The 71,998-nt window shown below is 40.5% G+C and overlaps 2 protein-coding genes and 1 pseudogene across 2 annotated transcripts; all 3 read left to right on the top strand.

Annotated features, from left to right (window-relative positions):
• LOC108955591 overlaps nt 1-585 on the top strand; it is a 1,209-nt pseudogene extending 624 nt beyond the window's left edge.
• Nucleotides 586-21,086: 20,501 nt separating this feature from the next.
• Nucleotides 21,087-21,881, top strand: LOC120290816 (wall-associated receptor kinase 4-like). The gene has a single exon (XM_039307249.1). The coding sequence runs from the start codon at nt 21,087-21,089 to the stop codon at nt 21,879-21,881; it is 795 nt and encodes a 264-aa protein (XP_039163183.1).
• A 2,242-nt stretch (nt 21,882-24,123) lies between these two features.
• On the top strand, nt 24,124-46,197 carry LOC120290814 (wall-associated receptor kinase-like 10). Its single transcript, XM_039307248.1, has 2 exons — nt 24,124-24,188; nt 45,120-46,197. Exons 1-2 carry the CDS (start codon nt 24,124-24,126, stop codon nt 46,195-46,197), a joined length of 1,143 nt encoding a protein of 380 aa, XP_039163182.1.
• Nucleotides 46,198-71,998: the final 25,801 nt, after the last annotated feature.

Here is a 71,998-nt window from a genome sequence, read left to right as displayed (position 1 = left end):
ACAAGAAGGTGTATAGATATGGAGGGAAGATTGATCACTTTCAGAAAAAGTCTTACTTATCTCCTTATGCTGATGCATGTGGCCTCCAAGCTGGATCAAAAGAATTCAATAAGAGGGCCATTGTGGTGATGCATGAGTTATTGAGCTTCACAATGGAAAATAGGTTGGTAACCGACCACATCACCCACTTCTAATGAAAATTCGTGATGCCTCAGTAGCTGATGAGACTCCTGTTGAAGCATTTTGGCATTCTCTATGTCTCTGAGAGGGGGAAGAGGTTTAGTGTGTTCTTGACAGGAGCTTATGAAGGTGCGGAGCTGATTCAGAAATGTCCGCTGGTTATTTGGAAGGAAGAGTCCTAAGCCTTATTGGTTATAGAGGGAGTAAGAAAAAGAAACTTTTACGGACTTATGGGATATGGAAGATAATGATTTTCTAGAGGGTAGCTCTGAGGATGAAGGCATTGCTATGCAGCTTGACCAAATAGAAGCCATCAATGAATTGGAGGAAATTGCAGTTCAAGACAGTTCCTTCATGGATATACATCACAGTGATAATGAATACAAGCCTCATGATTCATTTTAAGGTCATACCTTCTTACTCGAGTTGTCATGATAACTTGCTTTCTAGTCTTCTTCACAAGTTCAAAGTTTTGAGTTTTTGTAAAGATTTAATTAGACAAGCTCTGCGTACATCTATAAACCAAGTTAACCAGTAGCGGACTGATCCATCTCATTCCTCGCTAGTCCTAAACATTGCCACCTGAACTCCTGAAATCAATGATTCAGAAAGAATGTGCAGATAATGCTTTTGGCAACTCCTCGCCTTGGTGCCAGCAAGGACATCAAAAGCAGTCCATGTACGGTGACCAGTTCATTCTCAGTTATTGCTCCGACTTGATGAGTGCTGCCATACCAATCTTCTATTCTGAAGATGAACTTGCCACCTTGCATTTGAATCTCAATTGTTGGGTCAAAGAGATGATTGGGTAGTAGCTATCATGGATAACATAGCCTCCGAGCTCACCCTGCATAATGCCTTGTTCATCACTGTGCATGGACATTCAGGGCCACAATATCTAAGACTGCCTTTTGCAAAATACTTTCATTTGCTTTCTATCTGATTGCCTGTTCCATAGGTCTTGTAATTTCTGTTCAAAATCTCCATGAAACTATGGCACACTCCTGTTTTTGGGTTCAACTGGAGAACTTCCTTTTGTTGGATTTTAGAACCCAACATCAAACAATAAGTAGTTTTTATTACTGTTTGTTTATGTTGTTTTTTGTTTTTTTGGTTGATTCATTTCATTAGCTTATTGTTTCATTTTGAAGAAAGAAATAGGAGAGCCTTTGAAAATAGCAAGACTGGTTTTTTAATTTGAATGATAGATGGCTCTCCACAGCTTTTGGTTGCGTGAAAATGATATTACTAATGTGCATTCTTTCTTATATCTCATAGCATGAATTGCGTTTATGATTTGTTACGTGGGCTAGCATCTGCTTGACGCCATTGTGCAATAAATTTCTTTTGCTTATCAAAAGAAAATTCTAAGCAAACTCACTGGAGATGATGTTGAGTAATTTGCTTTCAAATGTTGCGACTAGATTTTTTCTCGTTCTCATAAAAACCATGATGTCCAAAACTATGTGACAAATCGAACTGCCACTATGTAGCTAAATATATTGCACTGAATCATTTTCTGGTTTTTGCTTTATAACAAGATCCAATGGTTGATATATTTCATTTGTTTTGATTGCAACGATAAGATATTACTTAAGCCTGACATAAGTCCTAAGACCTCTCGAAAGCATGCCATGCTTTTCTTAAGACTTACCATTGAATATGAAAATTTAAAGGGAAAGGTCAAGCATCTGTCAGCTTCAACCAGAGCAACGACAGGAGTGATGTACCGTGGAGGTTGAGCATCAATCCCATTTGGAGCCCCTTGAAGGTTTTCCAGATCTCAATGTTTATTGGTTATAATCACTTTGCTATCATCTTCCGTCACATGGCAAAAGTATGGCTTGCATTTCATATAGTCATATCTACTTGTTTTAAGAAGGGATCGGAGCTTTGCATCAATGTTTTTAAACTTGGGTTGGTCAGAGAACTAGTTAGGTTGCCAGTTTGGTATCCAAGAGGTTGGACTAGGGGTGAACCGGTGATGATGTCATGAGCAAATGATTATGGGTATGTAATGTTGTTGATTGAACCCATGAGTCACTCAGCCTAGGTGAAATGCCAGTGATCCGCGGAGTTGAGTGCTCGAGTTCCTCCATGTGTAACAGCAGCCAAAAGCCCAGTTCTGTACCCGTGAGACTCTTAACCTGGGTGGATCCAATTTTGAAGATCAGTATGTTTCGCTGGTTTAGCGAGTCAACGAGTGTTTAGACTAGTTCGATCTGATTTTTGCCAACCTGCCCGCACATACTTTTTAAGTTTTGGGTGAATAGATCAAAGGGAAAATAATGGAATTGGCCAAGAAAAAGGGGCAAGAGCAATGCTTTATGATCAAGTGAATGCAGGAAGTCTAAAGGAAATCAACATTGAGAACTTTATAGTCTCCAAATGGGCCTGACATATGGCCATTGCAATCCTTTTGACATATAGCGTCTAAATATATTTGGTTGAGGTATATTAGACACTACAATCGTCTAAGTCAACACTTTTTCTTTCTGCATATCCCAATCTATAAGGTGAGCGAATCCTATCGGAAAAATTATATGACATGACAATTCATTTAATGAATGCCTCAACTTGAGTAAATTTGAAAAAAAAAAAAAGTTACTTGATTAAAAAAGAAAGATTTTGGTACTCCATTGTAAACTGAACAAATGTTTTGATAATTTCAATGTCATTGTCCTCAACTTCTTAAAGAAAAATGTTGTCTATGAAGGTCACTGTAAGGTGGAAAAGTTGGAAATAGTCGCCGTAGTGGTAGTGCTAACGGCAACCACGTGGACATGGCCATGCTTCGGTGGTGCTCTGTCTGCCCCCTTTCCTTTTTTATTTTCCTTTTTAACTTTTTGCCGTTTCTTCTTTTTAGTCTTTCTCTTTTTCTTTTTCTTTTTTGAACTCAAATTTGAAAAGATACAATAGAGAGTAATGAATGAAAAAAATCCCAAAATGTTTGAACCCAAAACGAGTTGAAGACAATTTAAGCAAGACTTGTAACGCTTGGAAATTGTACTAGCAATGGCAAGAAAGACATATAAAGGCTGCGTTTGGAAACTGCTTTGCAAAGGGCTTTGAACACCTAAAGTCCTTTGGGCTAAGTATGAGGTGTTTGGGAACAATTTTACAAGTCCCATTAGCAAAAAGCCAAGCCTTCTCAAGGCTGAAAGCCCAAGGCTGGTCTTGGGGTCCTTTGGGCTTTCAACCTTCTACAAATGTAATAATGATAGTTCATCATCTTCTTCGTTGAGGGCGGTTGGCAAGGTTGCGCAAGGCTGCGAGGGACCGGCGACCGGCTAGAGGGAGGCTGGCGACTTTCACGGCAACCCAGGCGACCATCACAACGACCTAGGCGACCGTCACGAGGGTGTCGTGGTGACCTCGACGCCATCTGGGTTGTGGTGGCCTCTGCGGGGGGCCGCGCGATTTGCATCTCAGCGACCTCGCCGGGGCCACGCGACCTTAGGCGAGGGTTGTGTAGCCTTGGCAATGGCCGATCAGGGTTGTGCAACTGCCAACAAGGTCGCGCGACCTAGGCATGGCTCTCACTGAGGTCGCGTGACCCAGGCGTGGCCCTCATTGAGGTCCCTCGACCTCAGGCAAGGGTTGCGTAGCCTTAGCAATGGCCGATTGGGGTCATGCGACTGCCGACGAGGTTGCGCGACCTAGGCGCGGCCCTCGCTGAGGTCGCGCGACCTAGGCATGGCCCTCGCTGAGACCCCTCGACCTCAGGTGAGGGTCTCACCGGGGGTCACGCGACCCTCGCTGGCGATCGCCGGACCTCGGGTGGCCCTCGTCAGTGGTTTCCAGGGGTTGCCTGAGGTCTAGTGACCTCAGACGACGGCTGCTGTTGGCAGCGGACACTACCCTTACCGGCTAAATATTTTTTTCTTTTTTTTAATAATAAAGGTGCTTTATAAATATAAGTCTTCCAAACACCATTTTGTTCAAAGATACTTTATAATGGATTTTCATATTATAATTTTCCAAACGCCATTTACATTTTGAAAAACCCCTTTCACTTAAAGTCATTTGCATTTTCCTAAAGACTTTTCCCAAAAGTCTAACCAAACACACCCAAAGTCTTAGTCCTCCTAACATCTATCATAGTTTTATTCCCACCAACAAAAAGACGTGTATCTTCAAAGATGTACTAAAAGTCTTGGTCTTCTTAAAATTTATTATAATTTCTTTCCCATCATCCAAAGCCGTGCACCATCAAAAGACGTGCAAAGTCTTGGTCGTCTTGGAATCTATTAGTTTCTTTCTCACCATCACTCTCACTTTGCTTCACTTTCCAAAAAAGAAAAAGAAAATCATATCTTTAGTCGGTGGAAGTGCTGGAATCTATTAGTTTCTTTCCCACCATCACTCTCACTTTTGTTCCCTTTCCCAAAAAAAAAAAAAAAAAGACAATCTTATCTTTAGTTGGTGGAACTGCTTGTTTGAAAATGATATTTTTAGTAGGTGAAAGTCCTGATCTTCTTGGACTTTATGGTTCTCTCTCAATTAGCTCATCATCACTTTACTTCGCCATATGACTCTTGTAATTAGGGGTGTGCAACCGGACCGGGTATACCCTGTTCCTAGACCGGCCCATTCGGAAAATAGGGCCAGGAACCGGTTCCCGTTGAAATCGATCTAGGAATAGGTTCCGAGTGATTACCCACCCGAAAACCGGTTCTTGGACCGATTCCCGGACCAGTTTTGTAGGTAGAGGTCCAAAACCCTTTTTTCCCTCGATTTCTATTCTTACTCCCACAATTATATGACGTTTTTCCTCTTGGCTCTTTCAAACATGCACGGCACTCTTCCTTTGTCATTCCTCTTTCTCACTTGCTTCCCTCCCTCACCGGCTTCCTCTCGCATCGTCCGATGGACGGATGGTGTTCGTCACCGCCAAATTCTTGTGTATCACATGGATTGGCTTATCTAATTTCTCTTTTGTAGGAGGAGCTATGATTGCATAAATGAGTAGCTTCATGTAGTAGTTGTGGGAATAAGATAATATTAGACCCATGTTTATTGTTAATTCTTTACCTTATGATTTTATTTATTATAATTAGCCTTATGGATTCTTAAGTTTTCGTTTAATCAAAAAGTTCATGTATTTATTTATTACAAATGTTTAATGTTTCAATACAAATTAGGAGGATTACGTTATTTCTTGCGTATTAATATAAAATTCGAAGTTGTATTGGATATCGAGAGATTGCAAAACAGGTTCCAGTGGAAACATGGTTGACTCTGGAACCGGATTGGAAAAACAGGGTAGGTCGGGTATAGGGTCCAAAAAAGAGGAACCGATTATAATAGGGTTGGGTACAAGGTCCAGGTCTAGACCCTACCCACCCTAGATCCGATCACCCCTACCTACAATGGACTGATTTGCTCATGGTCATTGGAGAGATCTTTCATGGTTCCTTCTTTCAGGTTTTGTTCAACAAAGTTGAGTTTTTTGGCATTGGATTATGTGTAAAGTGATGGAATCAATATCGCATTGCTCAATATGTACATTGATAATTTTGTTATATTCTCTCATGCATTTCGATCTTAAATTATTTTTCAATCTTATAAATTTTTTTACCAAAAATCCAAATCTTGATATGTTTCTCTTTCCACGTAAATGTACATGGATACAATTTCCTCATATTGTATAAATAACTTTGAATGAATTAATAATATGAATTTTGCAAAATCTTTGGATGTTAATCTTTACACGCAACTAGTATGCACTTTTGCTAGTTTTATTAAATAAAACTATCTTCTAATCCATTTATATGAAAATGGTCAATATTGTTCTTCCATTAATTGAAGTTTAGGGACAATCCAAGGACTAAATTACATGCGCAAAAAGTTTAGGGACCAAATTGAATAAATTAAAAGTTCAAGGACGACAGTGCACATCGAGCTAAAGTTTAGAGACTACATTGCACATTCGGCCAAACTTCAAGGACCATTTGCATCATTTTCTCATAAAAACATAGCTAACATATCTGTTAATATGACATTTAACGACATGTTCCAGCCTCTTGAAAGAGCACTCGAAGAAAGTGATAATGACTTTGGATTCAGCCATCAGAAGATTGAATGAACTGCGCTTGGGATCTACTGATCATTGTTGCTGAAAGTTGCCGTATCATGGCAACATCACATTTGTTTCGTGAACTGCCCTAGCAAATAAGCAGAAGCAACATCATTACTTGACATATCCGGTATAGCTTTGCTATAAGGAAGATCCTCCTCCATTGGAACAAAAGCTCACACAATCAGGACAGCATCTGTTATCTTCCTTGTACCATTAATAATGCGACATTGGTCGATTCTACCTGAGGTAAGGCGCAGAAAATATGTTTCGCCAAGAGGTCCAGCATCGTTTCTCGCTTCATCTCTAAGGAAAGGTATGTAAGTAGAATGCTGGCTCGGAACCACCTACCGCCGAGGAACTTTAGCCTTTTTATCTGGTTGGGTTGCTTTTGGTGTGTAGATGGAAAGACTCCTTTCGCAATTCTAATGCAAAAAGGGGGAAAATATTCCGAATTTCGGGTCCGCTTCCTCACCATCACCATCTCCATCTCCATCAAGCTTGCGCGCTTCACCTTTATTTTGTTTTCTTCTTATCTCTTTCTACTGATAATGGCAGACAAGGGGTCCATTTCTTTTTCTAAAATTGTTCTAGTGACATTAAAGCAAAGTGGGTTGATTAACACAACTGTGTCTTTGGAGCCAAAGGGGAAAAAAAAAAGAAAAGGCTTTAACTTTGCGGTCGCCACTTGTGCTGCAAAAGTTGAGCCCCTCATTGAAATTTCCAGGGACGAGCTCGAACGTTGTGAAATGCCCGTCATTAATGAAGTTAACTCTTGTTCTAGATAAGATGAACAAAGCGAAAAGATAGAAAAAAATTCAATAAGTTCTGGAAAATTTCAATTATTGCTGTGAATTCCTAAAATGAAGGATTTAATTTTAAAAGTACATACACAATGATTTTATGCCCATGCTAAATGGGTATCAATACAAATATATATGTGTATGTATACTCATTAATGAGCCCTATTAATTATTTATTTTTCTTTTCTAAAATGTATGAATAAAAAAGAGAAAATGAATTAGTAAATGAGTAAACATCTTGTTTTATGAAATCTAAAATATATTTGAATTTGACCCCAATTAATGGGGTCCGTTAATTATGAAATTCAAAATCTATGAAAATGACTAATGTCCATCCACATCCGTGCTACACATAGACCTGGACTTATGAGTATCGGGAACATATTTTCAGATCACATGTAATTAAAAACAAGGAATTAGCATAAAATGATTTATTTCTATGGTTAAGTGTTTTCAAATGTCACTCAAACCTCATAACTTGGCATGCTTGAACCAAATATAAGTGCCTTCATAGTTTGTTCACATACGAAGACACATGCGTTCGCAATATAGAATATGTTTTCTTGTTATATATGGATATACAAGATTAATGTCCTATGTGATCTAATTATGACATTATATTGAAATTCTCTGCCGGGGTTGTAATTGAAAATGAATGGTTCATATCTCGAAGAAATACATGTTAATTAGATTTGATCGAATTGGTGGCTTGACCAATAATTCCATGGTCTTTGGTCGATTGGGACATGGTGAGACAGAAGGATCAAATTACACGGTCTCCAAAGCTAACGGGTTCATTATGTTCTGAAAACATTTCACATTGTCTGGGTAGTCATGATATATTGCTAGATGTGACTTATGGTTTGCAGGAACAAGAGATTGATCTGGACAATCAATTCTCTTGGTTGTGCTAACGTGTTAGTACATGTTCTGCTGCCAGCTCAGTGATGAACCTAGGGATGTCACACACCATAACCAATTAGAATGACATTTGAACGAGAGAGAGAATAGTGAAAATGTTGTTGCAATTGAGCCAATTAGATTGAGTTGGGCTAGAAATAAAAGTTCTAATGAAGGGGCTTCAGAGTTTACAAAGTCTGAAATGGATTTCAGACTCTACGGCTGAATCAAAGATCTGAAGCATGTTTAGATTCAGTGACCTAATTAATAATCTAAAGTGAGTTCAGAATTAATAGTTGTGTTAATGATCTAAAGTGAGTTCATAATTAATTGCATCATTAATGATCTGAAGTGAGTTTAGAATCAATAACCAAATTAATTATTTGAAACAGTTTCGGACTTAATGGCTAAATTAAAGATTTGAAACGGTTTCAGATTTAACGGTCACATTAAGTTCTGAAATGGTTTCAAAACTTAACGGTCACATTAATGATCTGAAATGGCTTTAGAATAAATGGGCAGTTTAATGATCTAAAACGGTTTTGGATTTAAATGACCAATTAATGTTCTGAAACGGTTTCAGAAGTAACGATCAAATTAAATATTTGTGACAGTTATAAAGTTAAAACCCAGAATAAAGACTTGTAACGGTTACAAATAAATGTTTGGAATGATGCCATGTAATAGTTACAGAATTAATGCCCGAATTAATGTCTGAAATGGTATCAGAACTTACGTCCATTAGGAGTTACTGTCGAATTAATTCTAAAACGATTTAGAGTTAATGCATCGATTTAAATGTAATCTGCATTTGTTATAAAAGGTAATATAGAGAGCAGATCATCGGATGATAGACAATTGACAATCGATAATTGAGAGTGCTGATACTTGATCAACAAAATCACTCACACGAGAGCAATTGCTAGCACAATTGTAGTTGTGAGATCTTTCAATTTTTCTCTTATGTTAAACGTAAGAATTGGTGGTGTGTCTGAACTAGAGACCCGACACTTGTGGGGCTGGATCTGAAGAATGTTAAAGCCTGTGAAGAGATAAGACGTTTTGCATCTGAAGAACGTCAGAACCAGTATTATCAAAAGGCGTTAGACATTTGTGGTCAAGAATTCAAGAACGTCAGAACCAGTGTTACTAGAAGGCGTCAGATGTTTATGGTCAGAGTCTGAAGAACATCATAACTACTGCTGTGAGGACATTAGACGTTTGTGCTCAGAACCCGAAGAATCTTCTGAACCAAATTTGGAGCACAAAGACAAAGTTAAAAAGATTAGCCATTTTTAGCTCTTTTATGCGTTTTTGTTAAAATGCACGAAAATGCTTTGGAAACACGTTTATAAGTGTTTTTACTTCCATTGCGATCAGACTTTTGATCTTAATTTACTTATGCACGTATGCTTGTTTATCGAAACAAACACCAACATAACCTTGTCCCGAGAAAACATCATCACTACTTCGGTACTTTTGATTTGTGACTTAACAAGAAAATTGTGCAAATAGTTCTAAACTTATTATACGACGGTTAATTCAATTTTAAAATTTTAATTTGGATAATTTAGTCCTAAACTTTTTAACGATTTGCCAATATAATCATTTTTTACCGGAAACATTGAATCGACGATTTTACTATGTAGGATGGTCGGCATCTGCATTAATTATTTTCAATCAAAATTGGTTGGAAGAACTATACTAGCAATTATCAAAGGTTTAGACTTAAATTAGTCAAATTGAAAAGTTTAGCCAAAATTGGACTGAATTGATAGTCTTACAATAGGTTTAGGATATTTATGACAATTATCAGGAAAAGAACACCTAGAGTGCTAAAAGTTAGGAAAGTAACACTTAAGTGTTAAAATCAGAGCAAAATGGATCAATTAAATGCCAACGGCAAGAAATTCGGCCAAAATAGTGACTTGGTGATTCCTGATGAGGCAAGTGTAAAACGACATTGTTTTGCATCCTAACGTGGCTAGACAAGTGCAAAAACGACGTCATTTTGTTGTTGACGTGAGGATTAATTAAATTTAAAACTAATTTTTTTAAAAAAGATGGAAATTGCAACGACAAGGATTGAGCCCTCCCTGCCGCCTCCCCGCCATCGCCAAGAAGGGTTGGCGACAGCAGGGGAAGGGTGTACCAAGGTCATTGGACCTTGGCTAGGGCCCGGTGACTTCGGTCGACCGATGGCGAGGGCTTGCAAGCCCTCGCCTAGCTGGGCCAAGGGCCACTGCTCGCACTAGGGGTGTGCATGGTCCGGGTGGATGGTTCTTGACTTAGAACCGGGAATTGCCCGTTAAGAATGGTTACAAAAATTGGGCTGGAACCGCCCATTAGTTGCATGGATCCACTCGGGAATCGGACCACCAGTCCGATCTGGTTCCCAGGTGGATCCATAGAATCGATTCAACCTCCACACCTTCCCCTTTTCGCCCTCTTGACATTTGCTTATTTCGGCTTTTAGTCTCCTCAAGTACTAGCATCGCGGCGGTGGCGATCACGACCCTCATGCCACTTCTGTTTGGGCCACCACCACCATCTTTGCCACCGCCTTTGCCGTCTCCCGTTCCTTTCCCGAAACCGACAATGAGGAGGACAATGGGGACAACGAGCCGTTGTTCGACTTGGAGTTTGCCCGTCCCCAAAGATGAGGATGATGGGGAGAAGCCTGAGGAGGGGGAGGAGGAAGAGGGGAGGTAGACGAGCCCAACAACGACGAGGATGGCAACAATGTGGAGAGAGAGGGCAAGTTCGAGGGGGAAAAAAGAGAATCGGCTCACTGTTTCGCCGAGTTTGAACTAGGACTCAAAGGGAGATGAGTAGATCTAGAGGTGAATCGAAGAGGAAGAGGGAGGTGGGGGAAATTTTGAATTGAGAGAGACGAGATGGAGTAGGAGAGTAGTGAATTGAAACAATGTGGTGATTGGAGTCCTAAATTTTAGATTTGCTAATTTCGATTTTTTTAATATTAAAAATTAATATATTATTATAATATAACCGGTCCGGTTCGGGTGGGCAGATCTACTCATGGAACCAGGAACTGGACCGGTATCCACCGGGTCCCATAAATCGAAATTGGGAACCGGACCGATTCCTTTAAGAACCATCGGTTCCGAGTGGTCCGGGTGGGTCTCAATTCTTTGCACACCCTTAGCCTACACGGCCATCTTTTCCCCACCATCGCCGGCCCTTCCTGCAGATAGCGGGCACGCCCGCAATCTCCATCTTCCTTACTTTTTTTTTTTTTGTTTAAATTTTAATTTTAAAAATATTTTAATTAATATTTATATCAAAATTCAACTAAAAGGAAAAACGATGTCATTTTGCCTCTTATTTGAAAATTTAATTAATATTTATATTTTAAAAAAAAAAAGAGGAGGAAGAGGTTGAAGGCAAGGGCTCCTCATTTTTCCTTCGTTTTGCCTTTTATTTGAATTTTAATATAAATATTAATTAAATTAAAATATTGATATTTATTTTTAAAAAGGAGGAGGAAGAGGTAGAAGGCGAGAGCTCTTCATTTTTTTAAAATAGAAATATTCAAATTTAATTAATATTTATATTAAAATTAAAAAAAAGATAAAATGACATCGTTTTAATTCTTCGTCTTTGACTCAGCTCTTCGGTGTGTCACATAAGCAAGTTATATTATTAAAAATTGCCATATAGGATCTCCGGTTACTTTCGCCGGACTTGACACTCAAATGTCCTAAAAGAGTGATATTTAAGTGCCGCTTTCATAACTTTTGGCACTTAAGTGTCTTTTTATGTCAAGTTTTGACACTTTAGGTGTCATTCTTCTGACCATTATCCCACGACTTGCCTTGTTAAGGTATATTTATTGGCTTACAAAAAAATATACAAAGTGCTATCTATAAAAAAGACTATTAGGCAAATTAGTTTTAATTGGTAGACCAAATAGATAAACAAAAAACATATAAATGTCCCAATGTGTTCAAATGAAAAAAAAAAAAAAAAGAAATCATAGTAAAGTTTTAAATTATGTGTGCATGAACAATTACATATCACATAATTTAAAACTTTACTATGATTTTTTTTTCATTTGAACACATTGGGACATTTATATGATTTCTAATATCTTCGAAAGGGTTGCTGTGGCGAGGAATGCTTTAAGGCTTGCCCAGATTGGCCTTTAGTAGGACCCGACCAGCGAGCTTCTTGCAAAGTTGGAGAAGACTCATCGGAGGAATTTTGTCAAGTTGGGGAATCAGGAAGAGTCATTCTTCAAATAAAAGTTCAAGATCAGGTGGCTCAAGGAAGGTGACCGGAATACCAAATTCTTTCACCATTCCGTCATTAGGAGACAGCTGAGGAACATGATTCTTTCTGTTATGGATACCTTTGGTAATATTGTTTCGAAACCAAGCTTAATGTAGCATACCTTCGTCTCTCATTTTCAGGAGCTCTTGGCACTGTGCACCCTATCTTCCAGACCCTCTTTACTGGATCTTCAGGAGGTCATTCGGTGCCCTCTTAAGGAGGAATATGTTAGTTTTCTCTCTCGTCCCTTCACTGATGCAGAGATTCACAATACCATGTTCTCCCTTGCTCGAGGGAAGGCTCTAGGGCCGGATGGTTTTGGTATCGAGTTTTTTAAGCACAATTGGGAGATGGTAGGGCCGTTGGTCATTGAAGCGGTAAAGGATTTCCTTGCCATGAGGAGACTTCTCAGGGAGATCAACAACACCATCCTAGTGTTGATCCCGAAAGTTCCCAATACGATGACTGTCAATGATTACAGGCCTATTGCCTATTGTAATACTATTTATAAATGTATTACCAAATTTTTAGCTAACCGTGTGGCCACAGTTTTTTGCAACATTATCAGCCCTTCTCAAAATGCTTTCGTCAAAGGCAGGCGAATAAGAGACAATATTTTTCTGGCCCAGGAGTTCTTTGCGAGATTCCATCTTGATCCGTATGCTCCTAAGTGTGCAGTCAAGGTGGATTCTTAAAAAAGCTTATGAAATGGTGGACTGGGACTTTCTTGAGCTAGTTCTTCGTGCGTTTGGATTCTCGGACCACCTAGTTCGACTTATCATGGTATGTGTGCACATTCCAAAGTTTTCTATTTCTTTGAATGGGGAACTTCATGGGTTTTTCCCTAGTGGCCGAGGCCTTCGTCAGGGGGATCCCATTCCTCCCTATCTTTTCACTTTGGTTATGGTGGTCTTCTTCTGGATCCTTAGTGCTCGTGCTGGGCAATCGAGCTTCAAGTTTTTCTGGAGATGCAAGGCTTTGAGTTTATCTCACATGTTCTTTGCGGACGATGTCTTCCTGTTTTGTGGAGTTGACTTGATCTCGATCCCTCTCTTGAAGGAAGGTTTGGATACCTTCTCCGAATGGAGTGGACTGAAGCCAAACTCCAATAAAAGTGAGATCTTTCTTCTTGGAGGGTCGACTGAGTTGCGGAGTGAGATTCTTCTTGCCCTTGGTTTCCTTGAAGGGAAACTACTGGTGCGTTATTTAGGAGTGTCTATTATTTATTCACGGCTCAGCAAGGCAGACTGTGTTTCCCTAGTTGATCGTATAACGACTAGGGTCCAATCTTGGACCCAGCGCTTTCTCTCCTTTGCTGGCCGCCTTCAGCTAATAAGGTCAGTACTTCATGCAACCCATGCTTATTGGGGGAGTGTATTTACTATCCCCGTTGCAGTGTTGGACCATATTAAGCAGATCTTGAGACAGTTTATCTTGAAGGGCCCAGGCCTAGGGAGGGGTGGAGCCAAAGTTTCTTGGGAAGACATATGCCTTCCGAAGGAGGAAGGCGGACTCAGCATTTTAGATTGAGGGATTGTAATAAGGCAGCGATTCTGAAGCACGTCTAGATCCTATTTACGAACAATGAGTCTTTGTGGTGCAAGTGGATCCATTCGACTTTCCTGAAAAGGAAGAGTTTTTGGGTGGTTAGGAAGCCTACTTTCTACTCTTGGGCATGGAAGAGAATCCTCCATCTCATAACCAAGTTCCGACTCTCCTTCCTCTGGAGGTTAGGGGGTGGCCTTTTTGTCTCCTTCTGGTTTGACCACTAGCACCCAAAAGGCCCCTTTAATCTTTTATTCTCGAACTTTTGATCTATAGCTTTGGTTTACCCAGGCATGCTACAGTGGTTGCTCTATTTTCACTGTCTGGAGAGTCCATGAGGACAGTGTTAGAGTCTTGGGAGCAGCCCATGCCTTTTCTTTCTTAGGTTCCGAACCGTTTTACTTGGCTAGAAAGTTCTTCCAGTTTATTCTCAGTTGCTTCAACGTGGCATGCCATCAGAAGGAAGAAGGCTTGGGTTGATTGGGCATCCTTAATCTGGAGCAATGTTATGACTCCGATATATCAGTTCAATCTTTGGCTGATTACCAAGAACCGTCTTCCCACTCAGGCCTTGCTTTTATCATACGGCAGGATTGGGGATGCGTTGTGTGCTTTTTGTAAACAGACACCGAACTCCATCAATCATTTGTTTTCTAGTTGTTGCATCACAGCCAGATTTGCTCTCTTTTGGGTTGCTAGATGCAACCTCCATTGCCGCAACAGGCCTTAGTTAGAGAATCTTCGATGGGCTTTGAAGTTCCTTTATGGTAAGGATTTCTCTCGTTACATTGCCCGCTTTTCTTTTGGTGCTCTTTGCCACCTTATTTGGAAGTACAGGAACGAGATTTTGTTTAAGCACCATACTTTGGCGATTCTGACCATGAAAAACCACCTAATTAAAGTTGTTAAAGATAAGGCTTTAACGTTCGGAAATATTGAGGATAACTTGAGGAACATGAGACTTCAACGTAGCTGGGGGATTGATCCTTGCATTTTCTCTTTTAATCATGCCGATCCTTAGTGTTCCTGCTTGTGGGCCTTTTGCTGCTAGATGCCTCGATGCTGCTAGGGTTGTGGCGCGAGTGGTGGATTTGCTGCTGGGTAGGCTATTGGCTTGGTTCGCTTCGCTTCTGCCGTGAAACGCTTTGTTGGTCGCTGTTCGTAGAGGGTGGCGGCGCTCTTGCTTGGGGGTTTCTTTGGGCGTGGGTAGCCATTGTTTCGCGGGCTGGTTGCCTTCTTTTGGTAGTAGGTCCTTGTTTTGGTTGTTGCCTTGGTTGAGTTGCCTTTTGACATGTAGCTTCTTGTGCCTTTGTTGGCTTTTCCGCTTTTCTTTTTTTTTCGGCACCCTTCCACTCATTATGCCTCTTTGTTGTTTTGAGTGTAAGTTTTGGTGCCGTTTGCTTGTATATGTTGGTTAAAGCTCAATACAATTACTTTTCACAAAAAAAAAAAAAAACAATTACATATCATAATATTTTTAGGGTTAATGCCACAAAAATAGCCGAGATAGTACACTTGTGACATGTTTATCCCAAATTAGTATACCCGTAATAAATTTTTCATCCGTTAGTTTCTGTAAAATTTTATTGTTAAATTACTAAGTTGGATAACACATGACGGTTGACAGTGTATCAATTTAGGGTTTTTATCTTCGTTCATCATAAGTGTACTAGTTTATGGTTTTTTATGATATTAATCCAATTTAACGGAAACTAACGGAGGGAAAATTTGTCATAAATATATTAATTTGGACTTTTCCATGGTTAAAAGTTTAGTTTAGGGTAAATTTGTCACTTTGCTTAATTGTGCATGCATTCTTCTCTTGGACGTGCTGCAATTCCTCCCTCTATGCTCTCACTCACGAATTTTTGTTTCCTCCTCTCATATTGTGGCCATCCTCTCCGACGTCTCCTCTCTTTCTATTCTCTGGCCGTGGATGCAAATTGTGCGGCCTTGAATTACGTGAAGCCCCCCTTTACGATCATCTCTTCCTTCTTATTTATACGTGCCAATCCTGATTATAGAAGGCAAGAGAGTATCTTAGGGGTAGCGTGAATGAAGATACCGATTGATAGTCTCGCTGATTTGCTCAGCCTCTCTTAGTGCGTAAATCTCTCACCCACTTCCCTTTCATTAATATTTTCCATTTTTTTTTTTTTTTTCACACGATCCTCTGCACTGAATGAATCCTTTCTATATTGCTGAATATTTTCCTCATATAATGGGAAAATCCCATTGATTTGCTTCTTTCTTCACCTCAACAGAGTTGCACCAATCTTCTTCCTTGATTTTCCCTTGCTTTGTTTCCTCCTATTAATTCCAGCAGCATCTATCTTCCAAAAATGCTTTGATTCTTTTCCTTATTTTATGATATTTATTTTCTTTCATATTCCATACAATATATGTGCTAGCTATATGGCCTAAAACAACCGTATAATAGTTACATGTTAGGGATAATTTAATGCAAATAAATATTCATTCATCGTCCTATTTATATGAATGAGTCCATAATATCAATTAGGATTGAACATATTCTTAATGTATTAAAAATATGTGTGACGGATTTACAGTTATGCTAAATTTTTAAATAGTTCCCGGTCGATAGATCATTAAGAAGATATTGATGATCCTATTGAGATTGGTGTGTTTTCAAGCTTCATCATTTAGTATTGGATACCTGAGGGGATGATGAGTCACAAGCCATTGGGTATTGTGATATTTGAGTTAGAACACAAGTGCTTGTCTTGGACAAGTTCACTAAATGTGACATGCATATATTGATTGGCAACATGGAATGTTTGGTCGTTCTTGCTTTTGGTCTGGTGTAAGATCCTTAGACCTGAGGCACAATGCTGACTTGTATGTTGGATGGCCGTGGTTCACAAATGCGCATATTGACACTTCGTCGAACCGTCTCTGTACTTAATAGTCATAGTTTGCTCACATACGAAGGCACATGCATGCACAATATGGAATCTATCCTCTTGTTATATATAAATATACAAGATTGATGTCCTATGCAATCTAATCGTGATATTGTATTGAAATTCTTGGTTGATGTTATAATCGAGAATGAATGGTTCACGTCTTGAAGAAATACATGTCAATTAGATTTGGACATATCATCAAATTGGTGGCTTGACAGATAGTTTAATGACCTTTGTTCGATTGGGACATGGTGAGGCAGAAAGATTGAATTACATGGTTGCTAAAGTTAACAGGTTCATTATGTTCTTGAAATATTTCACAATGTTTGGGTAGCCATGATGTATTGCTAGATGTCACTCATAGTTGTAAGAGCAGGAGATTGATTTGGACAATTAGTTCTCTTAGTTGTGCTATTGTGTTAATACAAGTCTTACTGCTAGCTTAGTAATAAATCTAGGAATGCCATGCATCATAACCAATTACAATGACGTTTGAATGAGAGAGAGAATATTGCAAATATGTTTGTAGTTGAGCCGGTCCCAGATTGAGTCGGGCTACAAATAAAAGATTTGAAAAAGGGGCTTCAAACTTTACAAAGTCTGAAGCGGGTTTTAGACTTTACGATTGAATCAAAGATTTGAAGCGCGTTTAGATTCAGTGACCGAGTTAATAATGAAGTGAGTTCAGAATTAATAGCTATATTAATGATCTGAAGTGAATTCAGAATCAGTGGCATCATTAATGAGCTGAAGTAAGTTCAAAATCAATAGCCAAATTAATGATCTGAAACAATTTTAGACTTAATGGATAAATCAAAGATTTGAAACGGTTTCAGACTTAATGGTCATATTAATGTTCTAAAACGGTTTCAGATGTAATAGTCACCTTAATGATCTGAAATAGTTTCAAGTTTAATGATCTAAAATAGTTTTAGATTCAAATAACCAATTAATGCTCTGAAACAGTTTCATATGTAACGGTCAAATTAATATTTATAACGGTTGCAAAGTTAATGCCCAGAATAAAGATTTGTAATGGTTACAAATTAATGCCTGGAATAATGCTTTGTAACAATTATAGAGTTAATGCCCAAATTAGTATCTATAACGATACATCCGTCAAAAGTTACAGCTGAATTAATTCTGAAATGGTTTTAGAGTTACTGAGCCAATTTAAATATGATCTAGACTGGTTATAAAAGGGCCATCACAAGGTGATTGGTAATTGATGATTGAGAGTGTTGATAGTGATCAATCAAGTCATTCACACATGAGAGCAATTGCTAACACAATTGAAGTTGCGAGATCTCTCAATTTCTCTCTTCTATTCAACCCTAGATTGGTGGTGTGTCTGAACTGAAGACCCGATACTTATGGGATTGGATTTGAAGAACGTCAGAACCTGCATTACAAAGAGATCAGATGTTGTGCATCTAACAAACGTCAGAACTAGTATTACTAAAAGACATCAGACATTCGTGGTCAAAATTCCAAGAACGTTAGAACTGGTGTTACCAGAAGATCAACGTTCGTAGTTATAGTTTGAACAATGTCAGAACTACTACTGTGAGGACATCAGATGTTTGTGCTTAGAATCAAATTTTGGAGCACGATACAAGGTTAATATGATTACCTCTTTATCTTTTCTACGTGCTTCTATTAAAATGCACGAAAATGTTCTGGAAATACGTGTATAAGTGTCTTTACTTCCGTTGCGATTAGACTTTATCTTAATTTACTTATGCACATATTCTTATTTATTGAAACAGCTCCTTGATTTGCCCAGGATTGTTGACTAGATAATGTCCAACACCTATGAATATATTCTTTTCCTTTTTTAAGAATTCCATTGTCTCTCTTTTCTTTACTTTTACTCTCGTATTTTGTCGTGTTCTTCGATAGGCTTCAAGACTTGAGTCTTCGTGCACTGCCGCCTAGTCTTCCCGTGATATCATGTGGTCGCCGGGCCTGAGGTTGTAGTGCGGATCCAGGCCCCACTTACATGAACCGGAGCACAAAATCCCGATGAATTTCAGCTGTTAGATGATGTCGATCTTATGTCGAGCCCACATAAATCATCTTTGGAGATCTACTAGGCTCATCTACATATGGAGCATATTATTAATATTCGGGTGCTGGGTCGGGCCAACTGGGTCCTCACGGGCTAGTGAAAGCTAGTTGGCTGTTGAAACTTGGAAGTTAGTTCTCTATGTTTCGCTTTTTCGTGAAACACGTTAGTTTGGATTGGTATCGATTATTATTATTATTTTTTTGTTTTTTTTGGGGAGGGGGAGGGATGATATAAAAACTGACTGCGCGAAAGTGGATTCCGCAAAATTTGTTGATTACTTTTGTACTAGTCGAATCAATTTGCAACCACTGGGATTCGCCCCAGTGGCCACCCTTCTAACATGGAAGGGGGAGGTGAGGGGTTCAAATCCCCACCTTCTTAGGGGGGAATGGGGTGGGGACGCGTAAGTTTCAGGAGTGGATTTCGACTCCCACGCCCGCAAGAGGCAGGGCAAAAATCCGAGAGTGAGTGTAGAGTAGGCGTAGAGTAGGACTGACAAAAAAAAAGAATCAATTTGCTTTAAAACCTTAAATTATTGATTGAATGATTGAATGTTTAATTTAGAGGCGTCATCCTTATGACACGTATTAAGCAATCCGATAAAAAAAAAATATACCAATAACTTTTAACACTAATTCTTTTTTTGTAATGGTTGTATTTAATATTTATAAATCGAACCCTTTTCCATGTAGTATTATACTTCACCATGACTCTTAGGAACTCATTGACAAGATTTCATGTGTTCATATGGGGCAATGTCTAACGCATCTCCTCCCCAACTGTGTACTCACGATAAAAATCTAATTAGAACACCACCGACTACAAAATTCTCTCTATACAAGCAACTTTATATGTAGTTAACAGGTGATTATTTTCTTAGTAGATAATGAATGAGTAGAAAGACTGATAGAATATTATAATAATAGGAATAACAGGCAAGAGAAAATTTGAGAGGGAGTGTCGGAATTCAAATCATTTTAAAACATAACGGCCGTCATTATGCTAATAGCGCTCTAAATTTTTATAATAGATAATATATTAATTTCTTTTTGGCACCTAACAAGCTAGACATTCAAAGAATAGATCTCACTTATTTAAGCACTCAATTGAAACTTGTCGTATCACTTAGTAAAAAGGTTTTAGTAGGAGTTCTTTATGGATTTAGAATTTCTCATGGAAATTTATCAAAAAAATCTTAAATCTATCGCACTTGTAACTTTTAATTTGGCCAAATTAATTTGCCCATATAGTCTATCCGGCCAATTGTAACTGAAAATCACTAATTGGACGATGACCATCCTATGTGGTAACACCAGTCTTGAGGTGGAAAATTTTTGCAATTTTTAAAAAAATTGAATTCTATTATTTTTTTTCTTTTTATTTCTTTATTGCGGCCGGCCAAGGTAGGTGAGGGCTTGATGATCCTCACTGATCATTGGGAAAAGTCCTACAAGCCCTCGCTAGCCGCGGGCGAGGTGACCCCCATTTGTGGCCAGTGCAAGCGACCCTCGCCAAGCCCTCTCTAGCCTTTGCTTGTAGCTAATCTTCAGTCATCAACAAAAGGAAAGAAAATAACAGAAAAGTAAAAAATAAAAAGTTCAGAAAATTTTTAAAAGTCTGTCCACTTCAGCATTGATCACGTCACATAGGACAGCCGGGGTTGACTGGGTGCCACGTTAACTTTTTTTGATATGGCCGGAAGGATTACATTGGCAAATTATCAAAAGATTTGTAACAATTGAAAGGTTTATAACTGAATTGGTATAGACGCAATAAATTTAGAATAGTTTTGATAATTTTCCTGAATTTCTCATTGCTATGTGTGCAGGATAGAGCAAAGTTTGCTAAGCAGCCTCAACATCACCATCATGTATTCATTTTCACACACCGTGACCATCCCTTTCGCTAGGACAAGGATTAAGGCCGCATTACCCTTTATGTGTAAAACCTTTGTATATTGTTTTTGTTTTTGTTTTTTTAAATTCTGTCTTGCATTTATTGATATATGCAATCGGGTCCCTCCAATTTGTTCTATTGACACAACTTGCCCCTCTGCCCTCCATCGTTGAACTTAATTTCACCAGTTCCTCGATGTGTATATAATGGGTTGGTGAGAACGGCCTCCACTCTATAAACACGGACAGAAGCACAAAGGTCCCAAAACGGACAAAAATTACGTGAGAGAGAGTTTGAGAGAGTTTTTTTTTTTTTTTTTTGAAATGAAGGCAGTGCATTGGCTTCTAACGGTGGCTGTGGCCTGGTGGTTTCGACAAGACGGAGCTGCCGCCATGCCCAGCAAGTGCGAACGCCGGTGTGGGGACGTGACCATACCTTATCCATTCGGGCTCGAATCCAATTGTGCGAGGTCCACAGATTTTTTGCTCAATTGCAAGAACACCGAAGAGAGCGGTTTTCGACTGATGTGGGGGAGTCTTACCATACGCAACATCTCGGTCAGGGCCTCAATCATGGCTGCCAGCTTCCCCGAAGCATACGAGTGCTACTATCAGAATGGCACGCTAGCAAACAATAGCGCAATTTATCTACCTCTAAATCCTTTGTACAGATTGTCGGACACCCAGAATGAGCTCATCCTCCTTGGCTGCGATGCTTACGCAGTCCTGGCCAACAGCAGCGGGGCGTTCCAGAGCGGGTGCATGACCTACTGCTTCGACAACTTTGACGTCATCAAGGAGTCCGTTTGCTCCGGTCAGGGTTGCTGTCAAGCATCCATCCCAAAGGGGCTGAAGACGCTCCACATTAGAATCATTTCCTTAGAACAAAACATGTTGCCCTCGCGACTCGGCCGCTGTGTACGGGCCTTCGTGGTGAACAGGAGGTCATTCGATATCTCAAAATTTACTCTCCCGAGGTTCAAAGATGTGGGCAACACCCCGAGCGTTGCTCTGGACTGGATGGTCGAATCGAACATGACTTGCCAAAAGGCCAAACGGAACCAGTCGAGCTATGCCTGTGGTAACAACGCGAAATGTAGGGATTTTGGACTGGGTTACCGTTGCTTTTGCAAGGATGGCTACGACGGGAATCCCTACGGTGGAAGGCAAGGGTGCACAGGTAATTAACACATATATGACTCCTCTTGCATTACCGCACTCGAATGAATGGCGTGGATAACTAATGAATTAATCACCATCCTAGTGCCGGATAGAGAAGTAGTGTATCTATGTACTGATTCCATCTAGTTTTACCCCATTTAATTAGCCATCTTTTAATTTGGGCTACTCTTTCTCTCTCTCCCCAACCTATTATTCCTCCACTGTTGGGCTAGAACCTCATGCCAGTGCCGCTGTCACCGTCATCTGCCCATCACCTTACGCAAGCCCACCATCGGCCCTCACGTGCCGTTGGACTCCCATGGCTATGTCCAGAGAGAGCCCCCCTCTCTCTCTCGTTACTATACCAATGCACGCTCCCTTTCGTCCGCCGACAGCAGCGCCTCCACTCCAGAGATGACAACAAGTGCTACCACCACTACAACCAACAACGCGTCTCTCTCTCTCTCTCTCTCTCTCTCTCTCTCTCTCTCTCTCTCTCCCCCGATCTTAATGAGTCTGAATTGTACCTCATCTCGGCAGTAACAAGTCCTTGGTACCATCTAAGGAGATGAAATTTGTTGCATGAATGGAGAAAACGAAATTGCAGTAACCTTTTCATCAAGAGAGACGAGGCAACGGTGCATGGGGGTGGGGTCGTGACCTTAACTCATCTGAACATCAATATCGACAGTGGCGGAGATGGCGATGCAGTGGTCACAATGACTGCAACGTTCGCAGCGTGCTGGGCCGCAGTGGTGGTGGAGGGGATGTTGGGTTGAGTGGAGGTCATAGGGGGAGGACTGAGAAAGTATGTTTTTCTTATTTATTGCATGCGTCATACCACATGATATAATTCTAATGGAAGGTCTACCCCTCGCTTCGCTCTTGCAACGTAGGGTTCATGCATTATTGCAAAAGCTCAATTCCCGCGAGTTCTTTACACAGGATCCTTTCCTAGCTCGTGGACCCTCAACGGGTCTCGTAAATAGAGTTCGAGATAGTGTCGGTCTCAGTCGATGGCAAAGAACAACGCCATTGCTGAGCTCAGATTTGACGCAGAGAGACTGAGAGAAGATAAAGAAAAGATATCTTGAGAGAGAGTGGACACATGTCACAGTGCTATAACTGAAACCTAAATGGGATAGCATTGTTTATCTAATAATCCATGCACAGACTTGTTAAATTTGTTTTTGCCATAAACGAGATAACGGTTCAATTTCTCTTCAATGTAGACATCAATGAGTGTGAGGACCCAAAAAAACCGATGCCGTGGAAAGTGCAAGAATACTGCCGGGAACCACACATGCTATTGCCCATTTGGAATGATGGGCGATGGTGAAGCCATTTGCCAAATTTCTCCCTGGGTACTACTTGTTCCAGGTAATTTCATATATATATCTCCTCGTCATTCGCTAGATGGTTCATAGTCTATCAATTCAATTGTTGAATTTGCAGTAAGTTTGACATTTTTTTTTATGTATTATTAATATATCATACTTAGTCGGTATAATCCCCGGTAGCACAAGCAGTGAGCCAACAAGCTGCCACGTGTCTCTGTTCAGTTCCAGGCTAACGCCGATTACATCTTTCCTTTGTTTTTCTTCTACCTCCCCTTTCGTCCTTTTTCCTTTTGGCCCTTTTTCTCTGAAGCTAACACTTTGAATCTACGTTGTGGGAGTACACAGAGCACCTCTTAAGTGAAAATTCCTACTCCAACCAAACCTACAAATCTTGGGCCAAAACGAACAACTAGAGTTTCTGATTTCAAGAGGAGAAAAGCCCTAATAATGGTATAAATTCCGAAAATTTCTTTCTTCTCTTGTGAGTTGCTGAAGTGATAATGGCCCTTAAGCACTAGATGGACAAGAAGGCCAAACGCTATTGCTTGGTAATTAGGACGACCTTCTAGATTGATGAAGCTCAGTTTGGATTACCATAATTCAAGAAACTCAACTCACCTTCAACGGTCACACCCACTGATTGGATTGAGGCTTTTTTTATTTTCATTTTTTTTGCCAGATCCTTTAACAGTAATTATTATTCAAACTTGCATGTCTTGGTTGAGGTTGGATTTGGGTAAAAATTTAGGTATTATCCCGTGAACGGTTAGCAAGATCTTCAATTGATTATCTATAAAAAGAGATTAAAAGAGAGAAACATAAAATAATAAAGAAAAAAAATGTAATAGTAGAAACAGACAAATCGAGATTTTCCGAATAAACAGAAGTATAGATATTGGAATTTTTAGGGAAAAAAAATTACACTGCTAATGCAATTTGAGATGAGGCTAGCAGAGTATGGTATATTAATCCATATTTTAATTGAGATTTGGCAGTGGATGTATCAGTTTTTCCGGGGGTATAAAAAGACATTTTCCGATCTATCTTCTGAATTTAAAGTTATTGAAGTTAAGCAAATTATAATATTAAATGTCAAAGTTTGGAAAATAAGCTAAAAAAAATAAATGGATCCATGTATAAAAGCTTGCTGTAGTGGGGTTTTTTCGGATGGGCATGAGGCACAAGCAATCTGTGCCCCGTTGACACCATTAGGAGTGAACATGGTTTCAAAGTATAATAGGGAATTTGAGAACCATATTGGTGAAACCGGTCTAGCTCTAGGTTCTAGCGCATGCAAAGTAGGTTCCAAGCTCAAAAAATTGGAGAATTTGTTCCGACGGGGAGGTTTCAGGTTTCACGTAGAATCAAGAACCTAGACCTTGGAGCAAGTCTTTCTGTTTTTCATGCTTTATGTCTTTGTGCAATCGTACGTTATTCCATGATGTTCAATAATATTAATATGAAACTACTAGACTAAGCTTCCATTTCTGGCGATATCTATAATTGAGACTTTTACTTTGTTAATATTTCATAATCTCCGTTTATCTAAATATGAATGATGATCATATATTGTAGCAAATGGTGGTCATTATTTACAATCCTTCAATTAATAGTACATGTGGCACCTGAGTAGAACTTGGAACCAACCTTAGAAAAGTGAAAGAGTAGGTTTTAGTTTCTTGGGTATGCATGGTAGGCTCCAAGTTCCCTAATATTTTAGGAACCTGTTCTGACGGATAGATTCTAGGTTCCAGAAGGTACCTAGAAAAAATCCGAAACCGCTCACTCCTAAATACTACATTCCTTGTAAAAAAAAATGCCAAGTTCCCTAATATTTTGGGAACTAGTTCCAATGGATAGATTATAGGTTTCAGAAGGTACTAGAAGAAATTTGAAAGCGCTCACTCTTAAATACTACATTCCTACAGCCAAGATAGCATTAGCTTTGCCTTTTGTGCACTTTTAAGAAAAAACATATTTTATTTCGTTTAATTTACTTGTAATTATTTTTATAGGAATAATAATAATATTATTAAAATTCAAAGGACGATCGCTTCTCTTTACAAGCCTTGCTTTTAAAGAAGATGCAAATTTGGAAAGTGCTTTCGGTCGGCAATTGTCGCGACCTCTTTTTTTTTCGGCGCCCGCAATCGGGTACGAGCGCCTAAGGAGGCTAATGGCTCGGCTGAATTTATTAAGCCCGGACTCTCCCAAGTCCACCAATTCACGAATTTAATAGGCTAAGTTTTTAACCTGTAAATTAAATTTAAAACGAAGTCGCCACTAATCGGTTTGTGGTGGGTCGATTAGAAACCCAAGCGAAGTATTGGGAGAAATACTCGCTCCTCCGCAACCAGAGAAATTAGGATCAGGGACTTGATTACACTAATTAATCACTAATGCCCTTTCGGTACCTAATCTTGTTTAAACCCTAAGGCTTTTGGATTTTTGAGAGATTTTCCATGCATTTTTGGGAGGAAAAACATTTTTTGAGTATTTTTCTCATTTTTTTTGGACATAAAAGGGATTTTTTGGTATTTTTGGTTTTTTTTTGGAAAACTACAAGTCTTTTTGGCTTTTTCTGAATTTTTCGGCTTTTTCATGAAATTTTGGATTTTTTTGGATTTTTGGCATTTTTGGAAAATATGGAATTTTTTTTTTTTTTTTTTTTTTTCGGAAAATAAAATATTTTTTAATATTTTTAATATTTTTTAATATTTTTTTATTTTCTGGAAATTAAAACATTTTTTAATATTTTTTTTGAATTTTTCGATTTTTGGAAATTAAAACATTTTTTAATATTTTTTTTGAAAATAAAACACTTTTTGATTTTTTGGAAAATAAATATTATTTTATATTAAAATAATAAAATAAAACCGACCGGGTCGGATCCGCGGGTTGGGTCCGACCGGGCCGAGACCCAACGCGGACGGGCAACGCGGCCCGACTCGGATTTTTCAAAATTTATTTATTTATTTATATTTTTTATTTCGTCAAAACGACGCCGTGACCGGGCGTTTGGGGACGCCCGGCCCGGCCCGACAACCCGGTTCCACGACCCACTCCACAACCCGGTTCCTTCGGAACCCTACCCGACCCGGCTCCGACGCACGACCCGACTCGCAGCCGCCCCCCCCAGATCGCAAACCCTACCCGATTTTCCGGGTCCGGGTCCGCTTCGTGACCCGGAAAATCGCAAACCCTAGGGTTTGCGAATCGCGCGCCGGAGAGGAGACCGGCGCGGCGATGGCCACGGCGGTGACGGCGACGACGATGGGAACCACGATGACGGCGACGCCGACGGAATGGGGGTGCGATGGGCGGCAAGGACGACGGCGACGGCTTTTACCTATTCTTGAACGGGGGCGATGACGGCGACGACAGGAATTGATCTGCGACGGTGGCGGCCACGGCGAGGGCCGACTGCTGGCGGTGACCGTGGCGAAGCGACGACAGCGTCAGCGAGGCTTGGGCTCGGTCGATCGATCGAGGCTCTCCCTCGGGCTCGGGCTCACTCTTTGAGCTTCGGAGGAGAGACAGCTCGAGGAGGACAACAGCGGCAGATGGCGTCGGGATCTCAGTCGGGGCGAACGGAGGCAGTATAGCGCCCGACGGCAACAGCAGCAAGAAAACTCCAGATCTGAGGCACCGCAGATCTCGGCCGGACCTTCCTCGGCCTTGATTTCTCCTCACTCAGGCCAGATCCGAGCCTCCACCGGCCGGATCTGACCTTCTCGAAGCCACTCGCCGCCGGCCTTCCCGAAGTCTCGGTGGAAGGTGGGCTGAGCTCCGCGACTCGAGCTCCCTCTTGCGCTCGCCCTTCAACCCTTCCCGATGTCTCTCGGTGAAGGATCTCCGAGCTTGCCACGCCCTCCGACGATGCTTGCGGCCACCTATTTATAGGCGAAGGAACTCCGGTCGATGGAGGGGTTCGGTCGCCGGCCTCCGGCTTGCCCGCCGGTTCCGCTCGGCTGAACCGGTGTCCCATCGAGCTTTCAGCGATGCTCGCTCAGCATTAATGGCGCTGCGATCTTATCCCCTCCGCCGACGTCGCCCTACACTCCTCGGCCGTAGGCCGCCTTCGCGCGCGTCGCCGGCCACCGCGCGTGAGATGCAAGCGGCGAGGAAGAAGAAGATAGGAGGAAGAAGAAGAGAGAAAAGGGGCCGGGCCAAGGGTGAAGGAAAATGGGCCACATGGGCCACACACGGAGGAAGAGAAAGGGAAAGAAAAAAGGGCTGGGCTTTTGTTTTTGTTTTTTTTTTTGTGTTTATTAATTATCTTATTTATCCGAAATAAAAAAAAACTTAACAAAATAAAATTAACCTAATTAAAAATGAGGTGTCAACAGCTGCCCCTCTTTGAAGGTGAGCTCGCAGAGGTTGCATTCAAAGACAAACTGATGCCTCAATTTTATCCATACATGCGTAGCAGATTATATTTTACTTGGGATCTATTATTCTATGTAGGAAAAGAGCAATATAACTTTTCATATACTAAGACAGATAAGAAGATACCCGTAGTTACTTACCGGATGTGAGTGAGATAGGGTGTGAACCCGAGTTTTGGCAAGTATCAAGGCGTCATCTTACCTGGTGATATGAGGAGGTTGCTTTTCCAGGGCTCGAACCATTCTTCGGTCGCCTGTTAAAACAATCAATGATTTGTCTAGGACCCGAACCTTTCTTCGGTTGCCTTGACGGAAGACTGCTCTTCTAGGACCCGAACCATTCTTCGGTCGCCTGTTGGAGTGATCAGTGGTTTGTCTCGGACCCGAACCATTCTTCGGTCGCCGTGACGGAGACTCGCTCTTCCGGACCCGAACCATTCTTCGATCCGCTGTTGGAGTAATCGGTGGTTTGTCTCGGACCCGAACCATTCTTCGGTCGCCGTGACGGAGATCGCTCTTCCAGACCCGAACCATTCTTCGGTCGCCTGTTAAAACAATCCATGATTTGTCTAGGACTCGAACCTTTCTTTGGTCGCCTTGACGGGGAGATGCACCGACCTTTCTCGGGGCATCTCATTTGTGGGTGCCCGATTTGTATCGAGGACACCGGTTGGTACCCGACCTTTCTCGGGAGATGCGCCGACCTTTCTCAGAGCATCTATTTTGTTGGGGTGTCTGACTTCTGTCAAAGACACTGGTTGGAACCCGACTTTTCTCGGGAGGATGCGCCGACCTTTCTCAGGGCATCGATTTGTGGGGTGTCTGACTTCTATCGAAGACACCAGTTGGAACCCGACCTTTCTCGGGAGGATGCGCCGACCTTTCTCAGGGCATCGATTACGTGTGCCCGACTCCGTCGAAGACACCGCGCTGGAACCCGACCTTTCTCGGGAGGATGCGCCGACCTTTTTCGGGGCATCCGTTTGTGGGGCGTCCGACTTCGTCGAAGACACCAGTTGGAACCCGACCTTTCTCGGGAGGATGCGCTGACCTTTTTCAGGGCATCAATTCTGGAAGATACCTGGGTAGGCGCAGGTACACAAAGCAGTGGAATGCTTGAACAGCTGCTATTATTTGGGGACAACTCGGGCAAGTTGAGTGTCATGAAAAGGGAGTACCTAGACAAGGGTGGGTACTTGATGATATGAGGATACCTAGACAGCGGTAGGTATTCCAAGAGATATTTGGTCAGTCATAAGTATCAATACTCTGGGGACAACTTGAACATGTCGAGTGTCAGGAAAAGGGAATATCCGAACGGTGACCGGTACTCAAAGACAACAGGGATACCTAGACAGCAGTAGGTATTTAACAATAAAGGAATACTTGGTCAGTCACAAGTATCAATACTCTGGGGACAACTCGAACAGGTCAAGTTTCTGGAAAATGGAGTATCCGAACGATGACCGGTACTCTAAGACAATGGGGATACCCAAACAGCAGTAGGCACCCAAACTCAAGGGACAACTCAAATAGGTTGAGTGTCAATAAGAGAGTACCTGGACAGTGATAGGTACCTTAAGACAAATGAGGATAGAGATATGCTTACCTGGCAATATCTCTAATCTCTAAGAGTATGTTTGCTATTTGCACAATATGCACACATGATTGTATATGCTGTAAATTCATGAGTTCAAATGAGATTCATGCATGATAATTTTGTCAGTTCTGCATCTTTTGATTTCCACTGGGAAGATTTTGAAAGACAACCTTCATTTAGAATGTAGATGTCTTGAGCATGCCGATGAGGGACTTTGATGCCCGAAAGGACTTTCCGCTCACTCTCATGGAAAAGGCTATCCTAACCATTGATGCGGGATTCATAAGGACCACACTATCTCACTTTGTCATCATGTCAGCGGGGTCCGAGTATTCTCGCAAACAAGATGACTTTACCAATGTGAGAGGTCTTTGTTGAAACGTGATGAAGTCTTGGTCAGTGGCTCATCAGAGGGGACCATCAAGGTCGAAGCCGATGGACGAAAATGTTGCACGATCATCTCCGGGTTTACAAGTCAAGAACCCTGCGAAAAGAGATAGAGTAATCTTGCTCGTACTTCTTCGAGCGATGCTTATGGACATATGAAATCCTACGTTAATTGAAGTGCCCCTAATCTGAAGAGACTTTTACAATGGGATGCAAAGTAGGCTTGATTCATGTGTAAAAAGGTAGAGCTGGTGATTGCCTTGGCATTTGTCACCGTCTTTCTTCTCACCGTCAAATGGAGGTTCTACAACAACAACATTTTCTTGGTTGCATTTTTGACTTGGAGGGCATTGGCCTTGCTTTTACCGAACACTTGCTTTTTCATGCCCTTATTTTGTATTCCCGTTCTTCAAATATGGGCATTGACCTTGCTCTTACCAGGTACACTGCTTTTTTATGCCCCTGCTTTTCATTCTTGTCGTTAGAGGAACTGGCCTAGACAAGTTCAATCGAAGCACCGTTATTAGACTCTTGAGTCTTCATCTTCAGTAGGCTCTCTGGGCTATGCTGCTTAAATGGCAGTAACTTCTGTTTTGTCTTGATATGAGGGTAAAATTACAGACTCACTTGGGTTGTACAATGAATACAAGTGCGTAAAGAAAGAATTGCTCTTCATGACTCTAGGGCACTTAAATTAACGCGAGTGTTCATATGCAATAAAGACACTCGAAGATTGATGCAAGTGCAAGCAAGAAAATTTCTATCCCCTTTCTCACTTTGTGATGCCGACTTGCTTTCGACTTGCCCCGGTGTGGGGTGGTTCCTTGACAGGGATATGAGAGAAATTTCATCGGTGTATGGGGCTCAATGGGGTGAGCGATGGAATGCCTCTCACTATTTTGGTTATCGTACCATTCGCGAGAGAACTCTTTACCCCGCAGCCATGGAATCTTCGCACTCATCTCACAAGTGTATAGATGGGGGACTGTGTGTAGGATATGGCTTGCCTTCCATCATTCTGACGCGCCTCATCCAACATGCTCAATTAATCTTGTATTCTTCATTTAGCTGTCTATTCTAATAATCCTTAGTGGAATCAGTGACTTAGACAGACAAAATCATCATGCCGAATTCATCTGGAAACGACATGCAACATTTTGAATATGATGGAGTTTGAACTCTTCAAAACAAGTGAATGGTTTTGACTCGAAAAGACCTTGTTGACAACTTTAGGAGTTAACATAATGGTGCTTCCAAATATGTTAAATTTTGAACATCAAAAGGGTTATTCGCAAATGGGTGTCGATGATTGTCCCTATTGATTAGGGATATGACACATGAAGGATCGGGCCGGGGTTGGGGATCCGATCGGGCATCTCTATTTTTGCCCCCGCGTAAGAGAAGATGAAAATAGATCAATCAACAAGGCCAACATTAAAGGTGAATTGAGGCCTGAAGGATCTCTGCCATTTGCTTTGGCGATACTTGAGACGTCATTTTGCTTGGGAGAGTTTGTCATGCCTCTCATCGATTTGTTATCTGTGTTTTTGACAGTCAGTTAATCCTGCAACAAACAAGACATGCTTTTCATTGATTCATTATCCTTGCTTTTGACAGTCAGGTGATCCTGCAACAAACAAGAGGGAATGTGTTAGTCATGAACTCTTTCAAGAGTCGAATAACTGGAAGCAATACAACTTTACCCTTCACTTTGGTTTTACGGATGATTGGGTGAACCTAAAGTGAGAGGGGACTCGAAGTCCTATGTCCCTTGCTTCATTAGGTCAATTATTCTCTGAATTAGCTCCCGGATGACATGTCTTTTTACACGAAGCCGTGTGAATTTAATGTGGGTCATTTCCACGTACTAGCTTGGCCAATATTGATTTGCCTAACCATTGAGTTTGGTTCTTGAGTTGTGATGCTCCTGTCAATAGGGGGAATATGTCAAAAGTGAATTCAAAGAAGGGGAGTATTGGAAACGATACCAAATTACTCTTCTCCAAAGTTTGTATTTGCGACTCGATGATGTTTGAATGTCGATGACAGCCTTTTTGTCTTAACATAGTTTGACATTTCTTTCGATTGGCCTTCCTCACTTGTGACCATGTATGCATGATTGCTGGTTGTTGATTTATCTTCAACGCATTCCTTCTGTGGAATTTTTCTTTCTGCCTTTGATCAGGCAAAGTCATGTACCTCAAGCTTCTATGGAATCGAGATGGACAATCAAAACCTCCAATTCTCTAATGGCAATTACTTCTTGCAAGAGCATGTGTCGGAACAAGAAGGGAGGCTTCAGATTCTAAGATTGTTGGTCTGGGAGAAGGTTTCTTTTAACCAGACTGGTTCCTGAATGACGCATTCTTTACACCGAGCTGGACAAAATTGACAGGGATTACTCTTATGCGTTTGCCTGGGTAATGTTGATTTGTTCAAGTTATGCCATCGAGTTTGCTTCTTGATTCATGACACTTCCTTAAAGACTGGTCATCACCATTCATTTTTCTCCATTGAGTCAAATACACATTTTTCATGATGGTGTAAATACATCACTCATATATAAAGGTGCATAAGCATTTTCATTCTGATAGAGAAGTGCTTGGCAATGCCAGACAATAAACATCTTTCAAGGGTAGTACTTTTTTACAGCATCGGAATTAACTGGTTTGGAGAATTCCCGCCCGTCCATTTCAGTCGAATCAAGGCTCCTCCGGGAGTATCTTCTTTATTACGTAAGGACCCTTGTAATTAGGGGCGAACTTGCCTCCGGGCTGGGAAGATTGGCAGCGTCTTCCTCAAGACTAGCTCATTTACCTCGAAGTGCTTGGGTCGCACCTTTTGATTGAACGATCGAGCTACCCTTTGTTGGTAACACTGACCATGACAGAGGGCTTTCAGTCGTTTTTCGTCGATCATATTTAGTTGCTCAAGCCTTTGTTGTGTCCATTCTTCCTTGGACAATCCTGCTTGGGATAAAATTCGCAAGGAAGGGATTTCTACTTCTACAGGTAAAACCGCCTCCATGCCGTAAACCAAGGAAAAAGGCGTTGCCCCAGTGGAAGTTCGAATCGAAGTTCGATATGCTGTTAGTGCGAAGGGTAGCCTCTCATGCCAGTCGCGGTAGTTTTCAGCTGTCTTGGATAGGATTCTCTTGATGTTCTTGTTGGCGGCTTCCACAGCTCCATTCATTTGTGGACGATAAGGGGACGAGTTCGAGATGTTGGATTTTGAACTCGAAAAACAATTGATCAATCAACTTGTTGTTTAGGTTTGACCCATTGTCGTGACGATAGCTTCTGGTACGCCATAACGGGGCGATTATGTCACGTCCGATGAATTTCATAACGTTTCGTGCGATTACGCTTGCATAGGATGCAGCCTCGATCCATTTTGAGAAATAGTCGATTGCGACCAAAATGAATCGGTGCCCATTTGATGCCTTTGGATTGATTGGGCCAATCACATCAATGCCCCACATTGAAAATGGCCACGGCTCAGATAACTGATGTAATTCAGTTGGAGGGACATTTATCTTGTCCCCGTGGATCGACAACGATGACGACTTCGCACATGGTGAGCACAATCGCTCTCTAAGGGGAACCAGTAATAACCCAATCTCATTATTTTCTTGGCCAACATATGTCCATTCATGTGAGGACCACATACTCCCCATGTATTTCTTGCATTATTTGTGTGGCTTCGTTTGCATCCACACACCTTAGCGGGGGCTGAGTTATATGATCTTTTGTACAAATTTTCACCGCTGACGAAGAACCTCGAAGCCATTTTCATAAGGTATTTTCGATCAGAGGGAGTGCTTTCTTTAGGGAATTCCTGCTTTTGGATGTATTTCATGATGTCGTAATACCAGGGTTTCCCATCGGGTTCTTCAGTTATAGTCATGCAGTGGGCCTGTCTTGTCAAGACTTCAATTTTCAAAGGCTCTACTTCTAACCCCTTTGCTACTTGTAACATGGATGATAGTGTTGCTAGTGCATCAGCAAGAACCGGTTACGGATTCTAGGTAGGTATTCAAATGAGATGTCCTGGAATTCTTCTACCAATTCTTCCAAGTAGTCATGATAAGGTACTAGTTTGGCGTCTCTTGTCTCCCACTCGCCCACAGTCTGGAGGATAATTAAGGCGGAGTCACCGAACACTTTTAGTTTTGACACTTCCATTCCAATAGCCGCTTGTAGGCCGAGGATGCATGCTTCATATTCGGCTATATTGTTGGTGCATGGAAACATCAGTTTTGCAGCCACGGGGTAATGTTGCCCATTTGGGGATATCAAGACCGCCCCAGTGCCTGAACCTGACAAATTTACAGCTCCATCAAAAAACATAGTCCACGTGTCCTCTTCTACTGCTGAGATTCGGTCATCTGGGGAATGATCATCGCCTACTTCTTTAGGGCAATCTGCTAACATATCAGCAATCACTCGACCTTTAACTGATTTTTGCGACATCACTGGATGTCGGAATTACGAGATTAGGATTTGCCATTTGGCCAATTTTCCCACCAAGGCCGGGCAACCAAGCAAATACTTGATTGGGTCACTCTCGATTACAAGGAATATCTGGTAATGCAAGGTGTACTTGCCGAGTCATGCAACACCCATACCAATGCAGCACGAGTCTTTTCGATTTGGAGTAGTTTTGTTACGATGTGGTGAATTTTTACTCAAATAGTAAATGGCTCGTTCCTTCCCATCATGGGGTCCTTTCGTGCCAACATTGCACCTAGGGATTCACCGTTGATGGTAAGGTAGAGGGTCAAAGGGTGTCCTGGAGTAGGGGTACTAAAACCGGGGTTTCATCGGTACCGCTTCAAATTTTCAAATGCCGGTCGCGAGTCATCATCCCATTTGATTTGTGCATCTTTCTTGAGAAGTTTAAAGAAAGGTTTTGCGGTTTCAGAAAAATTTGGAAATGAATCGCGCAATGTAATTTAATCTTCCCGAGAGGCTCCTGACTTCTTTCACGGTCGAGGGAGGAGGCATCTCAAATATTGCTTTAGTTTTTGACGGGTCCACTTCTATCCCTTTACAGCTCACAATGAATCCAAGTAATTTGCCGAGGTTGCCCCGAACACACATTTTTTGGGTTCAAGCGCAACTTGAACCGGCGAAGTCGATCGAATAATTTTTCTAGGGTCTTCACATGGTCTTCTCCATGTCTGGTTTTAGCGATCATGTCATCGACATATACTTCAATTTCTTTATGCATCATGTCATGGAAAAGGGTGACCATGGCACGTTGGTAAGTTGCTCCGGCGTTTTTCAGGCCAAAAGGCATGACCTTATAGTGAAAAGTCCCCATGGAGTAATGAATGCCGTCTTTTCCTTGTCTTCCTCCTTCATTTTTATTTGGTTGTATCCACGAGAACCCATCCATGAAAGAGAAAAGTTTGAATCCAGCAAGTACTATCCACAAGAACGTCTATGTGAGGTAGTGGGAAATCATCCTTTGGGCTTGCTTTGTTCAAATCGCGGTAGTCGACACAAATCCGGATTCGACCATCTTTCTTCTTTACTGGTACAATGTTTGCCACCCAACTAGGATATTGCGAGACTTCGAGGAAGCCTACCGCCGGGAGCTTCATTACTTCTTCTTCAATCTTTTTGACAATTGAGGCTTAGCTCTTCTTAGCCGTTGCTTCTTAGGGGCCACATCAGGGTTGGTTGGCAAGCTATGCTCCACGATCATTGGATCAAGGCCTGGCATATCGGCATAAGACCATGCGAATACATCTTGATATCTCTTTAGGAGGGCAATTAAGCTTGCAGCTTCTCCTTCAGGAAGGTTCGCGCCAATCCTTATCTCCCTTGGATCTTCTGTGCTGCCTAAATTGACAATGATGGTGTCTTCAGTAGTAGGGGGCTTTGCTTCTTCGTGACGCTTCCAATTCCATTGAATTTCGTCGGAATCATCAAAATCATCATCTGAGTCATCAGAATTGCTATCATGGCTATCTTCGGTGCTGGTTTGGACCGTTCCCATACCCTCGCCTGCCGCTATATTATTCCTGTGTCATAGAGTAGATAGGCTAAGGGAACAAATAAGGTTAGTAGCATGCATGCTTCTTTCTTTTGAAAATGTGATAAATTGCTTTTAAAGATTAAAGACAATTAAACATGAGGAGACCCGGGCCTCAGATTTCTTCTTTCATTTGACGGCTGGCTATCATCAACGGGCCGGTTTGGTATGTCTCCTCATGCCCTCAAAATGTTTTCAACTTTATTTATTAGTAGACGGATTTACATGGTGGTTTCAAAAATAGTTCCTTGAGTGGAACCGTTGTTGAAAACAGAACAAGCCAGACTTTAAGAAATATGTACGAGGCTCCCACGTAGGGAGTATGCGAGGAGTTAAAAAGGATTCTACTCGGCGGGCCTGCACCCATTTCCCCACGGTCCTTCGTTAATAGCGCCCACGAAGAAGTCTTCATACCAGTTGCCAGCCACGTCTCCTTGTGCTCCCGACTTTGTGGATTTCAGATCATCCACGTCTCCCCATCCATCAGGGACGATGTTGTGATTATGATCATAGAAACTTTGGGGAATTGAATAATTGACATAGTAGTCAAATTTACCACTTGGTTGGCCCAAAGTGTCTATGATTGCCTCTCCTTTATGCGCCTCCTTAGCATGCTCAGGGAACATGGTACGGGTGCTAGGTACCACGAGGAGGTGATCATTGCCGAAACATAGCCATGGAGAGCGGAACGTGAATACCCCAGCATCCAAAAGATCTTGAACCTTGTCTCTCAGGATGGTGCAGTCATCTAGCGAGTGTCCTAATTCCCCTGAATGGTAATCACATTGCTTGGATGGATCATAATCAAGGAAGTACTCGGGGGTAGGATGGTTCAATTCTCTGCCGATTAGCCCTTGCTCAAGGAGGATGGGGAATATAATGGACATTGATTTAGGAAGGGGCGAATATGGCCGAGTGCTTCTTGGGGATAAGGGTAGCCGTGCCCCTCGCCAGGTCGTGTCAATAGGGTCTTCTTCATTTACCACCAGCTCCTCATTGTGATGAGAACGGAATGCACGGGTAGCTTGAGCGAAGTTTTCGTCAAATGGTGTACGGTCTCACGTAATTCTTCAACTTGGTGTCGAAGCTGGATGAACGAGAAGTTATCGCATGTCTCTTCTAATTGCTCTTCCTCAATGGCGCCTATGAAAATGTCCCCGAACATGGAGGTCACATCATCTGGCCTTTCTTTCTCAAGTGAGGGCCAAATTGTGTCTTCCTGGATTATGGGCAATTTCACGCTTTCGGGGTTGAACCATTTTGGAGTATCCACTTCTTCTTCCTCATGCATCATCTTGGCTGGGCCCGGGAAAGTTTCCTCGAGACGGGGATATACAAGGCCAGTTTTTTCTTTGCTTTTCTATCTCGGGAATATCCCAAACCGACAAGGTATAGGGTCTTCTCCGAGCTTCAATAGGGCTGACGAATGCCCCCGGCCTCTCTACCAAGCCCTTGTCCCGGAAGGAAACCGTGTCCTACCATGATTTTTCCTACCATGATTGCAGCACTTGATATCTCAGGGACGAGGGGCAAAGTCCCTCGAGTTTCGTGTATAGTGGACACGAGCTCGAACGATTGATAGCTAGCTTCATTCTTGTCACTAGGTTCAACATAAGGAATGGCCGTCTCGTGGTAGATGCGGTGATCTTCTTCTCCTCGGACCGTGATAAGTTTTCCTCCAACCACGAACTTCACACTTTGGTGGAGGCTGGAAGGTACTGCTCCTGCGACGTGTATCCATGGGCGCCCTAAGAGGAAATTGAATGCAGTGGGGATATCCATTACCTGGAACAAAATTTTAAATACGGTTGGGCCAATTTGAATATCGAGCTCGATCTCTCCTACTGTTTCCTTCTTTGTTCCATCAAATGCTCGAATGTAAGTCTTGGGTACTGGATCCATGATCTCTCTATTTTAAGGCGACAGAGTGTCGCTAATGGACATATGTTAAGAGCAGATCCATTGTCAATCAACACTCGAGCGACGTGAGATGCGTTGCACTTGACTGATATGTAAAGGCCCTTGGTGTGTCCTCTACCCTCCTCGGGAATCTCTTCATCAGAAAACGCCATTTGATCCTTTAGAAGGATGGTACTGACAAATTCCTCGAGTTTGTCATGCTCAATAGTTTCAGGGACATGTACTTCACTTAATACTTTCATGAGAGATTTTTGGTGCTTGACAGATGTCTGGAGCAATTCCAGTAGAGAGATCTGTGCCGGTGATTTTCGTAATTGTTCCACCACATTATATTCGCTGGCCTTAACTACGGCCAAAAACTCCTTGGCTTCTTCGTCAGTGACGGGCTTAGCAGACTGAGTATTTGCTTGAGCATAGGTTCGCCCAGATCTCGTGACCAAACCAACATCAAGGTCATAAGACCATGGTACCGCATTGTTGCATTTGTATTTGTAAGGTTGGGGAATCTCAATGACTATAGCTGTTTCTGCTGTTGATGCTTGAACAATGGCTTCCTTCCTTTCAAAGACGCTCTCAGGTGAGGTTGAGTCATTCTTCTCCTTTTCCGCATTTAGCGCGGCAAATTCTTCCTCCCAGTTGATGAGGACTTGCGATATGGTAGAAACTATGCTGGTGTGGCCGGCGTATACGATTATTCCGGCCTCTATCATTCTTAATACCCTTTCCTCCATTATTGCAAAGGGTAGTATTTCATCATCCGGATAATATCCGGTTTCTATTAGCCCTCGATAGATGTCAGCCATATGTGCATTGACATTTCTGATCTGATTGGTTTCGAAACTGAATATCATGTTTACTTTGTCAGCATGATCAGGGAGCGGATTGCTTTGGACATTCGGCTTCGCGGTTTGGAATGAGAAAGCCTTAGTATCTAGCAGGTTCTGGATTCGATGTTTAAGGACGAAACACTCATCAGTTGAATGGCCTACTTCTCCCATGTGATAGTCACATTTTTTGGACGGGTCATAGCTGGAGAAGTTTTCAGCATTGGGTCGTCTCGGCTCAGTTGAAAGGAGGCTCTTGTTTCGGAGGATTGCCAAAACCTGGGAGGGAGATCCAGGAAGCGGAGTGAATTGTCTTCGGTTGTTGTAGCGCTGGGGTGGACGGTTATTAGTCTGTTGCTGGCCTGTGTTTGTCTGAACAGTCGGGAGATGACCGGTGTTTGCAGTGTACGTGGCATTGACATCAATCAAGGATTCTTTATCTTTTTTCATGTTGAGCCTTCTGCTGACAGGTGCAGGCTCAGTGAACCAGCCGTCCCTTAAACCCGTCTCAATCTGCTCTCCCACTGGAATGAGTTGATTGAATGATTCAGCGATTGTAGTCACCATCCGATTGCGGTATTCAAAAGGGAGGGTTTTAATGAACATTTTCTCAATTCAAAGTCGGTTAGCTCGGATCGATCCGGGCGGCGAGATTCCTCCACCTAATAGCATATTCTTTGAAAGATTCTTGCTTTTTCTTCTCCGTGCGATCAAGATCCTCACGAGAAGGGGTAATGTCCATTATGAATTTGTACTGCTTGAGGAATGCTTCACTTGCTTCGCTCCATGTCTCGATGAGGTTTATGTTCTTTTTATGTACCACCTCGGGCGGGACCTATCGAGCTTGACTGAACAACTGGATCATTAAAGGTTCATTATTAACGTCTTGGGTCATTCGAACCAAGTACATCCGCAAGTGAGCTCTTGGGCGGGTCGTGCCATCGTACTTCTCGAACTCGGGCATTTTGAATTTTTCCGGCATTTTGACCTTGGAGTAGATGGAGAGGTCTGTTGGAGTAGGATCTTGAAGGCCTTGCAATTGCTTTAGCCTCTCTTCAAGCTTCTCAAGGCGTTTGTCATGTTCAGTCTTAGACAAACTGTTGGGCTTTGCTTTCTCGACTACGATTTGGTGCATATCGTCTTCTAATTCGGGCATGTTATCATCAGTATCTCTTCCTTGATCACCTCGAGTAGACGATTGCGGTAATAATACTTCGATTGAGGCAGGGGCGGGAGCTAATTTGCCTTGGATGGAATCTATTTGCTTTGAGAGTTGCTGAAGCACATTGAAGACTTGCTTCATTTCACTTTCCATAATCTCGACACGGCTTGGTACATTTTCTTCGGCCATTCTATCTTTTGGCGAATACGACTATGATTGTGATTACCTGCATAAAGAAAATGGAGAGAATGTAAGCCAGGAAACGTATGGAACACTGGCCCATGGCAAGGGTCATGTCATTTTTATTTATTAACAGGAGATTTATACATTGCCAAAAGGGCTTTTTACACAAGTCAAAACGACCCTAGATATTAACATTAGGAATATTCACATCAAAAGTCCCGCTGCCCATTTTATATGCGATGGGAAGCTCCGGTCTTGTGAAGCCGCTTGCTTCTTCGTACTAACTTCGATACGTGTCTCTTCTTGGTCTCCAAGCTCTTTTCAAGAGATTCGATTCGCCCTTGCGGGTAAGTTTATCAACTACATCGGGATTACTTGGTTGTAGCTCCTTGGGAATTATATGGTTGAGGATGTAGAATGTTGATGCATGATGAACTTTTTCTTGTTCCTTTAACCTTCCGGCACGACGATCTTTTCAGTGTGGCATCTACTCCATGCGTTCTGAATTATGCGGATCTCCTCCAAGTAGTTGTAGTCCGTACGGGTGAAAAAGATTCGGAACAATCTGATTTGAGCGGTGGCGGGACTTCTTGAAGGACCACTGCATGACGAGCCACCCTATATGGATAATATGAGGTAGCTCCGGAGAGGCCCAGCAACGGGATGGGGTTGTAATAATCAAGCGCAAAGCGCGCCTCTCCTGCAATGAACCATTTAGCTCGCCATAGGAATGTCTCAGGGACCGGGTTTTTTAGCAAGTTAATCCACCGAGAATATTCTTCATTGGGAGAATATTTTTCCAAGATTTGAAACTTTTGCAATGGGTGTTTAAACTCGTTGATTTCAAATATTTGCATGAGGTGCCCAAATCTTTTGATATGGGAAAAGAACCACATTTGTAAAATTTCTGGAGCGGCCCTCATGATTTTCTCTTTTGGTCCTTGAAACGATTAAGGGATAAAAACGTTTCGGCTAAAACCATATTCACATATCCTGCTCCAAAATGACTTGATTTATCACCCATGTGATTGAAGGATCTATAGCATTCTTTCGATGGGGAAAGATAATAAAACCAAAGAATGCTAAGAGGAAGATCTTGGCTTTTTGGGTCATTGACTGTTTTCAAAGCATTCGATTAAAGATGATAGCGGAAAAGCATTATTGTTGGCTTGAACAATTTCTCTTACCGAATGATTTTTAGAAACCGTGATAGACTAACCACGGGTCAATGCCGATTGGCTTGACAAGCTCGCTTCCTGGGGCATTCCTATGGCGAGACCGTACTCTTCTAAAGTCGGAGTCGTTCAAATTTGCCGAACATGAAGGTGGATGTTTCAGGGCACCCCGAAATGTGGTAGTGCTTGCATGACCCCGTAGTGGATATTGATTTGGAGCAATGGGAGGAGATGACCGATTCTTGATTTGACGCACTCTTGGCCGGGTTGATCTAACCGCTTCCACCATCTAAGAAGCTCTCTCTTTGGGGTAGGAATGAACTGGATATCAAATCTTCCCATCGCATATAAGGAAGGGAAATACACAACCCGACCCTATTTTGCCATGAGCCGAAAAGACTAAGTAAAAGTAAAGAAATCACTTCGCTTTTAAATAAAATGGCAAGCACAAAGACATACAGATGGGATGTGCGGCTCGATTTCTAACTCAGAAGGATTGGTGAGATTAAAAGGATATCCGCCCGTCGCAGTCTCGCGTTAGCAGCATACCCTCCTAACCTCGGCTAAGAAATTCGGGGAAAAGAAAGGCAACCTCTACATCGCAGTCTCGCGTTCGAGGTCGTATCTTTCTTAACACCATCCTAGAAATCCTATGGCGGCCCAGTCCGGCGGCCGGGTTGTGTGTGCCATGTGTAGTGTTTAAAACAAAAGCATGCACAACAATTTATAATCACAAAAACATTTTATTTTAACAGAATAAAAAAACTTTAAGCTATTACCCTGCATAAAAGAAAAAAAAAAAAAACCAAGTCAGCAAAGCATTTAAACAAAGATAAAATGGCCTAAGTCCTCACAATCCCAGCGGAGTCGCCAAGCCGTCGCGACCTCTTTTTTTCCTCGGCGCCCGCACGGGTACGAGCGCCTAAGGAGGCTAATGGCTCGGCTGAATTTATTAAGCCCGGACTCTCCCAAGTCCGCCAATTCACGACTTAATAGTTTGAGTTTTTAACCTGTAAATTAATTTTAAAACGAAGTCGCCACTAATCGGTTTGGGGTGGGTCGATTAGAAACCCTAAGCGAAGTATCGGGAGAAATACTCGCTCCTGCGCAACCAGAGAAATTAGGATCGGGGACTTGATTACACTAGTTAATCACTAATGCCCTTTCGGTACCTAATCTTGTTTAAACCCTAAGGCTTTTTGGATTTTTGAGAGATTTTCCATGCATTTTTGGGAGGAAAACATTTTTTGAGTATTTTTCTCATTTTTTTTTTTGGACATAAAAGGGATTTTTTGGTATTTTTGGTTTTTTTGGAAAACTACAAGTCTTTTTGGCTTTTTCTGAATTTTTCGGCTTTTTCATGAAATTTTGGATTTTTTTGGATTTTGGCATTTTTTGGAAAATATGGAATTTTTTTTTTTTTTTTTTTTTCGGAAAATAAAATATTTTTTAATATTTTTTAATATTTTTTAATATTTTTTTATTTTCTGGAAATTAAAACATTTTTTAATATTTTTTTTGAATTTTTCGATTTTTTGGAAATTAAAACATTTTTTAATATTTTTTTTTGAAAATAAAACACTTTTTGATTTTTTTGGAAAATAAATATTATTTTATATTAAAATAATAAAATAAAACCGACCCGGGTCGGATCCGCGGGTTAGGTCCGACCCGGTCGAGACCCAACGCGCGGACGGGCCAACGCGGGCCCGACTCGGATTTTTCAAAATTTATTTATTTATTTATATTTTTTTATTTCGTCAAAACGACGCCGTGACCGGGCGTTTGGGGACGCTCGGCCCGGCCTGACGACCCGGTTCCACGACCCGCTCTACAACCCGGTTCCTTCGGAACCCTACCCGACCCGGCTCCGACGCACGACCCGACTCGCAGCCCCCCCCCCCAGATCGCAAACCCTACCCGATTTTCCGGGTCCGGTCCGCCGTGACCGGAAAATCGCAAACCCTAGGGTTTGCGAATCCGCGGCGCCGGAGAGGAGACCGGCGGCGACGATGGCCACGGCGGTGACGGCGACGACGATGGGAACCACGATGACGGCGACGCCGACGGAATGGGGGTGCGATGGGCGGCAAGGACGACGGCGACGGCTTTACCTATTCTTGAACGGGGGCGATGACGGCGGACGACAGGCGGTTGATCTGCGACGGTGGCGGCCACGGCGAGGCCGACCGCTGGCGGTGACCGTGGCGAAGCGACGACAGCGTCAGCGAGGCTTGGGCTCAGTCGATCTGATCGAGGCTCTCTCCCTCGGGCTCGGGCTCACTCTTTGAGCTTCGGAGGAGAGACAACTCGAGGAGAACAACAGCGGCAGATGGCGTCGGGATCTCAGTCGGGGCGAACGGAGGCAGTATAGCGCCCGACGGCAACAAAGGCAAGAAAACTCCAGATCCGAGGCACCGCGGATCTCGGCCGGACCTTCCTCGGCCTTGATTTCTCCTCACTCAGGCCAGATCCGAGCCTCCACCGGCCGGATCTGACCTTCTCGAAGCCACTCGCCGCCGGCCTTCCCCGAAGTCTCTCGGTGGAAGGTGGCTGAGCTCGCGACTCGAGCTCCCTCTTGCGCTCGCCCTTCAACCCTTCCCGATGTCTCTCAGTGAAGGATCTCCGAGCTTGCCACGCCCTCCGACGATGCTTGCGGCCACCTATTTATAGGCGAAGGAACTCCGGTCGATGGAGGGGTTCGGTCGCCGGCCTCCGGCTTGCCCGCCGGTTCCGCTCGGCTGAACCGGTGTCCCATCGAGCTTTCCAGCGATGCTCGCTCAGCATTAATGGCGCCTGCGATCTTATCCCCTCCGGCCGACGTCGCCCTACACTCCTCGGCCGTAGGCCCCCGCGCGCGTCGCCGCCACCGCGCGTGAGATGCAAGCGGCGAGGAAGAAGAAGATAGGAGGAAGAAGAAGAGAGAAAAGGGGCCGGGCCAAGGGTGAAGGAAAATGGGCCACATGGGCCACACGGAGGGGGAAGAGAAAGGGAAAGAAAAAAAGGGCTGGGCTTTTGTTTTTGTTTTTTTTTTGGTGTGTTTATTAATTATCTTATTTATCCGAAATAAAAAAAAACTTAACAAAATAAAATTAACCTAATTAAAAATGAGGTGTCAACAGCAATGTGGTACAATTGTTTACTATGTATTTCATCTTCACGTTGTCCCACAACGACTAACTTGTGAATGTAGGAGGTTGTTTGGATCTATAAAACCAGCCCATGAGGCAACTCCTTTGTCGTGAAGTCCGCCCAAGGAGGCTTTTTTATTTTGAGAAATGACAAAAATAAAGGAAAGGGTAAAGGTCATGGAAATTTTTTAATTATTTTCATTGGGAAGTGTAACAATTTATATTTATCAATATGCTATATTTACGTAAATGTATCCTAAATGGAATAGCAATAGATGGTGTACGTGGTATTTATCTTAAGAAAAATGTTACCAACTAATAAGTGGAGTAGTTTTTCTGGCAGAAATTAATTCCATGACGGTGCCCCCCACACAGGGCACGGCGTTGGGGCAATTTTTCATTTCAAGGTGGTTGAATTAGTTTTAGAGAAATAATTAATCGGTATATAAAAATGGTTACATTTTCTTTTATCTCTAGTTAGAGAATATATCCTTCAATCATGTTTTTAATTGGCAGGTTATATATTATATATTTCCCACATGCCAATTTTAACTAAATATAAATTTGGGCGATATTTATGTTTGTGCATAAGTGGAGGGAGGTGAATACTTCCTCGTTCTTTTTTGTTTTATTACAAACCTTCATTATAATCAAGAAAAGACATTGGGACGAGTAAGTACTTGAATTGAGTTCAATCAGTTACTTATTCGGTTCATAATAGTGCACGTCAAATTTTAAATGAGGACTTTCGTGAGGATTGTTACATGATACTTAACATGTATAATCCTTTTGTTAGTTGTTCAACAAATGATTCGCATAAAAGAGAGATACTTTTATTTTACCTTTTTTTTTTTTTTTTATTAGTAGAGAAACAATTTCGATCACCAGTAAATTGACAGTTATATTAAAGGTATCCAAATCAATGGTAATAGATGTGGATTATGGAAAAAAGGATTAAATGGGTTGTGTGTTTGAAATTAAATTCTTTTAAGAACTATGTGGACCAAGGATTACATGCTTTAATCATTAATCTAGTTACATTTATTCTTTGGCAGCAATTATTCTGCCCTTCTCCTTCTTAATTGTCGGTGCTTTAGCCTTTCACACGTGGAGGAGGAGAAGCAAAGAGAAAAACTTTAGACGAAATGGAGGAGAGCTCTTGAAACACCATAGAGTTCGAATCTTTACAGAGGTAGAGCTGGCAAAAGCAACCAACAACTATGATACTAGCAATAAGTTGGGTGAGGGTGGTTTTGGTTCCGTCTATATGGGGAGAATAGCAGGGGATACCGTGTTCGCGGTCAAGAAGCCTAAAGACGTGCACAAGTCTCTAATAAAAGGGGATTTCCAGCATGAACTTGAAATTGTGATGCAAATAAACCACAAAAACGTGGTGAAGCTCCATGGCATATGTTTGGAGACTAGAATACCATTGTTGGTTTATGAATACATTTCGAACGGTACCCTCTTCCAACACATCCATCAGAATGCGTCAACCATTATGAATTCATGGAAGAAGCGGCTCGGAATTGCCACTGAAGTAGCTCTTGCACTCGAGTATATGCATTCCTGCGCAGAACCCCCAATCATTCACGGTGATATCAAGTCGGTGAACATACTTCTGGATCAAAATTACTCGGTAAAAGTATCTGATTTTGGAACTTCCGTACTTATATCACCAGAGCGTAGTCATGTCTTAGCCAATGAAATACAAGGCACGCTCGGCTACATCGATCCAGAATATTTAACCACTGGTTTGATAACAATTAAGAGTGATGTATATAGCTTTGGAGTTGTCCTCGTGGAGTTGCTCACGGGAAAGAAGCCAACAAGTTTCATTACTAAGTCCGGAGAGTCGATCAATATTATCCATTATTTCATATCTTCCATGAAGGATAAGACACTCTCCGATGTCATAAACTTTGAGGACGCTAGTGAAGATGAAATAGAGAGAATAGAAATGGTCGCTGAGATTGCAGTGAAGTGCTTGGATCAAAATAGTGCAAGAAGGCCGGCAATGAGGGAAGTGGCTGAGCAACTCGCCAGGATTAATCGTGAGCTCGATGGCTCAATAGTTGAAGAAAACAAAGAAGAGACCGAAACGGAGGTGGATGAAGAAAACCTATACTCCCATACGACTTCAACTACTTCTAAGATGAGCCAGCATGGGACGTCGGGCTCTCTTTTCTGATATGGGAATATATTGAGCAGGTTCCACCATCTGATCCTCTGTTACTATGGTGACATGTCTATTAATATTAATTGTCCATAAGGACTTCTAGGGTTGATTGTGTGTTCTATATATATATATATATATATATATATATGTTTGCCATTTGTTTTGGACTTGCAGTTGTGCAAGCATTTGTGCAAGTTTGAGTGTCACAATCTAATATTATTTATGTACAACTATGCACTGAGATGGACTTATAGAAGGCTGATATATGGCCATTTTTACATGATCATAATCTCTCTTTCCCCTAATCTTTTCTTTGTTGTCCTTTTTTTTTCTTAAATATAATAATAATAGGTCAGAAAAAGAATCTACTCACTCGTTTTTATCTTATTTTTTCTTATGATAATCCAAGTTCACTTATATTGCAAGTAAAAATCTCCATTCACTTTCAGTTTTTACTTTTTCCAAATTATATTGCAATTAATCGTAATATAATTTTCATTTCCTGTGAAAGGATAATAGAATTGTTGGCCACGAGGATTATAATAGGCCAGAAAAAGCATCTCCTTTCACTCTTTTTATTTTTGTAATTGGATCTTAATTTTATATGATGGCAGAAAAAAAAAATCTCGATTTGCTTTACTCTTTCTCATTATTTCTAGTTCATCTAATCAGGTCAGATGTCAAATCGGAGTAAAAGTGGGAAAGACAGACCGATTCAAAACTTAGAAAATACCACATCTTCCAACCTTGATATGATTACTTATAAATATGATAAAGGGATGAAAAACACTATATTAGTCAATTCATCAAGAACAGAAGTTCTTATCCAAACCTATATGAGAGGATCATAAAATCAAGAAAGAAGTATCAGGGAATTTACTTGATAATAACTTTATTGTAGAACAAACTCTTTATTTTTAGGATGAAAGAACATAAATTGTTTTGTAAGTTTGATACTAGTAAACCACGATGAAAAACACTAGCTAGCAAGGAACATTTAACTTATATTAAAGGCGATAGAAATAAGTAGTATTTTTTTTTTGTACTTTCTACCTAAATAAATTAATGGCTTAGACTAAATTAATATTTTAGTCCTCCACTGCTATTAATACTTGATTTTTAGTCGATGCGTCTTCAAAGATAAAATATTGGGTTAGGGTTTCCGATCATGATGGAATCATTTTCTCGAATAAAAAATGTTGCTTTTCATTTCTTTTTCATTGGCTCTTCATTTATGGGTGATTTCCTAGTAGTTTTCATTAAAAACTCAAAAAGTCAAAAGTTGACTTTTTAATTGACTTTTTTTGTCAATTCTTTGATCAAAAAGTCAATCCCGAGTCAAAATTTGATTTTTTTTACGAAAAGTTCCCAAAAAGTCTCAATTTCATTGTGGCCAAAAAATATTTCAAAAAAATTGAAATTTTGACCATAAATTGACCTTTTTAGTTATTAATCATCAAAGGTTGATTTTGGTCAACTCTCTGACCAAAAAAATTGAAAAATTTGAAAACTCATAAATCACTTTATTTTAGCTTCAATGTGACTTTGCCCACAAAAATTACACTAGATCTCTCTGACACTCTAAAGGTACCTTTTTTCTTTTGTTCCCTAAAAAATGTTTTGCAAATAGTTTGAATTGATTTTAGCTTATCTTCTAATAAGTAAGGTGATCATGCGAGTGCGCAACCAATATTGAACACTCAATGAATCAAATAAATTGTACCAAATGAATTAAACACACCAAAGCAAGCGATTATTTTTTGGGTTTTCTCTTGTCTTGAAGATCTAATACCGACCTGCAACTTCAACATAAATTTGAAGTGGGACAATGACAGGTTTAGTGGTCCTTAAAGACATTAAATGACACATTCAATCATGTATGAAAGATAAAAATAAAAATCATGTAAAATCGAGCCAATTGAGCTTTGATAGCTCTTGATCTTCGTTCCCATGGACAAATAAGAATGACGTACACTAACTAGGAAAAGGACATATAGGAGTTAATGATGCAAAGCGAGCATGTTCATCTAGTCAATCAACCCAATTCATCTAAAGGTCATTTTAAGATCACTTGTGCGACCATTTCGGTGATTTGGCATATTGAGACGAAAATTTCCATTTTTAGCACTAATTAAGGGTTCCGATCAATTCTTCATGATTGACAAGATCGTACCTCTAATCAACTTTTTTTCATAATGTCAATCCAAATCTAGGGTTAATTTTGGCAAATTCACATGGGGACTTCTCAATTTAGCAAATTTGGCCCATCCAATGTGACATCCTGAATTTTTCAATTTTGCTTTCGATTAAATTAATCAGGCCTTTCATCGACGCGCATATAGGACTGTTCTCAGAGCTGATCACTCTCGAGATAACTAGACTATCTGGGAAAGCCATTAAGGAATTTTAATGCAATAGATTTGAGAATTCGACCGGGAATCGGCTACTCGATCGTGCTCATCTTTAGAAGTCATTACGTCACAATTAAAAATCGATTAGGGATCGGAAATAGGTCGGTTCGATTGAGATGTGTTGCTAAACGTGGGTGATTCCACTAAATTACAAAATTCTCGTCGGCTAGCACTAGACTGATTTTTCTATCGTTTTGGTACCCTGTGTCCGTATTTGAAACCTCAAGATTTTCATGATAACCAAAAGTCGCTAATGTGTCAAATGGGTTCATTGTGGCTCAAAGAAAATTGACCACGGGTCATTTGCACTAAAAATTTCTGAAGCTACCTAGTAGTCTAGGTCACGCTAAAATCGAGTCGAATTGAAATTAACCACGAATTTGAATCCGATTTCAAAAATTGAAAGTTCTATCATGTCACGAGTCATTTTAGGAACGTTGACTCAGCCTTCGAAGATTTTTTTGCAAACCGAAACTTTTAGGGAAAAAGTCGAGGTAGGGTCGTTTTTGTCCCGAAAATTCAAATGACCATTTTTTTTATTGTGAAATTGAGATACAAGTAGGATCAATTGGTGAGGAAAAATGCCAATGTGATCGATGAGGTGTTGGTTGAATTTATAGGGGCCAAATTAAGTTGATTTAAGAATCGTGTCCAATTGAAGAGAAACCAAGCCAAATTCGTGTGCCCCCATGGCCATGACTTTGGACCACTTCAAGGTCTTCTAGAAGAGTTGCTGGGCTGGAGAAAGGCAAAGGATTACAACTGGAATTGGTGGTGACCAAAGAAGATAAGAAGGGACCAAGGTGGTCTCCTCCTTAGCCAATTGTCCCCCTCCTTCTACCTCTCTCCTTCCTCCTAGCAACCGGTTGACCAAGCCTTCTTCTCCTTGCAATTTCAACCTCAAAGAACCCAACAAAGCCACCGGTCTCTCCTCCTCTTCCCGTCAACACTATTCGCCGCTCGTAGGACCGATCGAACGCCGCCGTAGCGCGTCCGCGCTCTCCCGTGGGTCTTGTGCGAGCCTCGTGCTTTTCCGCCGGCCTAGCCTTGCTATCTCGCCCATTCTGCCACCCAGCAAGCCAACTGAGTCGTGTGGAGGTCACCGAAGCCGCCGTGGAGCCCTGCCTGGACACGGTTTCGGCCCCCTCAGCCCATCTTAGCCCATCTCCGCCTCAACCGAGCCTCTGTCCAGCCGTTTTAGACACCGAACAAAGCAGAAACCAATGGGTATTCTAGCTGCTGTCGGGCCCATTTTCAAGGCCTTTTGGACCCCGAAAGGCAAGCCCGCTTTGGAGTAGATCAAGCCTCGCCTCGTCCCCGTCAATTTGATCCGAGCGGATCATTTAACAAGTGAGTTTAACTCACTAATCCTCGCTTAGTAAGTTAATGACGTTTAAGGGTTGATTAGTTTAGACTAAGCTAGGATTAGGTGGTTAGTTAGATTTGATTAGTGAATTGATTAATTATCGATGCATGTTAGGTGGATAGTTTAGTGCAATTAAGGCCTAGACAAACTCTAGTATTTATCTAGAGTGATTCAAAATCTTCCAGTCCGTCTTGGCTTTCAATTAGGCTTTACGGGGCCTAAGTTTGCAATTTTAGTATTTAATAATTAATTTCCATAATTATTTAATTAATTATATTATTTTTCGGAAATTAGACCGGGATAGCCGGTGGCCGGAATTTTATGCTGATTACAGTGTTGTGATCTGTTTATTTAATTGAGTTTTAATTTGTGCTGATTGTGCATGATTTGTGTTTTAGGAATTTATTTTTAAATTTAATTGATTTCAGTAATTAATTGGGAATAACCGAGCGTCGGTTAATTTAATTGAAACTCCTTAGGGTGTTCAAAAGAGGCCTAATCAGAGTGCCGTTAATTTCGCACCCAAGTTTTCATAGAACATCTGAAAGTGTTTCACAATTTTAATGAAATTGGTGACCTTTCTTGAAAATTCTCAATACCCGAACGTTGTAGACGTCGATCTAAACTTTCTTTTGGTACTAATTTTATCAGAATTGAGTCACATTTGATCATTCAAAGGACCCAATCAGTGTGCCGACTTTATCTACATCCGGGTTTTGGAATTTATTTCCCAAGAACATCAAACTTGCCTCAAAGTTCCAACAAAATTGATATCTTTGTTTGTCATCATTTGAAACTTGAAAATCTTCTTTTAAGGATTTGTTTGCAATATTCAAAACTTGCGTCTCTAACTGAATTTTTTCAAAACTTGTATCCTTAATTACAAATCTTTGAAAGTTCAACCTTTTGAGTTACTTTCTTTATGTTTCATTTCATTGATCATGTGCATACTTGAATGATTACAATTGCTTTGAATGATTAAGTGACCCTTTTCGGTTCACTTTCTTTGCATGATTAATTGAGAACCAAGGTCTTCTGACCTAAGTGAATGAACTCATGTTCTTTGTGATTTTTAGATGAATGGTTTATGACCGATACATGTATGCTATGGCAAATGAAAGGGACACACCTAGACCCAAATTCTAGGAGTCATTCAATTTTGTCCACCACTTATGAACATAAGGGATGGCTAAGTATCAACGGCTAAAATCAATCAATTAGTGGATATAGAATGGCTCGAAATGAGTGAATATCGAAGGTCGACCCCGAGGCTGTGTCTTGTGTCATGAATTGCTTTGAAATGTTTGAACATTTTCTAGTGTTTGGATTGCACTTTTATTGCTAGTTTAGTGTTAATGAAAATTAGAATAGTTCAAAGACGACCCTTGGAGGAGATGGCCACAAGGACCTGAAGACGGTGGAATAGCCGATGTGCAATCTGGCTTTGATAGTTTGTAATCATTCATTTCCTCGACATATGTCTCGGGTTTTCAAATCAATTGTATATATACCCGACGAGTTGCGGGTCTATTTTTCTTGTTTGAATTGTTCATCCTTATTTCTCTATATCTTGCTTTTATTTGGTTGTTTATTTCCCGCATTGCAATTTCAATTACTTGACTGATTTTTCTTTTCATTTTGATAGCTTAGAATGACACGAACGAACCGTCCATGCGTGACCATTTAGCCTTAAAACTCAAATTTGCACGAAAATAAAAAGACTGCATAGCCACTTTAGGTAACGATTCAACTCATAGGTAGCCAAAAGGCGTTAATAAACATTTGTCACGTCTTGCACCCTAATGGCGAGTATCGGGTGCGTGACAACCCTCAAAGGTCATTTATTTGCGAGGTCTAGAACGCGTCACTGACCCATTCTCTTTATCTTTCGATTATATGCAAGCGGAAGTAGAATTAACTCCACCCGATCATACACATCAATAGGGATAGCATGGAAACACATCAATCAATATATATATATATATATATATATATATAAATATATAGACACACACAACATCTTAGCATATTGGGAGTTTTATAATTATACATCCGCAACGCGGATTCTTTCTGATTACCAAAAGGGATTGAGGGTTTAGCCTAGCATCTCTAGGCTATGAAGGTGACCTCAAAAAGTGGTTCTCACTTCCCTCTGTCAGGAAGGGGGTCACCTCCACGCCCTGGTGGACAAGTACCCTGAACCATACATGACGAAAATCTATAACGAAGGCCTGAAAAATTTAAACAATAACGAGTGAGAAAACTCAGTAAGTAAGCCCCTTAGATCTCGCGTAGGAGAGTACTTCGTCTTGGATACACCCTATACATGCAACTTAATTATCTATGGTAGATCAATAGCAAAGCCTAAGCTTTACCTTATCCATAACATGAAGGGATCTAACCTCAATCTAAATCCCTCGAGTTCTAATCAAAGGCATACAAATCCACATACCTCTCAATTCATAGACAGGGTCGATCAAGCATGCATGTGCCACATAAGTCACTAAAATAATATTTAACTCACGCACGTGTCTCATGCAACTCAATAAATCCATGCCATACATGTGCAAGGCATATCATCTCTATCAAAGTTTGCATTTAGCACTCATACACTTTGCACACGTTTGGCATCTTAAGAATCACATGACATCTCATACTATCATGCTATCTCGAGTCCATAATTTCAGATTATTATGATTGCTCTCAGCCAAGACAGTCACTTGCATTGGTGGTCTTACGGCATACTAGACATCATCTTGCCCCATCGAGCACGACAACATTTGGACCTCACTCAAAGACGGAATTTTATTAGGAGTATCGCTCCGAAATCCATTTGCGAACAACATCATGTTGATGTGGGGGCATCCGAAATCCATCAGGTATCGTCCCTTGTAATCATACGAGTACAGAACCATTTATGTGATCACACAAGTACATCAACCACTCAAGCCAATTTTTATCTATCTCATTATTCTATGCAAAAGTGTTTAGTGCTCATACGTTATACACTAACAATTGTGGTACACAAAAATGTCATGAAATAATTCCATGTGATCAACCATTGATTATTTATCCGTCAAAATAATCAGGCATTAACCTCATAGCATATAATATCACACCATGAGTTCATTTATTAACTTAGCACATCACTTTTCAAAATAATATTTTACAAGTACTTATCATTTATGAAAATAGAATATCATGGGCACTTATCATTTTTAAATTAGAACATCCTAAGCACTTATCACTTTTAAAAATTAGAATATTATAAGCACTTGCCACTTTTAAAAATAGAATTATTATAAGCACTTATCACTTTTAAAAATAGAATTATTATAAGCACTTATCACTTTTAAAAATAGAATATTATAAGCACTTATCACCTTTTTGGATAAGCTATCACATGCCTTTATTGTTATTCATGATAACCTATCCCATGCACTTATCACTATTCACGATAAGTTATCACGTGCACTTATCACTATTAACAATAAGTTATCACATGCACTGATCACTATTCACGATAGCCTATCACATGCACTTATCACTATTCACGATAAGCTATCACATGCACTTATCACTATTCACGATAAGCTATCACATGCACTTATCACTATTCACGATAAGCTATCACATGCACTTACACTATTCACAATCACATGCACTTACACTATTCATGATAGCCTATCACATGTACTTATCACTTATCAATGACAAGCTATCACGCTAATCTACTTATCTCATAATCTAACCATCATTAACCCTAAATCTAACCCTAATCCTAAACATAATCACCACCCTAAATAAGAGTTAGGAAGTTTCTTTTAGGATTGGATCTAGGCTTCGATGGCTCACGGCGGCGATGACAACAGCTCACAGTTCATAGTCTTGGACAGTGGGGACGACGGTGAAAGGCAATGGTGGCATGCTGCAAAAGGGATGGCTCACTGTGGTAACAACGATGGCATCACAATGGTGAGGATGGTGGCTATCGGTGAGGTGGCATGGCACGAACAGCGATTGGTGGCTCGACAACGGCTACGACAAGGGCGTGAGGATGGAGGCACGGCAAGCAGCAGTGGACGGTGGCTCATGGTGGACAACAAACCAATAGAGAGAGAGAGAGAAAGAGAGGGGGAATGAGATGAGCTGAGAGAGTGAGAGAGATGGGGGGTTCGGTGGTGAGGATGGGAGAGGGAGAGAAATGAGGAAAACTAGAGAACTTAGATAAAAGGTTTGTCCTTCAAGCATTTAATGCTATTGCAATATCGTCCTTCATCTATCATTGCCCCAAACTTGGGGTCCAAGAACAAATCTTGGCTCTCCATTAGGCCAACACATACATGGCCTAAAGGCGTGCTCATTCATTCGTGTATGTGCCATGAGTTATTGTACTATACTAATAAACATGTCGAGAATTCGTGACTTGAACCGATCACTTAGTGCCAATCCCCGCACCGGACAAGGCTTGGAAACAGCACGCCTCAATGCCAATCCAAGACCTCAAGGCTTGAGTACACCTCACTTTGTAAAGATCCTAAGCTCAACAGACCTCGACTTTGACCCGATGTGAACATACTTCATGTCGTAAATGACCCTTGGTTCGTGGCTTGATTCAAACGCAAAGCATAAAGTGAAAGGGCTAGTACGAACACCTAGAGAGGGGGGTGAATAGGTGTTAAAAGAACTTTTTGCAAAAACGTTTGTAAAATACTTTTCTATTGAAATAGAGTCTGAAAGCCAACGAACTTGAGTGAGTTTTGTATCTCTAACGAATAAACAAAACTATGAATAAGTAAAGGAGTTTAGGAAGAGATTAAAAACACAAGGTCTATAGTGATTCGGCTTAGATCAAGCCTACGTCCACTCTTCAGCGCTGATAGCCTACTAGCTAAATTCCACTATGAATCAAAAGAGATTTTACAGTTACGCTATCTCAACTTCATAGTGCAGAGACTCTATTACACTCTTCCGAAGTCTCACAAATGTTTGCTCTCTCTTTTGAGTACAATTTGAGCTTCAGCAAATGAAAATGCAAAGAATTATGAAGCTTCAGACTTTGAAATTTTTCTTTCACACACTTATTTGAACAACTAGAGAGTCCGCCTTAAATACTCATCCATGCCTTCACGACCGTTGGCACTTTCCAAAGGAGTTCTTCCAATTTACCCATTGGACAGAATCAATCAAAGATATCTCGAGTCATTTTAAGAATGTGTTAAAAGCCCGTCAATCCTATTCGTCCAAGTTTGTTTGCCTTCCAAAAGATTTGATTATCGAAATTGATTCCAATGAGGATAATCAATCATATAAGTGTTATATTCAGCCATAAGGTCATTCATAAACCGTACGAATCGAATCCTTGAAGATAATCTTGCATCTGAGTAAATCTTCATTCTTCAATATCATTCAGTCCGTAATCTGTCAGCGTGAGTAGACTTTGATCCTAAAGTCTGTCGGTCTTCAAACTTTGACCTTAAAGTCTTGGAGTCTTCAGACTAGACTGTGGAAAGGTTCTGTCAACTTCAAAACAGTAAATGAGCTTTTTCCAACAATCTCCCCATTTTTTATGGTGACAAAACTTTCCTGCAGATTTAAGAACTTTTGTCCTACAAACAACTTGTAAGCAATACGTGATATCTTATAAGAATAAGTTGATTATGACCTGGATAGTATTGATTCTGCAACCACAAAAAACACGTTAATCTTGAACAGATAACTATCCAACGACAATCATTATCACATAATAAGTTCAACAGTCAAACCAAACAATCCAAAAGTCAAACTTCAAATAATCAAACAAAAATCCAAAATCCCAACCAAAGTTAAAAAGTTAAATCTGCACCATTTTCCCCCTTTTTGTCAGCAACAAAAGGTGGAGAACCTTAAAAATGAAAGTGAAATGAAATCAAGGCTTTTTGGGGATGCCAATGAGTTGGAAATCCTCCATAGACTTAACAGTCTCCTCCAGCTTTCTCAGAGTCTCATTCAGCTACTCAATATCCTCACCATTTGCATTATCTTGAACTTGAAACTTAAGGGCTTGTACTTGCTTGTGTAGAGAATCTGAAGTAGACACTAAAGTTGTTTTGATGGTCATGATTTCAAACTCCATCCCATATTGCTAAGCCTTCAAATCCAAAAGGATTTCTAACATCCTTTGAAAGTCTGCTGCTAGCACTGTTGGAGCACTAGGTTCAGCCAAATTGATTCCAAGAGTATTGAGATGTGAAGGAACATCAGCAGTTTGATCACCAAGACTTGGAGAGGATGCCTCAACACCAGCTTCAGGAAATTGAGAGGCATATACATCCTCTGGATTGGCAGGAGAATGAATAAAATCATCACTAGTAAAAATAGGTGAAGAAGTACCTCTTTTTTCAGCAGCTCCCCCTATTTCCATGCCTACAGGTGGAGAAAATAATTATTCTTCTGGCTCTTTCTCTACATATGTTCTTTCTCTTTTTCATCTCCTACAGTTCCACTCCTAGTCTTTTCAGAATCCTCTGACAAGGATACAGCTAAAGTGGGCTCAAAAGAGTCATCTTGACCCTCTTCTTCTCCTGATTTTCTTCCTTCTTCTTCTCTTCTTTCTCTTTCCTTTGTTATGCGTTCTTCACTCCCTTCTCTTGTCTCTTCTCTCTCTTCACTTCTCTGCGCTATCTCTTCTTGTTCTCTTGTCCCTCTATCCTCTGACTGCTCAAAACTAACAAAACTCTGAAGATTTTTCAAGGTAAGAGCAGAAAGAGTAAGTTCGTCCTCATCCTCTTCATCTTGAAAAATAAGGGCTCTTATCTTCTTTGTTGATTCAATTGCGGGCTCCTTGACTTTTCTTTTTTTCATAGTAGAGTCTTGTTTTGATTTGTTTAGGGACTTCTCCTTAAAGCGCTCCGGGGCCTTGTTCAATTCCTATAGTCTCATTTTCGACACCATCTTCAATTCTATCACCATAGGAGCAATGGTTCGAGCACAGAGAGATGCAGGAAGCTGAATTTGAAAATGTTGAAATAATTTGGTGACCAACGCAGAGTAAGGGAGCTATCCCTTATCTTTCACAACAGTCCTGTACATGTGCATTAGGATTATGTGTGACAGCAAGAACTTCATCCCATTTCTGATGGCAAACATTAGTTTAGCTTCTGCATGAGAAACATCAGTCTTAGAGGTAGACTTGGGTTGAATGCGTTTATCACGACCTTATGCAGTAAGATGATAGAGGCAGTCATTCTTTGGTAAATGATGCCACCCTCAAAAGGTTTATCCTTCGCAAGAAAACTAGTAGCATGACCAACAGTCACGTTTATTGGTCAGAAACTCCCTCTTTCCACACCAATAACGTCCCAATGTGTCTACGTCCATCACAAACTCTCTATCCCTTACAGTAAAACATAATATATTCGCATCTAGGAATCACAGATTCAAATAGAAATAAGCAGTTAATTCGGCATAAGCGACAACGGTCTCTGAACAAAATCTTTCAAATTGAAGAAGAGCAAATCTCTCCATCAGGTTCACCTTCATAGAGTCTAAAAAATCAAAATCCACTGTTCGAGGGTTCATCACCCCTCTCTTCAGCAATTTGGAATAAGTTCTTTGATGATCTTTGGACCGAAATAAATTCGTTTCCTCACCACGCATTTCTGCAGCAACGCCCATCCTAGGCTAAAAGTTTGCATACAACCTCTCATCGTCATCCTTAATCCCAGGCTGATTAAAAGATCCAAACCAATGATCTCTTGGAAAGTTGGCAAAAGTCCTATCTGCCAAACCTTCAGGTGCAATGCCTAACCTTTCCATTGATCTCAAAAACTGAGTCTCATTCCTGTACCATTTCTCATTCAACAACTCATCAATGAAAGTCATAGCAGTGTCACCTTGCTTTAACTGATTGTAGAGTTTAAAGAGGAACTCGGGTTTTAGCATTCTTACGAGTTCAACGTTTTCCACGATCTTTTCTTCTGCTAGTTGGCATGGAGAATTTTGAGTAGGATGCTATTGTTGATGCTGTTGCGGTTGCTTAGGAGAATCTTCTTCATCGCTTAAGTCAAAGTGGGTAGGACCCTCAGGCATGCTTCATGGTCCCCTGCTTGCAAACCTGGAAGACTTTCTTTGGAACGACATTGTTGCAGTTGAGGAGGATTTCTCTAACTTATTCATTTAAGAAAGGTGAAAACTTGGAGAACGATCTTGAGAGTAAAAGTGAGAAAGTAGAAATTTTGTATTCTAAGGTTTATGGAAGTGTAAATGAAGAAGAAAGACTTGACGGAATAAAAAGCAAATGAAACGGGTTATCCGAACTATCGTACGGAAATGAACCGTCAAACCAAAATTTCCTTTTTCAAAAATCAAAACTATCAAAATTCAAAATTTTGAAAAATGTAACTTCCATAAATAAAATAGGCAAGCAACAATTGAATATTAATGTACCTTTTTGAGAGCTTCATACTAAAATTAAATTGTTTCTATTTAATAAGTAATAACTTACAGATATAAATTTTGGATATTCTAAGTCTGACCACCTTCAGACTTTAATCAGTAAAAGATATAATATTCAGTCCGATGCGAATAGACTCAAATAGGCTTTTCTTCAGTGACTTTGTAAATATATCCGCCAATTGATTCTTTGAGTCAATGAACTGAATCATGATTTCTCCATTCTGAACATGATCTCTTATAGAATGATGTCGAATCTCTATATGTTTTGCCCTTGAATGAAGAATTGGATTCTTTGTGAGATTAATGACACTTGTATTGTCGCATTTGATCTCGGTACAAGATTCTTCAATTTCAAAGTCTCTTAGATGTTGTCTTATTCAAAAAATTTGAGACCAACAACTTCCAAGAGCTACATACTCTGCTTCTGCTGTTGAAAGAGCTATAGTACTCTGCTTCCTTGAGAACCAAGACACCAGCTTGTTACCCAGTAGTTGACAAGTGCCAGAAGTACTCTTTCTATCAACTCTGCAACCTGCTAAATCTGCGTCTGAATATCCAAGGAGAGTAAAGTCTCATTCTTTGGGATACCACAGTTTTGGAGTAGTCGCAACGTATTTGATTATGCGTTTTGTAGCACTTAAGTGAGATTATTTGGGATCTAATTGGAATCTAGCACAAATGCAAACACTAAACAAAATGTCAGGTCTAGAAGTAGTAAGGTAAAGAAACGAACCAGTAATACTCATGTAGAGTTTCTGGTCAACTTTCTTTCCTCATTCATTTTTATCCAGTTTCGAAAAACTTGACATTGGTATCTCAATCTTTTTGCAATTCTCCAATCCGAACTTTTTGATGAGATCTTTTGCATACTTTTCTTGGTGAATAAAAATTCATTTCTTCAATTGTTTGACTTGTAATCCGAGAAAGAAAGTCAATTCACCCATCATGCTCATCTTGAATTCATCCTGCATAGACTTATAAAACTTTTTGCATAAATTTTCATTAGGAGATCCAAAAATAATATCATCGACATAAATTTGAATTAATAAAAAGTCTTTTCCTTCTTTCTTTATGAATTAATAAAAAGTCTTTTACTTAACCTTTCATACCAGGTTCGAGGTGTTTGCTTTAATCCATACAAGGCCTTCTTCAATCTATAGACTAAGTTTGGCTTTCTTGGGTCTTCAAAATTAGGGGGTTGTTCCACATAAACTTCTTCTTGGATAAACCCATTGAGAAATGCACTTTTGACGTCCATTTGGAATAACCTTTTTATTTATGAATTAGCTCCCAAACATCGTTGATACTGAACTATCTGAGCTCTTCTTGCATAGCTTCAATCTATCTTTCATCGAGATAGGGCTTCTTTTACACTTTTAGGTTCTATCTCAGAGATAAGTGCTAGTGTGCTAGACTCTTCTCGCCTTTTGGAACTGGTGCGAATTCCTTCATCAATGTTGCCAATAATGAGTTTCTTAAGATGACTAGACTTATGCTTCCAATTACTGGTTAGTCTGAAAGTCTGCTGATCCTCTACTTCAGTTAAATCTTCTATTTCTGCTCATTGATGATCTCCAGAAGTCTGAACCACTTCGGGGGAAGTAGACTTTGTAAAGTCTAGAGCAGGTTCAGATTCTTCAAGTTGAGTCTGATTCAGTTGATTTTGCATAAAGTCTTGAAACTTGACGTTCATAGATTCTTCCACAAATTGAGTCTTCTTGTTCCCTATATGCTTTGCTTAAGGTAGAGTAGCCAAAGAAAATTCATTTATCTGACTTTTCTTCAAACTTTCCGGTTCAATCATTTGCATTTTTTTAAAACAAAACACTTACAACCAAATACATGAAAGTAAGAAACATTTGGTTTTTTCTCTTTATATACTTCATAAGGAGTTTTCTCTAATATAGGCCTCAAGAACACTCTATTGATAATGTAGCAGGCTGTTGAAACTGCTTCAGCCCAAAATCGAGATGAAATTTTACTCTCAATTAAGAGGATTCTTGCCATTTCCTGCAAAGATCTGTTCTTTCTTTCCACAACCACATTCTGTTCTAGAGTGTATGGAGAAAAAAAAAAACATGCTAGAAACCAGAATCATCACAGAATTTTGCAAAGTCTTGATTTTCAAACTCACCTCCGTAGTCTGTACATGTACTTGAAATAACATATCATTTTTCATTCCGAACTTTCTTAGCAAACTCTAAGAAGTGAGAGAAGGCTTCAGACTTATTTACTAGAAAATATACTGTGGCATCCCGAAATTCAAAGTCAAGTTATAAGGTGTGTTAAAGCCTCTAATTAGGTAATGAAATTACCTATGATTTAATGCTTTAGCCATTAGTCTTTTTAAGATTAGGTGATTTGTGCTTATGTTCATGAGATTTTAAATATTGTAGATTAATAATGATAATTTATGCTTGGCCATGCACCTTATGAATTAAATAAAAATGTCACTAGACTTTGGCCATGTGGAATTTAAAATTTAAAATTTATAGAAGAAAGTAAAAAAAAAAGGGGAAAATTTAATTTTTAATTAGGTTGGGCCTTAGGCCCATTGGCCAAAGCCTTGATGGGCCAAGCTAGTCGGCCCAATTAGGCCCGCGAAAGGGGGCTGTCGACCAGCCCAAGAGGAGGCCCAAGAGTGGCTGGCCCAAGCCCAAAAGCCCAAGCCCATTGTGCATGTATTGAGACAAGTGGCACAAAGGAGGATGGCATGCATTGGTTAATTGAAAGGCAAACAATGATTACTAATGATGAGGTTTAGGGGAAATAAAAGGGAAGAGAGAGAGAGAGGTGGCCAGTTGCTTCATTCGGCCAAGAGAGAAAGGGAGAGAGAGAGAGAACCGTGCGAGAGAGAGGGAGAGGGTGCGGCCGAGAGGAAGAAGGAGTTGTCGCCGTTCGCCGCCGTGTGCCGCCGTGATCGCCGCCATGTGCCGCCGCTCATGTGGTCTAGAGGCAAGTTGGGGTCCTTTGCTGCTCTTGCATGTGTGTGTGTTACATGTATGTTTGGTATAGTGTCGAATTTGAGTGATTGGAAGGGGGAAACCGAAGCTTGGATGGCTTGTTCTTGAGTGGTGTTGCTGTTTTCGCTTGAACAGTTTGAGTCAGAATGTTGTGTGAGCTTGCATGCATGTTTAGAGTTCGATTTTTACCTTAATCTCTTCATGAAAGTTGTATCTAACATCTTAAACTACAACATACTAAAATTTGGTGGAAAATTATGGAGATTTAAGGGGTTAAACTCATTCTACGAAGACCTCAGATCTGGAACGATTTCACTGACATCTTGTTGGATTTGTGGTTGCATGTTGATTTTTGCTAAGAATCTCTCTTCTATTTCTTCATGAAAGTTGTAGGGGACATCTTAAACTACAACATACTCAAATTGGAAGTGAAATGAACAAGTATAACCTAGTAAATCGACTAAATCTTGGAGACGGTAATTCTGGAGATGTATTACAGGACACCCGAGACTTCATGGACCTAAATGACGACTATAATCTGGTTATTTGACTTAGATATCTTCATGAAACTTGTAGAAGACATCTTGATGTAGAACATATTCAAATGTCAGAGGAAACGAAGAAGAATAGGTAGGTGAAAACTCAGTATTTCGGAGAAGCATGTACTGGACGATTCGGTGTTGGATCCAGAAACTTCGTGTGACTGTAGAAAATAATCTAGAAAGAATATGACTTGGAAGTCTTCATGAAAGATGTACGTAAATGTCTTGGCTATAACTTGGTAAAATTTCGTAATTTTTGGAGGTCGTATGGATATTTTAATGGAATTTCTTCGGAGACTGTGCATTCTGATTTCATCCGAAAATTACATGCTATTTTTTGTGAATTATGAATTTGTGTGGAATTCTCATTGGCCATGTATTTTGCATGAAATCATTATCCTATTGTATTATTTATTACTTGCCTTAAAATTTTATGATTTTGAGATTATATAAATAATTAAATTTAATATTTTGGAAAATGGCACAAGCTGGAATTTAAGTAAATGTAAAAAGGGCATGATAAATGGATTATTTTAATTGGCATAAATTCCATGAATTTTATTTTATAAATAATTGCACCATGTAGTATGTGTGATGAGGTCTTGATGTATGCATTGAGATGCATGTGTGAATTCAATGTTGAGCATGATTTTTGGTTGCCATCACATCTATGCCATGCTAAATTAAGACCGAAATTAGAAAAACATGGATAATGTTAAATGAGGAGATTGTTGTGGCGGATGATGATGCCCGGAATGTATAGAGATACATTGCCGGATGGCCCAGGAGATTCAGGGATGCCTGAATGTGGGGGCCGGAAGCCCCGTCCGAGGTCTTTGCCCGAGGGAATGCCTCGCGATGCCGAGGGATTGGGGTGCGAGATGCCCGGCCGGGAGTGTAAATGCCGGAAGCCTTGTTGGAGGTCTTTGCCCAAGGGGAATGCCTCGTGATGCCATTTGGGATGCGAGATGCCCGAAATGTGGGGGGCCGGATGCCCGGTGGCCTGGAATGGCTGAATGCCGGAGGTTTTTCTCGCATGGGATGCGAGTATAAAATATGAGATGAAATTGATGATCCGTGGAAGGGTGATGTGGTGATCAAATTGAAAGTTAAAAGTGGAAATTAAACTATGCATGATATGATATGACATAATGATGATCACCCATGGCACGATGATATGCATGATATGATGATGATATATGATATGGCATGATGACATGCATGATATGATATGACATAATGATGATCACCCATGGCACGATAATATGCATGATATGATGATGATATATGATATGGCATGATGACATGCATGATATGATATGACATAATGATGATCACCTATGGCACGATGATATGCATGATATGATGATGATGATGACATGTGCATAATATGATGATGATGACATGTGTGATATGATGATGTCATGATGATGATGACATGTGTGATAAGATGATGCCATGATGATGATGACATGTGTATGGTATGATGGTGTCATGTATATGATGATGATGACATGTGTATGGTATGATGGTGTCATGTATATGATGATGATGACATGTGTATGGTATGATGGTGTCATGTATATGATGATGATGATATGTGTGTGATAAAATAATGTCATGATAACGATGATATGAGTGTATAACATGATGATACACATGTATGTGTTATGATTGTGGTGATGATGCATGATGATATACGCATGGCTTCAAGGTAAGTAATGCCTGCAATACATGTATGACTTGTATGATGCATTGAGTGGTTATTGGATTCAGCTTTACCTCGGCCGAGTGGTTGTACTCACCCCTATTGGGACCAACATTTCGGATTACAAAGCATGCCGTTCCCGCCGTCACGCGGGGTGTATTTTACTCTACCATCCGATGTAGAGGTTGAGTGCGAGGAGTTTGACTGTCCTTCTGTGCCTGGATTGACGTATATACGAGTGCGCTGTTTTGTCATGTACGACGTAGGGCTGGCTGGGGGCCCGGTTGTCCAGGAGTTCGTCTCCGTCCACGTTCGTCACGACGGTGTGATGAGAGGGATGTTGCCACCGCCACCGCCTGATGCACCGGATTGGGTGTGAGGCCCGTGCGTGACGAGTAGGAGCTGGATTTTTTTGGGGATCGTTAGCCGACACTAATGATGGGGATTGTGCACGCGAGTTGTAGAGGGTCGAGGGTTCTTTTTGGGGTTTTAGGCCGGACATGGCTGAGTCCTGGCTTTTCCTTTTGATGTACCGACCCAAAAGAAATCTCATCTTGAAAATATATGTAAATAAAGTGTCGTGGCTTGTTTATAAAATCATGGTGATTAGTGGTGTGTATTTGTATCATGATTGGTAGGGGGAGAGATGGTGATGTTTTACTTTGCTTCCATTGAGTGAGTCGCTGGACCATTTTTATAAATAAATAAAAAATGTGTCTACTAATGACAACGCCTCTTCTAAGATGAAAGATAATAAGGTGTAACATTGGCGCTTGTGGCGACCTACGAAGGGTTCGGGGTGCCACATATACTCAAGTAAAACGAGAGTAATCATCCACGATTACTAGGCGGTGTCTTTTTCACCAATGCTTTGAGTCCCAGTTGGTCCAAAGAGATCCATATGCAGAAGCTGCAAAGCTCGATTAGTAGAAATTTGATTTATAAGTTTAAAAGAACTTCTAACATGTTTTCCCAAAACACAATGAGTGCATAATTTAGACTTTTGATAAATTAGGTTGGGAAGATCACGAACAAGTTTTTTGGATGAAATCTTGGCAATCTGCTTCATGTTGACATGACCAAGCTTTCGATGCCAAAGATTTGCTTCATCTTGAATGGATATAAGACACTAAGAGTTTTCTGGTTTTATATCAAGGAGGTAAATGTTCCCATGCCTTCATCTAGTAAAAGATTGAGAGAAATCTTTACTTGTCCTCAAACAAATGCCTTCTTGAAAGTTAATTTTGAATCTAGTGTCACAAAGCTGACTAATGCTGAGTAGATTGTAATTTAGTCCTTCCAACAATAAGACATTGTTGATAGTCAGGCTTCCAATCTTCATGTTTCCACAACCAACGATTCTTCCCTTACTGTTTCTACAAAAAAAAAAAAAAATTTATTTCCACCATTTATTTGAACAAGTTTTATAAAGCAACTAGAGTCTCTTGTCACGTGCCTTAAACAGCCATTATCCAAATACCATTTGATCTTTCTTTTGATAGTGACCTGTGATCAAGAAAAAAAACTCAAGCTTTCTTTGGTACCCACATTTTTTTGGGTCTAGGGGAGTTAGTATTAAACACTATCTCTGCTCAATCCTCTTAACAAGTCTCTAGACCTTGAGACATTTCTTCTCAAAATGTTTTGAGCTGTTACACTTTAAACATTTGAGAGCACTTCGATCAATAGGTTTTATAAAAACTTTTTGAAAGTGATTTTTGTAAAATGTCTTTGTGGGTCTTTGTTTGATCCTTTTTTTAATTTTGGGAAAATCGATTAAATGAATAGTTTCTAAAGTCATTCCCAAACCAGATTTGTTAAAATAAGGTCTTTGTACAGAAATAATTTTATCCAATTTCTCAGATCCTTTTGAAAACCTTTTTGTGATATTTGAAATATCTTTCTTTAAAAAGAAATTTTCTTTAGAAAGAGAATCTGAATTTTCTTTCAACTCAGCAAAATTTTTGTTCAGGCTTTCAAACTTCTCTTTCCAAGAAGATTCCTACTGCCTCGTTTGGAATTCTCCATTTTTAGCTCATAAATCCTTTTAAGAGATGTTTTGAGACTAAGACAGAGTTCATCTATATACTTCGAGACTTTAACAAGGATTTTTGTATTACTAACCTCAACTTCTTTGTCTGAGTCTGAATCAGAGTTTGTTTCAAGGTCTGAGTTTGATTCAGATTTGGCCATTAGACATATGTTGGCATATTCTTCATCACTTTCCTCGCATTCAGTATTGCTCCATGTTTCTGCTTTGAGAGCCTTCTTATATTTCTCAGTTCTTCTTTTCTTTTTCTTCAACATAGGGCAGTTGGGTCTGATGTGCCCCATTTTCTTGCATTCAAAAGCAAATCACGTCTTTGTTGACTTCATCATCCTTGCTTGATTTGTTTTGGAATTTTTGAGTGCCTTGCTTCTTTAGTTGAATCTTCTTCCCTTTCTATTCAACTTCCTGAATTTCCTAATCATGAGTGCTAGTTCTTCATCGTCCATGTCTTCTTCTGAATCTGTATCATCATAATCATCGTTAGATTTTAAAGCAATTGACTTCTTACCTTTGAGATTTTCTTCCTCATTGATTTGTTCCACTTCATATGATTGAAGTGTGCCCACTAGTTCATCTACTAAAAGAGGCATGTGTGGCATCCCAAAATTTCATAATAACCCATAGATATACCATGAACCATGAATAGGTGATAGTCACCGAACTGTGACTTTGTTTTTATTTTACAGGCATTGATTCGTATTTGTTCATTTGGAATAGTATTTCAATTTTATCCTTTGAACCAAAAGGATGGGATTTGATTTTGCATAAGAATTATATGCGCTAAAAATTAAAGAATTAGAACTTGAAGATAATGAGCGGGCCGTAAGAATTTGGAGTATATATATGTGTGTATATACTTGTATATAAAGCAATCTGAATTTTTGTTATTAAATTAAATTTGATAGAGATAAAATACTATATATATATATATATAATAAAAAAAGGGGAATTAGGGCCTTATTTCATGGACTCTTGGGCCCAAGAATTCGGGCCCAAGCAGGCCAAGAAACACCCCAAGGGTGTCGCACGAACCAAGAAGGGAGGAGGGAGTGCATGTCCTCCAACACTTGTCTTCAATGTTGCCACTTGTTCTCTTCTTTTTGCCACTTGTTCTCCTCATGAGAACACTTGTCCCCCATGCGAAATGAGGATGCATGGAAGTATATAAGCCACCAAAAAGAAAGAGAGGGAGGGAGTGGCTGGTTTTCAGAGAGTGAGAGAGAGGGAGAGAGTTGCTGAGAGAGAGTGAGGAACCGAGAGAGAAAGGGAGAAGCCACGCGGGGGAGGAGGTCCGCCCGTCCGTCGCCCGTCGCCGTCCGTTCATCCGTCGCCGGTGTGCCGTCCGTGTGCCGCCGTCCGCTTGATTTTAGAGACAAGTTGGGATCCGTTTTCTACTCTTGCATGTGTGTGTTGCATGTATGTTTGGAGTAGTGTCGAATTTTGGGTGATTAGAAGGGAGAAACCGAAGCTAGAATGACTTGTTCTTGAGTGATGTTGCTGTTTTCGTGAGATCCGCCTGATCCAGAATTTTGTGAGAGCTTGCATGCATGTTTTGAGTTCGATTCTGACATTGATTTCTTCATGAAAGTTGTAGCCAACATCTTAAACTACAACATAATAAAATTTAGTACAAAATGATGGATATTTCAGGGGTAAAACTCTCATCCTACGGAGACACCAGATCTGGAACTATTTCACTGACCTTTGGGTGGATTCGTGGTTGCATGTTGATTTTTACTAAGAATATCTCTTCGACTTCTTCATGAAACTTGTAGAGAACATCCTAAAGTTTAACATACTCAAATTTGAAGTAAAATGAACAAGTGTAGCCTAGTGAATCAACTTATTCTTGAAAATAGTAGATCTGGAGACGCGGAACAGGACACCCGAGACTTCATGGACCCATATGATGACTATAATCTGGAAATTTGACTTAGATCCCTTAATGAAAGTTGTATGGGACCTCTTGAAGTAAAACATATCCAAATTTCAGAGGAAACGAAGAAGAATAGGTAGGTGAAAACTCAGTATTTCGGAGAAACATACACTGGACGTTTCGGTGCTAGATCCAGAAGCTTCGTGTGACTTTCGAAAATAATATAAAACTAATTTGGCTTAGAAGTCTTCATGACAAATCTACTTTAGTGTCTTTTCTATAACCTGCTAAAATTTCATAATTTTCGGAGGTCGTTTGGATATTTTAATCAAATTATTTCTGGAACTGTGCATTCTGTTTTTATCCGAAATTACATGCTGTATTTGTGTAAATCATATCTTTTGTGTGGAACTCTATTGGGCATGTGTTTTTCATGAAATTATTATCTTATTGACTTGTCTATCACATGCTCTAATTTTTATGATTTTTGAAGATCATATGGATATTTAATTTACATGTTTCCCGAAATTGTGCCAGCTGGAATTTGGTAAATTTCAAAAAGGTTATGATGTATGGATTATCCTATGTTGCATGGACCCCATGGATTGTGTTATTATAAGTGATTGTATCTTGCTGCATGTATGATGATGATAGGAAATGCATATCTGAACCAAATGATGAAAGTGATCTTGTTTGCCATCACATTATATGCCATGTTGAAATTGAGCCATGAATGTGAATATAAATTATGATGATGATGATACCATCGGAGGTGTGAGTTGACGATGCCCCGGGAGTCGGGATGCCCAGAGGTTCGAATGAGTCGATGCCCTTTGGATGCCTGGTTGTATTATGAATACATGCCCAGAGGTTTTCCCTGGGAGTGTCGGGATGCCCGGTTGTATTATGATACATGCCCGGAGGGTGAGAGGTTGTATCATGATGCATGCCCGGAGGGTAGGGGTAACCATTTTCATGGCGAGCCCCGGAGATTCCTCGTGATGCCAGGTGGGATGCGAAATGCCCGACCAGGGAGTGTAAATGCCGAATGTTCGGTTGTATCTTGGATACATGCCCGGAGGTTCCTTGTGATGCTAGTTGGGATACGAGATGCTCGGAATGTGGGGCGCCGGATGCCCGGTTATATCTTGGATACATGCCCGGAGGTTACTTGCGATGCCAGTTTGGGCGCGAGCGATAAATGTGGGATGCAAACATTGGTCCCAAGAAAGAAAAATGTGGTGGTCCAATAAGAAAAGATGAAATTAAGAAATTGAAATTGAAATATGCATGATGATATATGCATGACATGATGATATGTGCATGGATACATGGTAATGATGATGGTACATGTGATATGATGATGATATGTGCATGGATGCATGGTAATGATGATGGCACATGTGATATAATGATGATGAGTGCATGGATGCATGGTAATGATGATGGTACATGTGACATGATGATGGTAAGTATATGACATAATGGTAATGACTATATGATGATGCATGCACTTGAGGTATGATGACATGTGCATGATATCAAGGTAAATTATGCATGGATGCTTTAATGACATGTAATGCTATGATTGTGATGATTGTGTGGCATGATGCATTGAGTGGTTTATTGATCTTTTACCTGCTGAGTGGCTGTACTCACCCCTTTCGGGGACCAACATTTCAGATTAGTAGAAGGATTGAGCGGTTGGATATGACCGCGAGGAGGAGGATAGCAAAGGAGGGAACTTTTGGACGCCGACACTGGTTGATGGACTTTAAGCATACGATTGTGGGAGGAGATGTCGGTCATCTTTTTGAAGTATAGCAGTATAGAAGACTACGGCATTTTGATGTACCGATGAATGATGTCCATCTGGTTTAAGTAAATAAAAGTGTGCGGCTTTTACCTATAAATGTTTAGTTGGTGTGCATTGTTTTCTGAATATAGGGAAGGGAGTTGTTGGATGTGCTTCCGTATATAAATTGCGCAAGGGACCGATCTAAATGATGTAAACCCCCAGGTTGTATGGACCCACTGCAATTGAAATGGTATCAGAGTGACATGTTATTAGGAAAAGTGAATGGTAAGCGAATTGTGGCGACCCTAATCGGATCGGGGGTCGGCGAGGGGTGCCATAGCATGATCCTCTAGATTTCTCTAATGGAAGTCTTCACGTGATTCCAGTCCTTGGAGAGTCCACGCAGCAGTTTATTGACCTTCATTGGTCTTGATATTGGTTGTCCTTTATATGTTAATCCATTTACAATCTCAGTGAAACGACTGAACATATCAGTGATGGATTCTCCAGGCTTCATCTTGAAAACTTCATACTGTCCGAGAAGAATATTGATATTCATTTCCTTTACTCGATCAATTTCTTCATAGGTGACATGCAATCTGTCACAACCTTCTTTCGTTGTTTCACAGGAAGAAATTCGATTATACTCAGTAGGAGATAAAGCACGGTATAAAGAGTACATAGCTTTAGTATCAAGAGCTTGTTTCTTGGTTAATTCTTCTTGTGTCATTTCGCCAACGTTTGCAACTTCTTTTCCTCTTTATGAGGTTGATGTAGCTTTGGGATTGATCCATTTTTCTACCACATTCCACTCCATGAGATCTTTCGATCTTAGAAATTTTTGCAAAAATGTTTGTAAAATACTTTTATCTTGAAATAGAGTCTAAAAGCCAACGGACTTAAGTGAGTTTTGTATCTCTAACGAATAAACAGAATTACGAATAAGTAAAGGAGTTTAGGGAAGAGAATAAAAACACAATGTTTATAGTGGTTCGGCTTAGATCAACCCTACGTTCACTCTTCAGCACTGACAGCCTACTAGCTAAATTCCACTATGAATCAAAAGAGATTTTACAGTCACGCAATCTCAACTTCACAGTGCAGAGACTCTACTACACTCTTCCAAAGTCTCACAAATATTTGCTCACTTTTGAGTACAATTTGAGCTTCAGCAAATGAAATAGCAAAGAATTAAGAAGCTTCAGACTTTGAAATTTTTCTTTCACAGGCTTATTTGAACAACTAGAGAGTCCGCCTTAAATACTCCTTTATGCCTTCACGACCGTTAGCACTTTCCAAAGGAATTCTTCCAATCTACTCGTTGGACAGAATCAATCAAAGAGATCTTGAGTCGTATGTGTTAAAAGCCCGTCAATCATGTTCGCCCATACAATCAGGATCTTGATTTCCATAAGTAGAACCTTCCAAATTTGTTTTCCTTCCAAAAGATTTGGTTATCAAAATTGATTCCAATGAGGATAATCAATCATATAAGTGTTATATCCAACCATAAGGTCATCCATAAATCATAGGAATCAAATTCTTGAAGATAATCTTGCATCTGAGTAAATCTTCATTCTTTAATATCGTTCAATCTGGAATCTGTCAGTGTGAGTAGACTTTGATCCTAAAGTCTGTCAGTCTTAAACTTTGACCTTGAAGTCTTGGAGCCTTTAGACTAAACTGTGGAAATGTTTTCTCAATTTCAAAATAGTAAATGAGTTTTCTCTAACATAAAGTCCCTGCACCAATCAAGACATAGAACCATCACGCTTTAGTGCCTTACCAAGACCTCGTGGGCTTCTGTGATCCCCATACCAATCAAGACTTAGAACCGTCATGCATCAATGCCAATCCAAGACCTCGCGGCCTTGGACAATCCTTGCACCGAACAAAACTTGCAGTTGACACGTTTTAATGTTGATCTAAGGCCTTGTGACCTAAGGCAACCTTGCCTCGCATTAAACTCAACCCGAGCGAACCTCGACCTCATTATAGGTGTGAACAAGTCAAGCACACATTTAAGCAAAAACATGAGCAAACCATATAAAGGATCCAACATCCTACTCACAGCTTGAACATGTGAGTACCTAACTAGACTCAACAATAGAATCTACCATCCTAGAGGAGAAATAGGGATCTTACTCACATGGATGAACCTCAAGAAAGCAAGGGTGAGAGGCTTGTTGAGGGGCAGTGGTGCAAGGCCAAGAGAAAGGAAAGAATGGTGTGTAAAAGGCAAGAGAGCTCAAATGGTGGAAATGATTGGCGAGTTCTTCCTATTTATAGCTACCATTAGGGAAATCTCTTATAATATTTTGAATATGACAAAATAAATCAAAGGTTACTAACGTGTTTAATGGTTGAGTAATAGACTATACAGATGATAAAACATGTAAAAGATATAGTCGAAGTCTATACTTGGAAGAACCAGAAGACAGACTCTATGTTGAAGCTAAACTTATTTAGACTGTATCCAGATCTTAAAGCTAAATATGTTTAGAAGCAGAATATGTTCAGACTTACGTCCATATTGTAAAGTCTATTTTAGACGGAAGACATTCAGACTCTACTTCAGACAGAACACCCTCAGACTTTACTTCTAGAACGTGATAATGTCCATGAGATATAAGTTCATAACATAGCAGATTCAGAACGAAACA

Source organism: Eucalyptus grandis, chromosome 2 (assembly GCF_016545825.1).
Source record: "Eucalyptus grandis isolate ANBG69807.140 chromosome 2, ASM1654582v1, whole genome shotgun sequence".
Lineage (NCBI taxonomy): Eukaryota > Viridiplantae > Streptophyta > Magnoliopsida > Myrtales > Myrtaceae > Eucalyptus > Eucalyptus grandis.
The sequence above is the reverse complement of the archived record's forward strand: the minus strand, read 5'-3'. Positions and strand labels throughout refer to the sequence as shown.

Coding starts and splice junctions, on each gene's coding strand:
- LOC120290816 (XM_039307249.1), top strand. CDS start 21,087: ATGCCCAGCAAGTGCGAACGCCGGTGTGGGGACGTGACCATACCTTAT.
- LOC120290814 (XM_039307248.1), top strand. CDS start 24,124: ATGCAATTTGAGATGAGGCTAGCAGAGTATGGTATATTAATCCATATT. Junction 24,189..45,119: donor ATTTTAATTGAGATTTGGCA/GTGGATGTATCA, acceptor TCACACGTGGAG/GAGGAGAAGCAAAGAGAAAA.